Genomic DNA, 61262 nt, shown 5'->3' on the forward strand with positions numbered 1-61262 from the left:
GATAGAGCAAACACTAGCAGCACATCTGAAAGCTCTAGAACAAAAAGAAGCAAATGCACCCAAGAGGAGTAGATGGCAGGAAATAATCAAACTCAGGGCTGAAATCAACCAAGTAGAAACAAAAAGAATGATACAAAGAATCAACAAAACCAGGACGTGGTTCTCTGAGAAAAATCAACAAGATAGACAAACTCTTAGCCAGACTAACCAGAGGGCACAGAGACAGTATCCAAACTAAGAAAACCGTAAATGAAAAGGGAGACATAAGCAGTGTCTTTGTGCATATTAAGGCAATATTTAATACCTTCTCAGCTCTCTGCTGGGGTTGAAGAGAAGTTATAGTCTCACAGTTGAATTTAGGTCGTTTAGCATTAGAGATTTGAAAGGACTTGAAAGGATGTTCCAGATTGGAGAGGACGATTTTCAGATGGTAATGCAAGTTGATGTCAAACATGACTGAGGTACGGAATTGTAAAGTCATTAAGTTAGAATAGATGACGGAGTGCTTTATCTAAATTGCTTTATCTAAAGGGGGGATGTCCTTTCATCCTGGAACATAAATGGTTAAAGGCAGGAAGAAACCCACCATCAGATTTATTAAATATTTTATACAACATAGATCTAGTCTCACTGTACTTTTGTTCTGCTTGCTATCACTGATGCTGTTCTTAAAGGAGACATTGAAGTTAGGGCTCACCCTCCTCAAGGGATCTCTATGGTTTGCTCTAATCTATAACTCAATTGCTCATAGTCCCCCCGGCCAAGAAAAATAACCAAGTGATTAGTGGTCCCACAGGAGCAAAACGCTTTGGTTTCTCTGATCATGCCTTTTGTATATAACAGATAACTAAGAATCGATGAAGAAGTGCCCACTGTTGCTGATCAAATGTTCCAGCATGGATCTGACCCACAGTGGTGGGGAGTGAGGGGATAGGGTGGTGGGTGGAGTGGCAGGCGGAGATGGTCAAGTAATGATTTTTCCTATTATGCCTTCCTCTGATTCTTGAAGAAAAGGCTCAGGTTTTCTCACAGGGCACCGGTTTCTCCACCCCAGCATGGAGATCTTAGTATACAGCCTCACTGAACGGCCAGTCTGGGTGGGTCGGTGTCTGCTTACAGAAGGTGAAGCCCCAGCCACTACGTGTTTGGTTGTTACGGCTTTCCCTGCACATCAGGAGCCCAGCTCTCGTTTCTTGGAATACTCCTGTTTTGTCGGTAAGACAAGGTCTGGAAAATGAAGGTCACTGTAAGCTATCATGAGGTGATGCAGCCTACGGGGGCTTTGAAGCCTGGTCTCCCTTGCTGTGTCTTTTGCTCGGCACCCTATGACGTGAATGATCTGTTTCTTACTATTTTGCTTCGACCTCAGGATCTTCCTCATTGTGTTTTCAGCCCTCCTTCTAATTCTCAGAAAATCATGAAGAGATATAAATGGAAGACACAGCTTCGAGGTATGGCACAGCCCCACGTTATGTCAATAACTTATTGCTCAAAATTTCCTCCTGGTTAGAGAATTGTCCCCTCTCACAGTTGATCATGACCTGGGTGATTTAGCTTTACCTGTTGAGCATCTATTCATTGGGGGCAGGGGCTGCTGCTGCTGCTGTTGCTGCTGCTGCTGCTGCTGCTGCTGCTGCTGCTGCTTTGAGACAGGGTTATTCCACACAAACCTAGTTGTCCTGAAATTTAATATGTAGACCAGGCTAGCCTTGAACTCACGGAGATCCTCCCAAGGGCTGGGAATAAAGGCACACACCCCAGCACCTGGCCTTAACTCAGTTATCTCTCACTGTCCAGGTTTATTCATAACATGCACAGCTAGAAATTTTTCCAGAAAAAAAAATTACAGCTTAAAGCTCCCTTTTCTTATTTAGGTCCCATCGCAGTAGCACACACCATTTGCCTTCAAAAGGTCCAGATCCATATGGGTCAACTGCTAACAATGATTCTCAATTATGCCAGGAGACATTATTTGGTTTATATCGTCCCTGAAACTTACTACAAAAGATTGGAGTCCTATTTTCCATCTTAAAAGGCGATAATCTCCCTGAAAGGATGGCATAAACCCCATGAGTCTCCATTTTAAGGACCAGGCCAGATTTAAAAAAGACCCCAAGGCACCAACTCAAGGAATAGGCTATAAAACCCAGAAACAAGGTCATAAAACGCCCTCCCAAAGAACAGCATGGGGATAACCACAAGAATGGGGAACTATCTTACCTCAGGGTGGGCCATCTGTGGGGCAGCCCCATCTCATCTTGGGGTTAACCATTCACAACATAGGAATGCACATCACGGACCACCTGGCACAAGTCAATCAGAAGCTGATCTCTGTGACCCACCCCCCAGCACTCATCAATAAAATTTTAGATTCCCTAATTCTTCTAGAAAACTCTCCTAATTCCTTTTAAGAAGGCCTGTGCCCCTTTGCCTGGGCTCACCATTTTGAATATGGTTGACTCTCACATGTTTGTTGTTTCTGTAGAATATGCTTTCTGTCCCCTTTTTGTCCAGAGAATACTCATGTTCTGACAAGTTTTTTTTTTTCTTGTCTCAAGTTTTGTAAAAACAGCACAGGACACTGTCATCTGCAAATAGTATGTAGGTGGGTGTGCACAGCGGTCCGTCTGTCTTCACATTGGCAGGTGCCTTTTCTATGGAGCCTGCACAGGGGCCTGGGCACCTTGGGAGCCTGGGCTGGAGCTTTGGCCTCTGCCTTGATTTGAACCTTGGGCTTTGGTTGGCAGAGCCTACGATCCTTGGCCATGTAGCTTCGAATCTTCTTCCCAAGCTTGGAGTGAGCGGTGAAAGCCAGACGGCTGAGTTTGCGGCTGGAGCCCTTTGGTATCTTGGGCTTGACGCCCTGAGGCTTCACGAAGGCCTCGATGGCCTCTATCTTTGTGACCAGGGTTTCTTGATGCCATTTCTTTGTCATTTGTGGTACTAGTTTTGTGGTGTGGTTCTTGGACTTGGCTATATCTGCACGGTAAGCCGCGGCTCTTCTGACAAGCTTTTAAATTTCTTTCTTCAGTGTCTAAAAGTTTGTTTGTTTGTTTGTTTATTTATTTATTTATTTATTTATTTATTTATTTATTTATTAACATAAGCCTTTCACTTGCTTGGTTTCTTAGTCACTATTCTGTTGCTGCAAAGAGATACCATGACCAAAGCTCCACCCAGCCCCTGACTGAAACAGATACAAACATTGGATACAAGTCGGGGACTCTTATAGAAGAGTTGGGGGAAGGATTAAAAGCCCTGAAGGGAGATAGGAACTCCACAGGAAGGCGGAAGACGGACAGAGTAAACTAACCTGGAATCCTGGGAGCTCCCAGAGACTGAACCACCAACCAAAGAGCGTACACAGACTGGACCAAGGCCCCTGGCACATGGGTAGCAGACATGCAGCTCAGTCTCCGCTTGGGTCTCCCAACAACTGGAGTGGAAGCTATGCCTTAAACTGTAGCCTGACTCTGAACTCCATTCCCCAAGTGGGCTGCCTTGTCTGACTGCAATGATAGAGCATGTGCCTAATTGATGCACCGGGGTCGGGGATACCCAGGGAAGCCCACCCTCTCCGAGGAAAAGGTAAGGGGGGATCAGGGGAGGAACTAATTAATTAATTAATTTTTAATTGTTTTAAAAGACACAGAATTAAGAAGCCTTCCAATACACACATGACAAATGAACTGAGAAAGAAAGCAGAAGAAAATAACTTTTACAATAGCCTTAAAATTTACATAAAGTACCTTGGGATAACTAACCAAATAGTTTCAATAAGAATGGCCCCTCACGAGCTCATGCAATTGAATGATTGGTCGCCAGGAAGTGCAACTGTTTGAAAGGCTTAGAAGGGTTACAAGGTGTGGCCTTTTAGGAGGAATTGTGTCACTCGGGGGTGGGCTGACATTTTAAAGCCCATGCCAGGTCCAGTGTCACTCTGCCTACAGATCAGGATGTAAAGCTCTCACTGACTGCTCCAGTGCCATGCCTGCTCCTACGCCTTCCATCGCGGTGATGATGGACTCACCTCTGAAACAGTAAGTATGCACACAAATTAGCGTCATTCGTGGAAGATGCTTTCTTTTCCCCATTGTATAGTTTTGACATTTTTGTCAGATGCCAAGAGTCCATAGGCATGTGGGTTTATTTCTGGAACTTGGGTTCAATTCCATCGGTCAATCTGTCTGTTCCTATACCAATACCATGCATTTTTAAAAAATCTATTTTTCTGCAGTACAGCTTGAGATGAGGGATGGTGATTCCTCCAGAAGATGCTTTAGTGTTCAGGATTTTTTTGCTTTTCCATATGAGGTTGAGAAGTTCTCTTTCACGGTCTGTAAAAAATTGTGTTAGAATTTTAATGGGAATTGCATTAAATCTTTAGATTGCTTTTTTATAAGACAATCATTTTCACTATAATAATCCTACCTATTCATGAGCATGGGAGATCTTTCCGTCTTCTGATATTTTTTCAATTTCTTTCTTTAGAGACTTGAAGCTCTTGTCATACAGATCTTTCACTTGCTTGGTTAGATTTACATCAAGACATTTTATTGTTTGTGGCTATTGTGAAGGGTGTCATTTCCCTGGTTTCTTTCTCAGCCCCATTTATCATATGTATAAAGGAGGGCTACTAATTCCTTTGAGTTAATTTTATATCCAGCCTCTTTGCTGAATGACATTACAGTATACATAAGCAACCCCCAAAATTCTACCAGAGAACTCCTACACTCTCGTATCATCCATGAATAATGATATCTTGATGTCTTCCTTTCCAATTTGTAGTCTCTTGATCTCCTTTTGTTGTCTTATTGCTCTAGCTAGAACTTCAAGTACTATATTAAATAGACAGGGAGAGCGTGGGCAGCCTTGTCCTGTCCCTGATCTTATTGGGATTGCTTTAAGTTTCTCTCCACTTAATTTGATGCTGATTGATAGCTTGCTCTATATTGCTTTTATTATATTTAGGTATGTTCCTTGAATTCCTGATCTCTCCAAGACTTTTAACATGAAGGGGTGCTGGATTTTGTTGAAGGTTTTTTTTTCTTCAGTATCTAATGAGATGAACATGTGATTTTTTTCCTTTCAGTTTGTTTATATATTGATTACATGGATAAATTTTGTTACACTGAACCATCCCTGCATCCCTGGGATGAAGCTTACATGATCATGGTGAATGATGTTTTTGATTATTCTTGGATTCAGTTTGTGAGAATTTTATTGGATATTTTTTGAATTGCTGTTCATAAGTGAAACTGGTCTGAAATTCTCTTCCTGTGTTGAATCTGCATGGTTTAGGTTTCAGGGTGACTGTGCTCCTTCTGTTTCTATTTTGTGGAATAGTTTGAGGAGTATTGGTGTTAGCTCTTTGAAAGTCTGGTAGAATTCTTCACTAAGATCATCTGGCCCTCCACTGTTTTTGGTTGGGACTTAACAACTGCTTCTATTTTCTTAGGGGTTATAGGACTGCTTAAATGCTTTACCTGATCTTGATTTAACTTTGGTAAGTGGTATCTGTCTAGAAAATCATCCATTTCACTTAGACTTTCCAGTTTTGTGGAGTACAGGCTTTTGAAGAAATACCTAGTGGTTTTAAAAATTTCCTTAGTTTCTGTTGGTATGTCTCCATTTTTCATTTCTGATACGGTCTCTGTGCCTTTTAATTAGTTTGGTTAAGAGTTTATCTATCTTGTTGATTTTCTCAAAGAGCCAGCTATTGTTTTTTTTATTCTTCCTATTGTTCTTTTTGTTTCTAATCGATTGGTTTCAGCCCAAATTTTGACTATTTTCTGCTGTCCACTCCTGTTGGTTGTGTTTGCTTCATTTGTTCTAGAGCTTTCAGGTGTTACTAGTAACAGATCTCTCAGATTTCTTTTTGAAGACACTTAGAGCTAGGAATGTTTCTCCTAGTTCTGCTTTCACTGTGTTCTATAAGTTTGGGTATGCTGTATCTTCATTTTCATTGAATTCTAGAGTTTCTTTAATTTTTTTTATTTCTTCCTTGACCAAGTGACCATCAAGTAGAGAGTTGTTTAGTTTCCATGAGTATGTGGTCTTATTGTTGTCTCCATTGTTGTTGAAGTCCAGTTTTAATCCATGGTGATCTGATAAAATGCAAGGGATTGTTTCAGTCTTGTATCTGTTGAGGCTTGTTTTGTGCCTGATTATCTGGTTGATTTTGGAGAAAGTTCCGTGAAGTGCTGAGTGAAAGGTTCTGTAAATATCTGTTAGGTCCACTTGGTTCATCACATCTGTTAGTTTGATTGTTTCTTGGTTTAGTTTCTGTTTCAGTGACCTGTTGGTTGTTGAGAGTGAGGTGTTGAAGTCCCCCACTATTATTGTGTGACTTGAGCTTTAGTAAAGTTTCTTTTATGAATGTGGGTGCCTTTGCATTTGGGGCATAGATGTTCAGAATTGAGACATCGTCTTGGTGGACTTTTCATTTGATGAGTATAAAGTGTCTCTCCCCATCTATCTCTTTTGACTACTTTTGGTTGAAAGTTTATTTTATTAGAATAGCTAATCCTTTCTCCAGCTTATTTCTTGGGCCTGTTTGCTTGGAGAACTTTTTCCTAGCCCTTTACTTTGAGGTAGTATCTATCTGTATTGCTAAGGGCTGTTTATTATATGCAGCACAATTATGGATTCTGTTTTTGCATGGATTCTGTTAGTTGTGTCTTTTTATAGGTCAGTTGAATCCATTAATATTGAGAGGTATTAATGACAAATGATTATTAGTTCCTGTTATTTTGATGTTTGTGGTGGTTCTGTGTGTGTATGATTCACTTTTGGTTTTGTTGTGAGACGATTAATTTCTTGGGTTTAGTTACCTTCCTTGTGTTGGAGTTTTCCTTCTAGTATCCTCAGGGATGGATTAGTAGAAAGATATTGTATAAATTTGGTTTTGTCACGGAATATCTTGGTTTCTCCATCTATGGTAATTAAAATTTTGCTGGGTATAGTAGCCTGGGCTGGCATCTGTGGTCTCTTAGGGTCAGCAAGGCATCTGTCTAGGCTTTTAGAGTGTCTGTTATGGACTCAGGTGTAATTCTGAAAGGTCTGCCTTTGTATGTATTTACGGGCCTTAATTTTATATTGTACTACTTTGCTGAAAGTGTTTATCAGGAGTTTCCTGATAGAAACTTTGGGAGATTTCTGGTGGAGCTTTTAAGGTCATTTATGTATACAATTATATTATCTACAAATAAAGATACTTTGACTTCTTTCTTTCCTATATGTAATTCCCTTGATCTCCTTCTGTTGCCTTATTGCTCTAGCTAAGATTTCATGCCCCATATTGAATAGGTATAGAATGGGCATCTTTGTTTGATTTTAGTGGAAATATTTTTAATTTTTCTCTGTTTTGGTTGGGGTTGGCTGTGGGTTTTCTTTTTCTTTTTCTTTTAAAGATTTATTTATTATATATAAGTACATTGTTGCTATCTTCAAACACAGCAGAAGAGTGCATCGGATCTCATTACAGATGGCTGTGAGCCACCATGTGGTTGCTGGGATTTGAACTCAGGACCTTTGGAAGAGCAGTCAGTACTCTTAACCACTGAGCCATCTCTCAGTTTCTGGCTGGGCATCTTTGTCTTGATCCTGGTTTTAGTGGAAATACTTTTGAGTTTTTCTCTGTTTCTGTTAATGTTGGCTGTGGGTTTTCTTTGTATTGCCTTTATTATGTTGACATATGTCCATTGGATCCTTAGTCTCTCCAGTATTTTGATCATGAAGGGGTGTTGGATGGATTTCAAAGGCCAATTCTATGTCTAATGAGATGATTGTGTAGTTTGTCTTTCTGTGTGTTCATGTGGTGGGTTACGTTATTGACTTATCTCTGTTGACCCATCTGTGCATCACTGGGATGAAGCCTACTTGACCATGTTGGATTGTCTTTCTGATGTGTTCTTGGATTTGGTTTGCAAGTATTTTATGGAGTATTTCTGCATCTACGTTCATGGTCTGTAATTCTGTTTCTTTTTGTTGGTTTGCTTGTTTTGAGAAAGGTTCCAACTACATTGCTGTGGCTTGTTGATTCCTATTATTTTGTTTTATGGTATGGGGGTCTCCCCTTTTTATTTTCTAGTCTGGGATTATCTATTCCTTGCATTTTGGATTGTATGCTTAACCTCTTTAGGCTGAAATTTTCCTTCAAGAACCTTCTGTAACTCTGGATTTATACATAGATCCTGTTTAAATTTGTTTTTATAGTGGAATGTTCCTTCTCTGTTGATTGTGATTGATAGTTTTGTTGAGTAGAGTAGTCTGACTTGGCATTTGTGGCCTCTCAGTTTGTAGAACATTTCTCCAGGCCCTCGCAGCTTTCAAAATGTCCATTGAGAAGTCAGGTGTTATTCTAAAGAGCCTGCCTTTCCAACTTTCCCTTGCAGCTTTCAATATTCTTTCTTTGTTCTCTATGTTTAGTGTTTTGATTATTATGTCCTGAGGGTAATTTCTTTTCTGGTCTAGACTATTTGGTGTTCTGTATGTTTCTTGTACCTTGAAAGAATTCTTGTTCTTTAGGTGAGGGAAATTTTCTTCTTTCATTTTGTTGAAAATAATTTCAGTGACTTTAACCTGGATTTCTTCTCCTTCCTCTATCCTATTATTCATTAATTTCTTCTTTTCTTTGTGTTCCAGATTTTTTCTGGATTTTTTTTTGTCTGAAATTTTTAGGTTTAATGTTTTCTTTTACCAAAAATATTTCTTTCCTCTATTTTTTCTTCAATGCCTGAGTTTCTCTCTTCCACGTCTTGTATTCTCTTGGGGAGGCTTACCTCTGAAATTTTCATTTGATTTTTTCCTACATTTTTCATTTCCAGCTTAAGCTCAGTTTGGGTTTTCTTCATTCCACCGCTTGTATTTCCACAGACTTCATTAAGATTTGTTTATATTCTCTTTTAGGTCCTTGAGCATATTCATAATAGCTGTTCTGAAATCCTTGTCTTGTGCTTCAGCTACCCTGCGTTTCGCAGGGCCTACTCTAGTGGGGTTTCTGCAGGCATGTTGTCTTGGCTGTTATGACTGTATTTTTGTGCTGCTGTCTAGGCACAATGGTTGAAGGTGATTCTAGGTGTTCATAGATGGTCTTGTCTATGTTAGGTGGGTGTTCTTTTCCTCATTTTTGTCTTGGTCTTTCAGGATCTTAGAGAAGTATGGTGTCTGTGGGTTGCCTGGTAGAGAGTGCTTCTGAGTCTCTGAAAGATGTAGACACTGGCGTTCCTGGATAGAACTTGTTTCTAGGTTTTGAGGAATGGCCCAAAGAATTGGGATGAGCTTGAAGCAGGGGTAGGGCGGGGTGGGGGTAGAGCTGGGGGTGGCTGCAACAAGTCACAGGAAGGAGGAGAGGTGGCTTTTCCATGATGTTCTCGAGGAGACTGACTAGAGTCTAGAGTCAGAGACAGCACATGCCCAGGCAAATGGTCTGCTACAGGGATAGGGTGAAACTGGAGAATATAAAATGGAAGCCGGGAAGCAGAATGAAGATCATCTACCTAATTCCCATGCCACAGTAGACAGCATATTTCCTGGTAGAGCGTGCCTCCAGGTAGTGATGACTGACACAAAGGCAGGGGGTGAGGGAGGAAGGCTGGATGCCCTAAGCAGCCGTGGAGTTCCCAGGGAATGAAGGCAGAGTGGAACAGGGCCCTCAAGTGGTGTCCGACAGGGCTGGGGATAAGACTGTTTTTTCTTATGTGCATGTTCATGATGCATTCATAAGCAAGTGTGTATTCACTTGTGCATGTATGTTTTTATTCATATGTGTATGTGCATTTTTATGTTTAGCTTCCATGTGTATTTTCACATGTGCACATATGTTTATGTGAATGAATATATCTGTATTCATATGCTCATGTGTATGTTTATATGAGCATGTGTATGTTTGTGTTTATGTGCATGTGTGTTCATTCAGGCATATGTATTTTCATGTGTGCATATGTGCATTCATATGTGTATGTTTTGATTTAAAAGTGTAAGTGTGTGGGCTCATATGTGCAATTCAATATGTGTTTATATGTGTATGTATCATATGTGCTTGTATATGTTCATATATGAAGTGAATGTGTTTACATTTATGTGTACATGTTTGCATATCCATATATAAGTATATGTCTATATGTGCAGGTGTGTGTTTATATGTATCTGTGCATGTGCATTATTTGATTCATGCCTGCATATGTGTGTTAATATATTTATATGTACATAGGTGTAGAGGTTTAAATGAGAATGGCTCTTGTAGGCTCATATATTTAAATACTTGGTCACCAGGGAGTGGCACTATTTGAAAGGATTAAGTGTGGCCTTGTTAGAGGAAATGTATCACTGTGGGTGGGCTTTGAGGTTTCAAAAAGTCCATTCTAAGCCTAAAGTCTCTCTTCCTGCTGCCTGCAATTCTGGATATAGAACTCTCACCTACTTCTCTAGCCCATGTCTACCTGCAAGGCACCATGCAGGACACCAACCAGCCATGATTATAGTGGACTAATCCTCTGACACTGTAAGCCAGTCACACTTAAATGCCTTTTTTAACAAATAAGACTTGCTATGCTTATGGTGTCTCTTTACTGACTAAGACAATGGGGATATGGGTGTTCACATGTTCATGCACATATTTAGAGATGCATGCACCTGTGTTTGTTCATATGCTCATTTTTATGTGCTTTTGATATGTGAAATTTTTCTGTGTGTACATATGGGTATTTATGCTTTCATATGTATTGATTTATCCAAGGCTTTCTCAGCAGTCCTGATGAGAGGACAAAAGGACCTAGTTCTGTGTCTTTGCTCAGGAGCAGACATGGCAAGGCCAGTCTGGAGCTGAAGGTGAAGCCTCAAAGCAGTTAAGGTTTGTCCTGGGAACTTGGCTTTTCCTCCTGAGAGTCTGGAGTTGTCAGTCCCAAGGCTGCTGCCTGTTTAGTCTGTAATGCTCTGGATATACCCCATGTTCCCTTGTGCAAGATTGCTGGATTAGCCTCCTGCTGACTTTGTCTCATTGTATGAGAGATTTTACTACTTCTTCTTCTTCTTCTTCTTCTTCTTCTTCTTCTTCTTCTTCTTCTTCTTCTTCTCTCTCTCTCTCTCTCTCTCTCTCTCTCTCTCTCTCTCTCTATTTCTCAATATTTCATAATGTTGCATAGATGCTGGGAATTGAACCTAGGTCCTCTGGAAGAGAAACAAGTGCTCTTAACCACTGCACCATCTTTCCAGCCCAAGGTGATTTACTGCTTAATAAATATTTTTTCTTTTGCATAAGACATAGAGGTGCAAGATCTTCTAATTGTAACTTTAATTTTTTCAAAACCTATTTTTGATGACTTTTTTTTCTTTTTTTTTTTCGGAGCTGAGGACCGAACCCAGGACCTTGTGCTTTCTAGGCAAGCGCTCTACCACTGAGCTAAATCCCCAACCCCTCAAAACCTATTTTTAATGACGTTCTTAAATGCTTTAACCTCTCTTGTAGCTCACCACTCACGAGTGACAGTGGAAAAGAAAGAAAACAGGGAAAATGGACCTGTTTAGAAAGGTTCTGTGGTATCTAGCAGATATCTTGGGGCACCTTGGTACAGAGCTAGCGGGGTAAAAGACAATACTTCTTTTATTTTTATATTTTTACAACAACAGATGGCCCGCCAAAGTGATGGTCAAGAATCCACTAGTAATCCTGAGAGTTGAGAGAAAGTTTTTATTTTCTAAGTAAGAGGAGGCCGGCGCCATGTTAAGTCATGTGATATCTTAAGCTCGGGAATTCAAACAAAGAAAGGGGAAGCCACCTGGGCTGGCAGGCTGTAGGTCTCCTGCTGTGTGATAAGTAATGGCAGATCAGAGAGTCAGAGATTAAAAGCTGCTTTTTAAAGAAAGTTGTTTAGAAAGTCTTTCAGGATACTCATATTCTTTTTAATGTGGGCTCCACGGGAATTTTGGGTTGAAATCCTAGTTAGACAAGCTACTTCTTAATTACAGATATTATTAAAAGGTGATTGAGTTTGTTTTTAGAAAGAAGAGAGTAAAGAGATTACCTGAATCAGGTGGGGATTTTCATCCACGGTTCAGAACTTAGATAGGAAAAAATTAGTCACTAACTCCAAGTAGAGAGTTGTGATGAATGTCTGTATCACCAGGGAGAGTGAATACAGACATATATTTTAGAAGTTATTAAGGTTAAAGAAAAATCTGTGGCTCCGGGTAGAGAGCTTAACAGATTGAGATATTTTGGGCTAAAGTCCTGGTTTGATATGTTCCTTATTGATACTAGAATTGATAAAAGGTATTTGGTTTGTTTTATGAATTACCCCGCTAAAGGCCATATGTCTCATTGATGCCGGCTAGCGAGGGTTTGTGGGGTTACTTTTGATATTTACCACAACAAGAAGCTCAAATTCTCTTAACGTGGGCTCCATGGGAATTTTGGGTTAATTTCCTGATATCATAGAGTACAAAAGCCTATCAGGCTCATTGTTTAGCTTACTTCCTTTTTTTTTTTTTTTTTTTTTTAGTCAATGTTTTTAAATCACTTTTTTTTTTTTTTTTTTTTTTGGTTCTTTTTTTTCGGAGCTGGGGACTGAACCCAGGGCCTTGCGCTTCCTAGGCAAGCGCTCTACCACTGAGCTAAATCCCCAACCCAGCTTACTTCCTTTTTAAAAAAAATTGTTCAGTCTACATGATGGGTGTGACTTTGAGTTTTATGGTTATATTATTACTCTGGGAGAGAGTACAAGATACAAGCTTTTCTGGTTTCAGACTAAGGTACACAGTATTTTGGGAGAAAGATTTTGTCTTTGTGCTTTTAAAAAGTGTGATTAGGCTCTGGAAACCTCACAGAATCATACTGATCAGATTTGATAGAGGTAAACCGCCTGAAAAATTTATTTAGGAAAATCAAACAAAAAGATATCTTGATTCTAAACTTTTGTGTTGAGAGTTGTATTATACAGAGTGTGCCTACTTGGAATCCTGGTCTCAAGGACTTTCAGCTGGGTCCAGTCAGGATACATCCTGCTACAGCATTTGCTTCATTCTTCCTACCCCCTACCCCCAAGGATATCTCAACGCCCCTGTACAGCTTGAAGAAGTTATGGAAGAGTCATCACCCCAATTCCCTGGACTTTGGGGGGGCTGGAAGTGGTTATTCTAAAGTTGTTTTTATGAGAAATTTAGAAATGATTGTAATTTAACAGGGAGGAATTAGGTAGATTGAGTTATAGAGTTGTAATCTTATTTGTTAACTAAGCTAAAATCATATCTTTGTTTTGATATAGAATTTATTTGTTAAAAGAGATTAAAAGTACAAGGTTTAGAGCCAGTCCTTCTATTGATTTCATTACAAACTTATGAGTTGATTACACATGTGAGTTAAGGGCCAAATAGCAAACATATTACTGACTTTGTGAGAGAACGTTCAAGATATTATTAAGATATAAAGACAACAGTCCAGATTGTCTTATATAGATAGATGGTTTTCAAAAGCGTCAGATTTGAGATTTAAAGTTATTTATCTTTTGTTGAGACATATTTGCTCCTACAGTTCCCCTTTGGTGGATTTAATGAAGAATTTGAACATCTCGACCTCCAGGTGAGGCAATACTTTGTGGCAGCCACAAGACAAAACTGCCTGTTTCATCTACAGACTAATACTGTCCAGAAAAGGACAAATTATGCAGAATAGTTGACTGATAAACTCTGCCAAGACAGGGTGATCAGTCCTTCAAAATCTACATTTCAAGAGTCTGTCAGTTGATTTTGGGCCAGAGGGCTGAAGACTTGTGCTCACATGTTGCTAACAGGGGACTGTGCTAGTGGAGATTTGTCTCTATAACCTCTCAGTTCTGGAAGCCGTGTTAGGCTTCCTATGTGTATAGATATTTGGTCATTCCCAGATTTCTGACGGGGTTGAAGACATTATAGTCTCATAGCCTATCAGGCTGTTTAACTCTAAATATACATATTTTATAGGATAGTTATCAGGTAGTATACAAGCTAGCCAGGATATAATACAGATTTTAAGCCTTTCTTAAGCTGGAATGGAATGGAATGTTCTGTGTAACTGATATAGTGATGGACTGGGTGTTGAGTATATCATATGCTTTATAAATTGTAGAATGGTAATTGTACTCAATATATAAGTGAAAAGGCTTTTTAACTGGACAAAAAGGGTGAAATGTTGTGGTTTGCCCTGAAGTTACTGTATTTTGATGCTAATTCCACTGCCCCAAGGACAGCTGCCTAGTCAAGGACTCAGAACTCAGGTGACTTCACCAGAACCACCTCTCCATTGAATTTGTAAAGTACAGGTGAGGGGCAGGTACAGGATAGAAGGAGGCCTGTCATTGGAGGAGAAGGAAGGATGGGCTGGAGAGAAGTTTGAAGGAAGAGGAGGAGACTAGGGGAGAGAGAAGGGAGATGGGAGAGGGGAGAAGCATGGCAGGTGATGTTAAGATTCTGCTCTGTGTATTTACAGGTTGTTATTAATGTTCTCAAGGGATGGATGGTACTGGGCTTTGTATGTTTAAGTGTGCAATTATATCTTACCAATTGGATCTAAAAAAAAAAAAAAAAAAAAGAAAGGTTCTTTGGAGCAACTACAGTCTGTGTTATCTAGAAATTAGCAGTTCAGTTTACAGGTCATCAACAGCAGCTCAAGCCACTCACAAACATTTCATAGATAACCACTCCAGCAGTCCCCTTCAGTAGTGTCAGGATAGCCACCGTGGTAGCAGTCCAGTTCTGTAGAGTTGGGATAGCAAACAATAATCAGCAGTGGTGGCACTGCCTAGTAGAGACAGCCAGACCTCGGCCTCAGCACAAGTAAGCAGGAGGGACCAAGGCCAAAATAGAAACACCAAGAAAAGTTCTCAGTTGTGCCTTTCTCTGGGAAGCAAAGATCAGTGAAGACCCAAGACCCACAAGTGTTGCACAGCTAGCTCTACAAGTGAGCTGAGCTCAGCCTCCATCACTAACTGTCCAGTCCTTTTTATACTCTCTCCGAACATCATGTGTCCTACACAGGTCTAGCACAGCACCAAAAGGTTTTGGGTGCATTTCTCTCTATGGAGTCCCAACAAATGCAGCTCAACTATGCAATGTAAGACAGACTAATACATGCTTGTCATTAGCAAAGAATCCTTCATCAGGTGTCCTTTCACATACTTGCTTTAGCAGAACATGCTTTCTCGAATTTCTGCTTCAGTGCAACGTTCCTTCATGAGTCTGTCCTAGACCTACATCTATGTCCACTTCAGGAAAACACTCCTTCATGTGAGTCACTTTTTGGGATACTTAAGTACACTATCCTATCATCTGCAGATAGTGATATTTTGACTTCTTCCTTTCCAATTTGTATCCCTTTGTCTTCTTTTTGTTGTCTGATTGCTCTGTCTAGGACTTTAAGTACTATGTTGAACAGGTAGGGAAAAGTGGGTAGCCTTGTCTAGTCCCTGATTTTAGTGGGATTGCTTCAACTTTCTTTCCATTTAGTTTAATGTTGGCTACTGGTTTGCTGTTTATTACTTTTACCATGTTTAAGTATGGGCTTTGAATTCCTGATCTTTTCGAGACTTTTATCATGAAGGGGTGTTGAATTTTCTCAAATGCTTTCTTAGTATCTAATGAGAAGATCATGTGGGTTTTTTTTCCTTTGAGTTTGTTTAATATAGTGGATTACGTTGATGGATTTCTGAATATTGAACCATCCCTGCATCGCTGGGATGAAGCCTACTCGATCATGATGAATGATCGTTTTGATGTGTTCTTGGATTCAGTTAGTGAGAATTTATTGAGTATTTTTGCAACAATGTTCATGAGGGAAATTGGTCTGAAGTTCTCTTTCTTTGTAGACTCTTTGTGTGGATTAAGGATAAGCATAATTGTGGCTTCAAAGAACAAACTGGGTAGTGTTCCTCCTGTTTGTATGTTATGGAATAGTTTGAAGAGTATTGGTATTGGGTCTCCTTTGAAGGTCTGATAGAATTCTGCACTAAACCCATCTGATTCTGGGCTTTTTTTTTTTTTGGTTGGGAGACTTTTAATGACTGCTTCTATTTTTAAGGTGTTATGAGACTGTTTAGATGGTTTATCTGACCCTGATTTAACTTTGGTACTTGGTATCTGTCTAGAAAATTGTCCATTTCCTCCAGATTTTCCAATTTTGTTGATTATAGGCTTTCGTAGTAGGATCTGATGGTTTTTTGAATGTCCTCAGATTCTGTTGTTATGTTTTGTTAATTTGGATACTGTCTCTGTACCCTATGGTTAGTCTGCCTAAGGGTTTATCTATCTTGTGTTTTTTTTCCTCAAAGAACCAGCTCCTGGTTTTGTTGATTCTTTGTATAGTTCTTATTGATTCTACTTGGTTGATTTCAGCCCTGAGTTTGTTATTTCCTGCTGTCTACTTTTCTTGGGTGTATTTGCTTCTTTTTGTTCTAGAACTTTCAGGTGTGTTGTCAAGCAGTAAGTGTATGCTTTCTCCAATTTCTTTCTGGAGGCACCCAGAGCTATAAGTTTTCATCTTAGCACTGCTTTCATTGTGTCCCATAAGTTTTGGTATGTTGTGCCTTCATTTTCATTAAATTCTAAAAAGTCTTTAATTTCTTTATTTCTTCCTTGACCTAGTTATCACTGAGTAGAGCGTCAACTTCCATGTATATGTGAGTTTTCTGTCATTTTTGTTATTATTGAAGGCCAGCCTTAATCTGTGGTGAACTGAGGATGCATACGATTATTTCAATCTCCTTGTATCTGTTGAGGCCTGTTTTTTTTTACCAATTATATGGTCAATCTTGGAGAAGGTACCATGAAGTGCTGAGAAGGTATATTCTTTTGTTTTAGGATGAAATGTTCTATAGATATCTGTTAAATCCATTTGGTTCATAACTCCTGTCAGTTTCACTGTGTCTCTGTTTAGTTTCTGTTTCCACGATCTGTCCATTGGTTAGAGTGGGGTGTTTAAATCTCCAACTATTATTGGATGTGGTGCAATGCATGCTTTGAGCTTTAGTAAAGTTTCTTTTATGAATGTACCCTTGTATTTGGAGCACAGATGTTCAGAATTGAGAGTTCATCTTGGTAGATTTTTTTCCTTTAATGAGTATGAGGTGTCCTTATCTTTTTTTTGATAACTTTTAGTTGCAAGTTGATTTTATTTGATATTAGAATGGCTACTCTAGCTTGTTTCTTGGGACCATTTGCTTTGAAAAATTTTATCCAGCCTTTTACTCTGTGGTAGTGTCTGTCTTTGTTACTGAAGTATGTTTCTTCTATGGAGCAAAATGCTGGGCCCTGTTTATGTATCCAGTCTGTTAGTGTATGTCTTTTTATTGGGGGAATTGAATCCATTGATGTTAAGAGATTTTAAAGACTAGTGACTGTTGTTTCCTGTCATTTTTGTTGTTAGAGATGGAATTATGTTTGTGTGTCTTTCTCCTTTTGTGTTTGTTGTAAGAAGATTACTTTCTTGCTTTTTCTAGGGTATTGTTTCCCTCCTTGTGTTGGAGTTCTCCATCTATTATTCTTTGTAGGGTTGGATTTGTGGAAAGATATTGTATAAATTTGGTTTTGTCATGGAATATCTTGGTTTCTCCATCTATGGTAATTGAGAGTTTTGCTGGATATATTAGCCTGGGCTGGCATTTGTGTTCTCTCTGGGTCTGTATAACATCTGCCCAGGATCCTTTGGCATTTAAAGACACTGTTGAGAAGTTGATATAATTCTGATAGGTCTGCCTTTATATGTTTCTTGACCTTTTTTCATTACTGCTTTTAATATTCTTTCTTTGTTTTGTGCATTTGGTGTTTTGACTATTATGTGATGGGAGGAATTTCTTTTTTGGTCCAATCTATTTGGAGTTCTGTAGGCTTCTTGCATGTTCATGGGCATCTCTTTCTTTAGGTTAGGGAAGTTTTCTTCTATAATTTTGTTGACAATATTTACTGGCCCTTTAAGTTGGGAATGTTTCCTCTCTTATATACCCATTATTCCTAGGTTCGGTCTTTTCATTGTGTCCTGGATTTCCTGGATGTTTTGGGTTACAAGCTTTTGGTATTTTGTATTTTCTTTGATTGTTGTGTCAATGTTTTCTATGGTATCTACTGCTCCTGAAATTTTCTCTTCTCTCTCTTGTATTCCGTTGGTGATGCTTCTGTTTATGACTCCTGATCTCTTTCCTGGGTTTTCCATCTCCAGGGTTGTCTCCCTTTGTGATTTCTTTATTGTTTCTATTTCCATTTTTAGATTCTGGATGATTTTGTTCAATTCCTTCATTTGCTTGGTTTTGTTTTCTTATAACTCTTTTAGGGATTTATGTATTTCCTTTTTAAGGACTTCTACCTGTTTACCTGCGTTCTCTTGTATTTCTTTAAGGGAGTTATTTATGTCCTTCTTAAAGTCCTCTATCATCATCATAAGATGGGATTTTACATACAAATCTTGCTTTTTCAGTGTTTTGGGGTATCCAGGGTTTGCTGTGGTGGAAGAACTGGGTTCTGATGATTCAAAGTAATTTTGGTTTCTGTTGCTTATGTTCTTGAGCTCGCCTCTTGCTATCTGGTTATCTCTGATGTTAATTGGTCTTGCTGTCTCTTACTGGAGCTTGTCCCTCCTGTGGGCCTATGAGCCTGTGATCTTATAAGTGAGAGAACTCCTGGGAGATCAGCTTTCTCTGAGTACACTTTGGGTCCCAAGGGCTGTGGGACAGCCTTAACTCTGGGTACAGATGGAGACCTGAAGGATCCTGTCCCAGGTTGCTCTGTGGTTCCTGTGCCCTGTATACTCGTGGCATGTCCCTCTTTGGACAGACAGTGGAGTGAAAGTGGGGTCTTACCTGTGGGTTTAGGAGTGAGAGTGCTCCTGGGAGACCAGCTCTCTCTGGGCAGGTTTTGAGTCTGAAGGGCTATGGGACAGCCTTAGCTCTGGGCACAGATGAAGACCAGAAGGCTCAAATCCTATTTTTAATGATGGTTTGTAAATGGATTAACCTTCCTTGTAACCCATGATCCACCAGAGGTAGTTGGAAGGAAAGGATATGGGGGAAGTGGGCCTATTGAGAAAGGTTCTTTGGAGCAACTCCTGTTTGTGTTGTCTAGAAATTGGCACTTCAGTTCAGAGGTTAGCAGGCAGCAGCAGCTTGAATCACTCACAGATACCTCATAGATACACCAACAGTCCAGTTTGGTAGAGTTGGGTTAGCAACAGTAGTGACATCACCTAGCAGAGACAGCCAGGCCTCAGCCTCAGCTTGAGTCAGCAGGATGGACCAATAGGAACACCAGAAGTTGTCAGCTGTGCTTCTCTCAGGGAAGCGAAGATCACCCAAGCATTGCACAGCTAGCTGTACCAGCAAGCCAAGCTCTATGTCCATCACTTCGTGAAGTCCTATTTATACCCTCCAAACATCATGTGTCTTCCACATGCCTTGCCCCAGCACATGCATTTAATCAGCAAGAGTCCTTGGAAGTGGCAATAAACATTAGTATACCATGAGAAGTTTTTTGGTGTGTTTCTAAGGCATCCTGACAAATGCGGCTCAACTATACAATGTAAGATGGACCAATGCATTCATGTTATTAGCAAATAATCCTTCATCACATGTCCGTTCACACGCTTGTTTTAGCAGAACATCCTCTCTCCTATGTCTGCTTCAGTGAAACGTTCCTTCATAAGTCTGTCAGCCTTTCCCACCTGTGTCCACTTTAATGAAGCCTTCCTTCATGTGTATGCCCCACCATACCACCATCCAACTGACTTTCCAAAGAATCCTTAAGTTTCCACTTCAAACACCACTACACACACACACACACACACACACACACACACACACTATACACCCCTACATACACACCCATCATACACCTGTACACACATGCACACATATACACACAAACCACACACCTCTACACATATACACACATCATGTAGGAATTAGAGTAGAAGAGTAAACTCCATTTTGTTTTTAAGACTCCATTATAAGTTAACTTACTCTTGGAAAGGCATGGCTCCCACCCTTGAAGTTTTGAGAAAAATCATGAAATGTCCCTAGTAGTTGCAAAATAAACACAGCAGCTGCAACTAGCTGAGGACAAGTGTTCTAAGAAAACATAAGTCATTCCCAGGTCAAGATGCTCCTTTCTGATGTATGCTTCCTCCTTATGGTTTAACCAGGGCTTTAAACCAATTAGCTTAAAGGCCAACATTCCCTTATCCTCTCATGTATCCCCCTTAGAAGCCCCTGCTTTTGTTTTTGTCCTTTATAAACCCCTTCCCTTTGACCTTGGGATGACTCTCCTATCCTGTTGCATCAGGAAGGTTTGTGGCCCAAACTCAAACTTGAATAAAGACTCTCATGTGCTTGCATCAGAGTTGTGGTTCCCCGTGGTCTCTTTGGGGTTTTCACAATCTGGGCACAACAATCACACACCTTACAAGCATACACACATATATACACACACCACAAACCTCTACACACTCCTACATACACATGCATACACATCCCCCTACACACACACAACACACACACACACACACATACACACACACACACACACACACACACACACATACACACACACACACACACACACACACGGACCTACACATACACCCTAAACATATACACAGCCCTACACACACACCCCTACATACATCTATTCTCTGTCTCTGTCTCTGTCTATCTCTTTCAGGTGACCCTACCCATGTATCATAGAATCTGGGCATCTTGTGTCATTTACTTTGAATATGTAAAGCTTCCCAATGCTTCAAAATCCTAGAAGATTTTTGTTAAAGAAGAACCAAAATTAATGTTGACACTATTTATCCACTAGAGGGAGCCAGCAAAGCCAGAATAATAGGAACAAGCTGACCATTATCAACCCCAAGCCAAGATTTTCAGGCAAGACAACTATTCTTGGTTGTCAGCTTGACTACCTCTGGAACTAGAACCCAAAATGGAGGGCACAGCTGGAATTGTTTAATTGTTGATGTGGAAGAACCCAGATTGAGATTTCAGGAAAGAATATCTCCTGGTGAAGTCAGGAATGGGATTTCTTTCTTACCTGACTGCCAAAGCTAATTGTTTATGCGAAGATTCTGGCAGGAAGTAAGCTGTTAGTAGATCCAAGTATATTTACTGAACTTGAAGGCATGGTTTGAATGACTTGTGATTTAAGAACGTGTGAAAACCCAAATGTAAATTTACTTAAAACAAAGAGAGTATAATTAAGGAAAAGCTTTTTTTTTTTTAAGGACACATCGATGGCTTAAGTTTTATTCTCAGTTATGTACAGTTTTGTATGTGATCAGTTAACATGACATGTGCCTAGGTGTTCGAGGCTCTTCCCCACTTTCTCTTCTATTCGTTTCAGTTTATCTGGTTTTATGTGTGTAGGTTATAACTGGCACCAGTTGTAGGGTTATAGTGGGATCCCATGTCCCCTCTGCCATAGGGGTAGGGCAGCCATGAGACACTGCTCTGGGGGTGGGGAAGTGCAGTCTGAGGCAGGACATAGCCAGAGCTGGCTTAGATGTCTGCTGGCCTGCAGGGAGTCTGGGGAAGTCTGGTTCTCAGGCTCTTGGGCATCCAGGCACCGCTGGGATGCTGAGGAAGAATTGAGAACTGAGTGGAGGCCCTCGGGGCTGGATCTAGCCTGGGGACAAGGGGGAAAGAAGGGAAGCTCTGGCTTGTCCCACAGAGGAGAGGGGGATAGTCCTTGGCTGGACCTCAGCTGGCTTGGCCTTGGTGGTGGTCCCTGGTAGTGCTGGGAGGCTTTCTTTGGGAGATTAGAAAGCGGCTCTGTAGGCAAAGGCCTTCCCTGTGGCTTCCCATGGTGGATTCCGATGAACAGGAACAGTCCATGGTTTCAAGGTGTTTATTGTCATGGTGGAAAGGGGATAAAGAGTAAAACTACACCTCACTTCTCAGAGTGGGCCTGAGATTAAATACCTTTTGCAGGGAGGAGTGTCCAGAAAGGGAAATTCATTGGTTAAGCCCCCAGGCCTTTAGGTATCTCATTATAATGGAGATCTGTCTTGAGCCTGTGGTCGTGTCCCTGTGGAGGGGCGTGGGGCATTGCCCTTATGTGACTGATGGCCACAAATATATGGAGGGCTGTGGGGCAGTGACCAGCCTGGTTTCCTGGGAGTCAGGGGAAATGCCTACTGTTCCTTTCAGGGTCACTGGGGTCTCAAGCCTCTTCAACTAGGAACCAGGTTGTCTTTTCACTCTTCCACATATGTGGAGGTCTTTGATCCACTTGGACTTGAGCTTTGTACAAGGAGATAAGAATGGATCAATATGTATTCTTCTAGATGCTGACCTCCAGTTAAACCAGCACCATTTGTTGAAAATACTGTCTTTTTCCCTTTGGATAGTTTTAGCTCCTTTGTCAAAGATCAAGTGACTATATGTGTGTGGGTTCATTTCTGGGTCTTCAATTCTATTCCACTGATCTACCTGCCTGTCTCTGTATCAATACCATGAACTTTTTATCACTATTGCTCTCTAATACAGCTTGAGGTCAGGGATGGTGATTCCCCCAGAAGTTGTTTTACTGTTGAGAATAGTTTTCATTCTCCTGGATTTTTTGTTATTTCAAATGAATTCACAAATTGCTCTTTCTAACTCTATAAAGAATTGAGTTGAAATTTTGATGGGGATTGCATTGAATTTGTACATGCTTTTGGCAAGATGGCCATTTTTACTATATTAATCCTGCCAATCCATAAGCATGGGAGATCTTTCCATCTTCTGAGATCTTCTTCAATTTTTTTTTCTTCAGAGACTTGAAGTTCTTGTTATACAAACCTTTCACTTGCTTGGTTAAAGTCGCACCGAGGTATTTTATATTATTTGGGACTATTGTGAAGGGTGTCATTTCCCTAATTTCTTTCTCGACCTGTTTATCCTTTCAGTAGAGGAAGGCTACTGATTTGTTTGAGTTAATTTTATACCCATTCACTTTACTGAAGTTGTTTATCAGGCTTAATAGTTCTTTGGTGGAACTTTTGGGGTGACTTAAGTATACTATCATATCATCTGCAAATAGTGATATTTTGACCTCTTCCTTTCCAATTTGTATTCCTTTGATCTCCATTTGTTGTCTGATTTCTTTAGCTAGGACTTAGAGTGCTATATTGAATAGGTAGGGAGAGAGTGGGCAGCCTTGTCTAGTCTCTGACTATAGTGGGATTGCTTTAAGTTTTTCTCCATTTAGTTTAATGTTGGCTACTGGTTTGCTGTATATTGCATTTACTGTGTTTAGGTATGGGCCTTGAATTCCTCATCTTTCCAAGACTTTTACTATGAAGGGGTGTTGAATTTTGTCAAATGCTTTTTCAGCATCTAATGAGATGATCATGCGGGTTTTTTTCCTTTGAGTTTGTTTACACAATGGATTATGTTGATGGATTTCCATATATTGAACCATCCCTCCATCCCTGGGATGAAGCCTACTTTATCATGATGGATGATTGTTTTGATGGTTCTTGGATTTGGTTAGTGAGAATTTTATTGGGTATTTTTGCATTGATATTCATGAGGGAAATTGGTCTAAAGTTCTCTTTCTTTGTTGGGTCTTTGTGGTTAGGTATAAGTATAATTGTGGCTTCATAGAACGAATTGGGTAGTGTTCCCTCTGTTTCTATTTTGTGGAATGGTTTGGAGAGTATTGGTATTAGATCTTCTTTGAAGGTTTGAAGGTCTGATAGAATTCTGCACTAAACCCATCTGGTCCTGGGCTTCTTTTTTGGTTGGGAGACTTTTAATCACTGCTTCTATTTCTTTAGGAGTTATGAGGCTGTTTAGATGGTTTATCTGATCCTGATTTAACTTTGATACCTGGAATCTGTTTAGAAAATTGTCCATTCCTTCAGATTTTCCAGTTTTGTTGAGTATAAACTTTTGTAGTAGGATCTGATGGCTTTTTTAATTTCCTCAGATTTTGTTGTTATGTCTCCCTTTCATTTCTGATTTTGTTATTTGGATATTGTCTCTGTGCCCTCTGGTTAGTCTGCCTAAGGGATTATCTATCTTGTTGATTTTCTCAAAGAACCAGCTCCTGGTTTTGTTGATTCTTTGTATGGTTCTTCCTGTTTCTGCTTGGTTGATTTCAGCTTTGAGTTTGATTATTTCCTGCCATCTGTGGGACTTTGGTGCCCCAGGGTCTCCATGGTGATCTCTGGCCTGGCTAGGTACTTGGGTTCTGGTGAGAGAACTCAGGCATGGAGTGAGAATGGCTTTAGCTGTCCCTGCGGCTGGTGGTTCTCTTTCCCACCAGTTGCTCAGCCAGCAGGAGACTGACCAGCCAGTTGGGGGTGCAGAGTAGCTTCTTGTGGCAATTTCAGGAGAGCAGATCTCTTCCCCAAGAGGCTCTTATGACAGAAGCTGTCAGAGGATGAAATAATTCCTGCATACTTTTAATCCTGAACATGATCCTTAAATACAGTTTTTGGATGTGCCAGTGTCTGACAGCAGGTATTTCCTAATGGTTTGGCTTGAGAGCTTGGGAAGACTTCATCTACATATTTGGGGGTGTGATCCTGCTTCTTTGATCCGTCTTGAGCCTATGTGACCTGTGGTCATGTCCTCGCCTGTGGAAGAGGGTCGTGGGGTGTTGTCCTTTGTGACTGATCTGTCTCAAACCTTTCTTACAGGGGTCTGTGCGGACTGAGAAGGCCCTGATCTCCTGGGAGACTGGTAATGCACCTGCCATCTCTTTTAGGGTTCATCCCGGGGATTCGACCTATCTTGACCAGGAATCAGGGTTCCTTTCACACCATGCCACCCTAAGCCGTCTTGGGTGAATTTGCCTATTTTTGTTCTAGATCTTTCTTGTGTGCTGTCAAGCTGTTAGTGTATGCTCTCTCCAATTTGTTTTTGGAGGCACTTAGAGCTCTGAGTTTTCTTCTTAGCACAGCTTTCATTGTATCCCATAAGTTTGGGTATCTTGTGTCTTCATTTTCATTAAATTCTAAAAAGTCTCTAATTTCTTTCTTTATTTCTTCCTTGACCAAGTTGTCATTGAGTAGAGCCTTGTTCAGCTTCCATGTATATGTGGGCTTTCTGTTGTTTTTGTTGTTTTTGAAAACAAGACTTAGTTTATGGTGATATGATAGTATGCATGGGATTATTTTAATCTTCTTGTATCTGTTGAAGCCTGTTTTGTGGCCACTTATATGGTCAATCTTGGAGAAGGTACCATGAGGTGCTGAGAAGAAGGTATATTCTTTTGTTTTAGGATGGAAATGTTCTATAGATACCTGTTAAATCCATTTAGTTCATAACTTCTGTTAGTTCCACTGTGTCTCTGTTTAGTTTCTGTTTCCATGATCTGTCCATTGGTAACAGTGGGGTGTTTAAATATCCTACTATTATTGGGTGTGGTGCAATGTATGCTTTGAGCTTTAGTAAAGTCTCGTTTATGAATGTGGGTCCCCTTGTATTGTTCAGAATTGAGAGTTCATCTTGGTAGATTTTTTTTTCCTTTGATGAGTATGAAGTGTCTTTCCTTATCTTTTTCCATAACTTTTGGTTGAAAGTCGATTTTATTTGATATTAGAATAGCTACTCTAGCTTGTTTCTTGGAACCATTTGCTTGGGAATTTTTTCCAGCCTTTTACTCTGAAGTAGTGTCTGTCTTTGTCACTGAGGTACGTTTCCTGTATGCAGCAAAATGCTGGGTCCTGTTTACATATCCAGTCTGGTAGTCTATGTCTTTTTATTGGGGAGATGAGTCTATTGATGTTAAGAGACATTAAGGAATAGTGATTGTCCTTTCCTGTCATTTTTGTTGTTAGGGGTGGAGTTATGTTTGCGTGGCTCTCTTCTTTTGGGTTTGTTGCAAGATTACTTTCTTGCAGAAGAGGACTATCTTCCACACTTGAGTTTGAGTTTAGGAGATCTCAAACCCCACCCCCACAGTGACACACTTCCTTCAACAAGGCCACATCCACTCTAACAAGGCCTCCTAATAGCACCACTCCCCATGGGTCAAAGATTCAAACTAGGAGACTACGGGGGGGGGGGTGCGGGGGGGCATACATATTCAAAGCAGCACAGGAGGGTAGAAATGCTGGCAGACTTGTTGAACTTTTTCTTTTTAAATTTCCAGGGCACATATTTTCTAACTCCTTCATGGGCTTATTAATAGCAGCAAACAAATCTCTCTGTGAGTCCTCATGTTTTCAGCTCATATAGACTAGACAACTCAATAGTTGGAAAATGTAATTGAAAAATTCCAGGGAATTCTATTCCAGTGAATTTAATTTTTCACACTTACGATTTCCTACAGCTCACACCTCCATTTTACTAGATGGAGCAACAATGCACCAGAGTGAAAAAGATTCTATGCATCAAAACACTTGGTGCGGAAGACAGCATGTCGCAATTCTATCTGAATATCTGCTGAAAAATGCTTCACTAAATTTGTTTGATTCCCTGCCCCGGGGAAGAGTAATGGTTTGAATTCTAAAATAGTTTTGGGTTTGTTTACGTACACGGGCGTGGACTAGGAAAAACCATTGTAAAAAATATTGCCTCCAGGGTTGACAAATGCCTCAGTGGATAAAGTGCTTGCTTTCAAGCATAGGGACCTGAGTTAGGAATCCCAGCACCCTAAAATCTGGTTATGGTAGCATGCAACTGGGATAGGGTGAAGGTAAGCAGGTCCCAGGAGTACACTGGTCACCCCTCTAGTGAACAGGTAGGCTCTTGGTAAGAGACTGCCTCAAAAATGTAAGATGGAGACGGACTGAGAAAGACAGTCAATACTGGTCTTTGGCCAGCACAAGCAGGTTGACATCCCCCACACCCCAAGTCAGCCAAGTTCTTTTATCAGGTCCCTGAGAAGTTTCTTGTTAGAGAGGTGTCCAAAAAACATCAATCAAACTAACTCAATCTCTTTCCTTCAATTTCATTCCAAAGCTTTCTGGGTAATTTCTGTAACCAACCCACAATCCAGCCCACGGAAACTACACTGTGGGATTGAAGACAGGGTGCCACTGTCTGCTAGGCTATGTCAGCAGGGCCAATCAGCTTTGCCGGAAGAAGCGCTGTAACTCTTTAACTCGGGACTGGTTTCTGGTTGAGAATACAAAGCTCAAGTCGAAAGCGGAGAGAGGCTGAGAAGGGTGGAGGATCAGATAGCTCCTGCTAGGGTACTTATTAATGATTCAGCAAGGGCGAGCACACGGGGCAGCTGCCGCTCCTCAAGGGCGAGCACAAGGGACAGCCGCCAGTCCTGGCTGGCATTGCTCATGAACAAGATGGACGGGTTGAACACAGGGGAGGAGGAAGACAGCGCATTCACCAGCATTTCTCTCACGGATGACACAGGTAAGAAACACGTAGATAGATGCTCAGACAGAAAGTTCTGTGACTGCTAGGTGGTTAAAAATATAACCTTTAAAAAATATATATAACCTAATTACAGCAGCCAAACATACTCATTGGAAAATACTTGAAAAATATAGCTATAAAAGCCAACATTTAATTAAGAGCAGGTTTTCTTTTTCCTTTCAAATGAACGGATAGCCCTGTTTCCCGTGGTTACATTTATTAGATGGACTTTTGAAAAATAAATAAGAAAATCTCCAAACTATAAAGTGTTCATTTCCTGGTTCAGGAAACATGATCTCGAAGTTGCTGTTAAGTCTGTGATATTATTCTTCTTTTGATTATTTCTTCTCTACTTTTTCAAATAGTTTTTATTATTTCTGAAAAAATGTCTGAATATCCTACAAGTAGCTTTAAGACCTGTGTCAGAAATGTTTAGTGTTAAGCAAGGGCAAAGTTTGCCAAATTTAACATAGGGGAGGGGGAAACCCAGAACTGTTACTCACCCAACTTCTCAGAGAAAAAGAGACATTGCTGAACTGTATATTGCTGGAACTATCCAGAAATACAATCTGCTGAGTGCGCGTGCATGTGCGTGCGTGTGCGTGTGTGTGTGTGTGTGTGTGTGTGTGTGTGTGTGTGAGATGCAATGGCTTTCTAAGTTTCTCTAGCACAATCATGGTAAGAAAGCCAGCAGGACCTCAGCTAAGCCATGGTGGTTACTGTGTTTAGCTTGGATGAAAAGCTTGAATACTTAACATTAAGTATTCTTCACTTTCTCCCTGAATACTCAAATTCAGAAAGTGTCTTTCTGAAGTGCAGCCAGACAATGAACACAGGGCACCAGTCCAGCATGGGAAGCCTGCTATAAACATGCTGGGCTCTTGGGAATTCAGAGTACTTTGTACCTTCCTACTGAGAGAAAGAAACAAGGTGCAGGCCTGGGGACAGAGTGGGGCACTGCTCACCGCCTTTCGCAGTGGAAAGCAGCACATGAAGACAGAGAGGAAGCTCATTTCTTGGCTTCCAGAGGGTTGGGTGAACAGATGGTGCGTGCCAAGTCTCAGTACTCTGATCTGGGAGACTCCTTGGATGAAGCCAGGCCACATTCTCTGTGCATTGTGAAGGGGCTGAACCTGAGAGAAGGGAGACTTTCTGAAATATTCCCCCTCTTTCTTCACCCCACTCATTCACACTCTAGTTATTACAAATATACAAATAAACAAATAAACAAATAAACAAATATACAAATAAAGTATTATGTAAACATGTTAAAAAATTCAGCTACATATTCTGTTCTTAATGATGAGAACATTTCAAACCCACTCTAGCTCACCCATGTTAACACAGCTTCCTTTTAAGGCTGAACACTATTTCACTGTGATTGTACACTACCTGTGGTGCTTTGACTATATTTGTCCCACAGAGTAGCCCTATTAGGCCTAGTTAGAGTAGTGTGTCCTTGTTGGAGGAAGTGTGTCACTGTGGGAGTGGGCTTTGAGACCCTCCTTCTAGCTGCCTGGAAGACAGTTTGCTTCTGTTTTCCTTTGGATGAAGATGTTGAACTCTCAGGTGACAGGCCTGCCTGGGTGCTGCTGTGCATTATCCTGTCATGATAATAATGGATTGAAATTCTAAAAGTATAAGCCAACTCAGATTAAAGGTTGTCCTTTATAAGAGTTGCCTTGGTCATGGTGTTTCTTCACAGCAATGAAACCCTAGACAGAAGTTGGTACCAGGGACTGGGGTATTTCTGTGATAGGCCTGATCATTTTTTGTTAGGAGGAATGTAGATTTTGGGAGTTTGGATTTGGAAAACCATGGAATGCTTTAAGTGAGACAGTATGAAAGACATTGGTGCTGAGGATGATTTGAACTCTGGAAATTGTTCTAATGATGTTTTGGTGAAGAATATTGCTGCTTTTTGCCCTTGTCTGAATAGTCTGCCTGAGGCTAATGTAAAGAGATTCAGATTAACTGCATTGACAAAGAAAGTCTCAGAAACGCCCAGCATAGACTTTGTCTTCTGGTTTACTCTCATGAAGATCATTTTGATCAAGTGTAACAAGCTTATGAAAAAAAATGCCAAATGTATGGTTCATGTATGAAAGGGGCACCAGGAAGTGAAATGGAGCTGAGTCCTGTGTTCAAGGAAATGAACAGGTTAAGGGAGTGGTGATCTCAGGGCAGGATCCCACCCAGATAAGCTTACTGTTTGTGTTAGCAGTTGAACAAGGGATACTTATACCCTGTTAGGTATTATTACCTGGTTATTAAAATCCAGAAATGGAAGGCACACTTGTGATCCAGATCTTGAGGCTGGAAGATACAGGCTTTTGCTCTGGATCTTGAGGAATAGCGGCCATGAAAAGCTTTGGCCCAGGCATGGTGGTACACACCTTTAATTCCATGAGATAAAAGCAAGCAGATATTTAAGTTAAAGGCCAGCCGGGAACAGATCAGGTTCTAGGTGAAGAAAAGCTTAAGTCCAATGGTGGTGAGTGGTACATACCTTTAATTCGAGTATTCAGGAGACAGAGCCATCCAGATCTCTGAGTTCAAGGTCAGTCTACAGAGCAAGTTCCAGGACAGCCAAGCTTAGGCAGTGAATGAAGTCACTGAAGACAACAATGAAGCTGCCGAGGATGTAATAGAGCAAGGAGTACCATGTTCCAGCCTTAGCAAGCAGCAGAACTTGGCATCTTTGGCAATATGGCTCTAGCTTTTGAATCAAGAAATAGAAGGGGTTACAGGAACAATTTATGTTGCCTAGCTGGAACTAAGAAATTAGTGGTGATTAAGACAAGACCAGCATCACTGAGGTGAAACCTTCTAGGAAGTGTTTCCTGAGAACACAAAGAAGCAGTGTTCTAGAGATAGCCAAGGTTGTACCTTGTGCTACAGCTGGACTTGGTAATTGTAAAAATCAGTCAGGTAATACTGGTTTTGAAGGCATGAAGGGGTTATAGAGAGCTCCTTGAGGCTTGGCACTGAGAGAGGCCAGGGAAGGCCATTAGTGAAGGTCCAGCCTCATTTGTAGTTGATGGCTCTGGACTGAAGGGGTCCATGGGATATCTGCTGAGGAGAGATGCTATCAGGGAGTGGAACCAGCCAATGAGCAAGAACTGCTGTGTTGCAGTCAATAAAGCAGAAAGGAGTTGGAGATCTAAAGCTTGCTTTGACATCAGACATGGAGATGCAGAGTTTTGAGTTTGCCCAGCTGGTTTGGGACTTGCTTTGGTCCAATATTTTCTCACCATGACACTTTGGAATGGTAATGTATATCTTGAGATGTTTGGAGGTATGTGATCTACCTTTTTTTGATTTTGATTTTTATAAGGGATTACAGTTGCATGATTGGATGAATTTCAGAAGAGACTTTGAACTTTGGACTTTTAACATTGTTGAGACTGCTATAGTCTGTGGAGACTTTTGAAGTTGAAATAAATGTACTTTGCATTATGTTATGGCTAGGTATGACCCCTACAGACTCACGTGTTTGAACAAGCCTATGGGGACAATGAGTGGAATGTGGTGGTTTGAATATGCTTGGCCCAGGGAGTGGCACTACTAGGAGGTGTGGCCTTGTTGGAGTAGGTATGTCCTTGTTGAAGGAAGTGTGTCTCCATGAATGTGTGCTTTGAGACCCTCCTCCTAGCCATCTGGAAAGCAATTTGCTCTTGGCTTCCTTTGGATGAAGATGTAGAACTCTCAGCTCCTCCAATGCCATGACTACCTGGATGCTGCTGTGCTTTCTGCCATGATAATAATTGACTGAACCTCAGAACCTGTAAGCCAGCCTCAGCTGAATGTTGCCCTTTATAAGAGCTGCTTTGGTCGTGGTGTTTCTTTATAGCAATGGAAACCCTAACCAAGACCTTTGTTAATTTGGTTGTCAATAGACACAGGTGTTAACTTATCTTCCATCTCTCAAATCTATTCCCACATTTGTATACGAATTCTAGCAAAGGTCTCTGTGCCCACCCTGTTACCTACCCCACCCAACCTGTTAGCTATAACTAGATATGACCTTCTCCCACACTGCCCCCATTTCTGGGTAGCCACAGCACCAGCTTTTCAGCTCTTCTTAGTCCAAGTTTTATCTCTTCACTTACAGTGTCTGCTTCTCCATCTCTGTTGACTAATCTTCAAGACATTTAATTATTATTCAGAGTTTCTATTTCCTGGTTCCACCTGTCTCTTCAGTGTCATTTCCTGCCACATTATACGGGCTCAATGGGAACACTTAATATTCCCTGTACATGATGCCTATTTCATGTCTCTGGGCTTCAAGTGGTTCCTCTTATTGCTTGACCTGTCTTGAGCTGGCTAATTCCTACTTTCCCATAAGATTTCACTCAGGCAATATCTCCTCCAGAAAGCCCTCCTTGATTGTCTCAGACTGGGCGACTTTCTTCTTTCCGCCTTAAAGACCTTGAATGCTCCTTATCAGTATTGCTGGGTAACAGTGTGATAGCCCTGTCAAACTGCCAGGATCTAGACCCACCTGTGAGGCAAGCCTTTGCCTGTGAGGGGATCTGTAGAGTGGGTTAATGGATGTGGGTGGTATCCTTCCACAGTCTGGAGTCCCAGACTGAATAGAAGGGAGAAGGTGAGCTGAGCACAGGCCTCTGCTTCCTGACTGCAGGTGCCTCCGTTTCTGCTGCTATGACTTCTCTACCGTGTTGGACACTGTGCACCCAAACAAACACCCTTGTTTTACTTGCTTCTTCCCAGGGATTTGCTCATAACAAGGAAAGTACACAATGCCAGGGTGTTGTACACACACACACAATTTCAGCAATGCAAGCATGTTGTGCATACATATGACATGCATGTATCTCCCACTCAATAGATTATGAGCATTCATCTAGGAGACACAACACGGGCTTCACATGTCTGTCCCTCAGACGTGTAGCACAGAGTCAGGCACACAATGGGACCTTAATACATTTTTTTTTTTTTTTGCTGCAGAATTCTGACTGGATTTGTGTTTGCTCAACTGAGAACAAGTCAGGTAGCCATTCCTAAATTATTTCTGCATTTTTATTGGAGAGCCTTTTCCTATACTTGCTTTTGGATCAGTTTGTTTCGCTTTCAGGAAATATTGATTATCTGTTGTCATCTGCCAGGCAGTAGATGGGTCGTGCTTAGCTAAAGACCTGGCACAGGGTGGGGTGGCAGGAAGGGCCCGAGCTCTGGAGTAGGAGATTCCAAGATTTGAGTCAGTGAGGCTTTGAGTAGTTAGTGGGCACTGCAGAGCCTGGACTCACCAATGCAAAATGACTAAAAAATGCCCTAGAATCCCTCTGAAGATTGAGCTACCTAAGGAGGTGTCCTGAGGCAGCCTGCCATCCAGCGAGCACATTGTAGCTCCTCCACTCTCCCTTCAAGGTGCAACACCAACGTTTCCTAAAAGGCTGGAAGAGGGCACATCAGTTTTCATGGGAACTGCAGTGTGGGGTCTCATTGTGCTGCAAGCCTGGAGTTGCTGTTGATGTAGTCCTGCTGAAGAGGATTGGGAGAGGTGGATGTGTGTCAGCTCTTCATACAGGAGCATAGGTTGATTCTCACAATAAAGCTTCTCTCCTCTCTTCATCATTATGCTCAGTGCTCAGCCCCAATCCCCTCCCCTCCCCTCCCCTCCCCTCCCCTCCCCTCCCCTTCCCTCCCTTCCCTTCCCTTCCCTTCTGCTATGCTCCAACTTCCTTCCTGACTGTTTTCTGAAACCTCTCTTTAATTATATTCAAAGCTGTGGTTGGTATCAGCCAACTGGCCCCCACTGTCAGGTTGCAATGTGTTTCTCAGGCAAGTGGCATAATGGCTGTGTGCTTTTTATTTAGTACGGCTTTCTTCCACCATTCAGAAAGTGTAACTAGAGTCCCCCCACTATGGCTCAAAACGACCCTGGTTTGAAATTCAGAAAACCGTCTCCTGTTTCCTCTGCTAAGTTGAAGATCAGTTAGCATTCCAAGGACAAGGTAGAAAGGGCCTGGATTCCTTTGCATCTCATCAACATAACATGAGCTAAGAAATAGATTTGTGGCTGTCTGGCCTAAAGAGACCCTGAGCACTAACAGAAATCCTGCTCATGAAGAGGCCTTGGCGCTAAAGGGAGCCAGCATCTGTAGCCAACACCTCACTCCCACGTCTACTGTGTGGCTGTAAATGGCTTTGCTGGGTTACAATGGGCACCCTGGGAGTCAGCATGCTAAGGAGCATTCTAGAATGGACATATGATTGAACAAGAACTTAGGTATGCAGAGAATGTCATCCATATGTCTGCTGGGGTGGGATACTGCTCAGAATTAGTGGAATTCCCTTGTGTTGTGTCTGTTTACATCCCCTATAGAATTTGTCCGTGAACAGTAACTTAAAAGGTAGTTCAGGGAGCTGGGGAGATGACTTAGTCACTGCCACACATGGAGTGGTTAGTTTTTGTCAACCAGAGACACAAACTAGAGTCACCTGGGAAGAGAGAACCTCAATTGAGGAATCGCCCCCATCAGATTGGTCTGTAGACAAGTCTGTGGAGGCATTTTCTTGACTAATGACTGATGTGGGACCACTGTGGCTGGTGGCCCCCTTAGGCTGGCCTGTAAGCTGTGCAATCCATGGAGAGCAAGTCAGTCAGCAGCACTCCTCTGTGGTTTCTGCTTCAAGTTTCTTCCTTGAATTCCTGTCCTAACTTCCCTGAGTGATCCATTTCGGTGTAGGAATATAATGAAATAAAAACCCCTTTTCCCCAAGATGCTCTTGCTTTATCATAGAAAATAATACACCATGCAAGCATGAGGATCTGTACTCTGATCCCATGCACGTATGTAGAAACCCAGCCATGGATCTGGCATGGTAGCATAGCCTTTCATTCTAGCACTCAAGAGGCAGAGGCAGAGGCAGGCAGATCATGAGTTCAAAGCCAGCTGGTCTACAGAGCCAGTTCTGGGACTACATGATGATGTTTCTAAAAGAGAAGAAGGAAGTGGAGGAAGAAAAAGAAGAGGAAGCAGTAGTAGTAGAAGAAGGAAGCAGAAGAAGATGACTGTGAAAAAGAGGAAGTACTTGGAGGAGGAGGAGGAGGAAGAGAAGAAGAAGAAGAAGAAGAAGAAGAAGAAGAAGAAGAAGAAGAAGAAGAAGAAGAAGAAGAAGAAGAAGAAGAAGAAGGAGGAGGAGGAGGAGGAGAAGGAGGAGGAGAAGGAGAAGGAGAAGGAGAAGGAGAAGGAGAAGGAGAAGGGGAAGGGGAAGGGGAAGGGGAAGGAGAAGGAGAAGAGGGAGAAGAAGAAGGAGAAAGAGGAGAAGGAGGAGAAGGAGGAGAAGAAGAGGAAGAAGAAGAAGAAGAAGAAGAAGAAGAAGAAGAAGAAGAAGAAGAAGAAGCAGAAGCAGAAGCAGAAGCAGAAGCAGAAGCAGAAGCAGAAGCAGAAGCAGAAGCAGAGTTAGATTTCTTTTCGTGTTGACTGATTCATATTCTTTGATAATTTCGGTACAGTTTTTCTCTCAGGGGAGACCCGCAAAGATTGTAGTTTTATTTACTTCAATATACTGGCTAACCATGCACCAGGGTCCTGGGGGACGAGGGGGAGGAAAAGGAGAGTGTAAGGGAGAAGGGGAGAGGAGAGTGGAAGGGAGAGAAGTTTACTATTTAGCTTTCACCCCAGCACAACCACGGAAGAGATCATGTTCTACGCAGAAGGCTTCATTTACTACAAAAGAATTAGAAGGCGTTTTATCAACCATGTTTCTTAGCACTTTAAAAATCTTTTGAAGTTCTTACTGGTTTGAGCCTCTTGCTAGTATGAGCCTCCTCAGACAGCGCTTGCACAGTGGGTTTCTGTTCTTGCTTTGAGCCCTTTCACAGAATTGATTCCGGTGGGTAATCTGAGGGACTCTTTACTTGGTAGTGGTTGTTGATCTCAGAAAAGTAAATTTCTCAGCCAGTGTGTCTATAGAAAATTGTCCAGGGTGAACCTGTATTTCAAAGGGTTTCTCCAAGAACAATTTTGGTACCTCATGTTATTTTAAAGCTAACATAAATTCTAATCCTTTTATTTGTACACTTTGTGATTTGGGACGTTTTTTCTTAATGTATAATCATTTGTTGAAGAAAAATTAGGTGAAGTCATAGCTGGCAGATGTCATCATGTTCCTATGACTGTATGTTGGAGGCCATTTTTTTAAAATAAACTCCTATGAGGCAGAAAAATCCAGGCAGGCCTTGCAGAAAGATGAGCCATCTAGTGTCATTGTGGTTCCCCTGAAGGTCCTTGGTCCTCCTGACAATTAGGAAATCCCTTGACTTCTTTAGAAATGCATATAACTGTTCCTATATTGAAAAGAAACTATTATCACAAAATGAAGAAAGTCACTAAAGTAAATATTGGAAATAAGCCCATGTTTTATAGCGAGATATATGTCTGCAAGATAAATGCGGATAATGAGAAATGGCTGCTAGGAAGTGCGTGCATGGGGCTGGAGATGGCTCATGCACTCTTTCTATCTCGTCTTCCACAGAGCTCCCTGAGCCCAGAGGGAAGGGATTTGATGGAGACATCCTTTTTAGCCTAAAAGCCCTAAACGTTTTAGGGCTGAGTGTCCTAACGTCTCTACTGTCGGCATATTTTCTGGCTGTGGGTCTCCATGCTTGTTCCCATGCACTGCAGGAGGACGTTTCTCTGATAATGGCTGAGCAAGGCACCAATCCGTTGAGCAGAATGTCACTAGGACTCATTTTATTGTTATATTCCTTTAGCAGAACAGTAGTATTTGGTTTTACCTTAGGTTCCTGTCTTATCTAGTTTCAGGTTGTCGGTCACCCAAGCATTGTGGATGTGAGCTCCACCCCATGGGGTGGGCATTAACACAAATCATTTATTGGCTGGTTATTCCTGCAAGCTCGGTACCACTGGCGTACCTTGCGACTTCTCCATGTTGTGAAGGTGTTGTCTTGAGCAATAGGACCTTACTGTCAGCTTGAGGGAAACCTTAATCTGGGCCGCTTGGAGATTCTCACGGAACTCCTTTGGCTAACAACTCAGTCAGGTAGTGCTCAGTCTGGGTACTGGAAGCTTCCTGTGGTGAGAAGAGATCTCCAGATGAGGCCCTGTTTTCCCCAGGATTTGGTGATTTTATATAGACCACCTTCACATATGTGTATATTTTAGGAAACTTCTACTGTATTGACATACCTTATGACTCCTCAAGTAGCCTTTAATTTTAGCTGTCTCTTCCCACATTCCCTCCCTCAATCCCTCTTCTCTTCCCCTCAGTGTTTGGTCCTTCAGTTGCAGCCACCACCACTCCCAAATCCTTCCACACATAATTATTTAGCCTATTTCCCCTTCCTAGCAAGATCCATCCATCCATCCATCCTCCCAACCCCTTCCTATATGCATAACCTCTGTGGTTATACACACTGTAGCTTATCAATAACTTGATATCTAACACCTACATATAAGTAAATACATACCATATTTCTCTTTCTGGGTCTGGGTTACCTCATTCAGGATAGTGAGTTGTAACTTTAATTTTTTTTCTTTTCTTTTTTTTTTCAGAGCTGGGGACCGAACCCAGGGCCTTGCACTTGCTAGGCAAGTGCTCTACCACTGAGCTAAATCCCCAACCCCATAACTTTAATTTTTTAAATGTCTACTTTTAACAATGGTTCTTAAATGCTTTAACCTCCCTTCTTGTCTACCACCCAACAGAGAGAGGTATTGTTAAAGAAAGGTTACAGGGAAGTGGGCCTCTTTAGAAATGATTCTTTGGAGTAAATGTCATCCGTGTTGTCAGGAAATTGACAGTTCAGTTCACAGGACAACAGTGACAGCTCCATCCACTCACAGACACTTCATGGATATACCAACGGTCTAGTTCCATTTGGTAGAGTTAGGATAGCAAACATGAATCCACCGCAGTGACAGAACCTAGCAGAAATATCCAGGCCTCTGCCTCATCACAAGTTAGCAGGAGGGACCAAGGTCAACAGGAACTTCAAGAGAAGTTCTCAGCTGTGCCTCTCTCAGTGAAGTGAAGATCAGCGAAGACACGAGACCAACAAGCACTGCACAGCTAGCTCTATAAACAAGCCAAGCTCTGCCTTCTTTATTGTCTGTTGAGTCCTATTTATTCTCCCTCCAAACATCATGTGTTTGTTACAGGTCTTGTCTCAGTCTGTGAGCCTGTCTCAGCTGACATCACTCTGCCAATCAGCCTGAGTACAAAAATGACAAAAAGTGCTGACACACCACCAGAAGTTTTTTGGTGCATTTTTCTCTATGGAGTCCCAACAAATGCAGCTCAAATAGGCAATGTAAGGCAGACCAACACATACATGTCATTAGCAAAAAATACTTTTATCACATGTCCCTTTACATGCTTGCTTTAACAGAACATTCTTTCACGTGTGTCTGCTTCAGCGAAATGTTCCTTCACGTGTTTACCCCAACAAAATCCCACCTGACACAACTGACTTTCCAAAGAACCCTTCAGTTTCCATCTCAGTGAGTAGTGTTTTTCTGTTCTTTCTGTTCCATCCATTTACCTGTGAATTTCATGATTTCATTTTTTTAGTGGTTGAGTAATATTTCATTATATAAACATACCGTATTTTATTCATTCATCTGTTGATGTACGTCTAGATTGTTTATAGTTTCTGGCTATTATGAATAGAGCAGAAATGAACCTTGTGCAGATGTCTCTGCAGTAGGATGTAGGGTGTAGAGTCCTTTGGATATAACTGGATCTTGAGGTAGGTCTATTCCCAGGCGCCCGAAGAACAGCCACACAGGTTTCCACAGTGGCTGCACAAGTTTGCATTCCCCCCAGCAATGGACCAGCGTTTCTCTTACTCCACACCATCACCAGCATGAGCTGCCATTTGTCTTATTGATGTTGCTGAATCTGATTGGTGTGAGGCGAAATCTTCAAAGTATTTTTGACTTGCATTTCCTTATTGACGAAGAATGTTGAACATTTCTTTAAGTGTTTCTCAGTCACTTGAGTTTCCTCGACTGAGAATTCTCTGCTTAGTTCTGTACCCTGTTTTTAAATGGGTTATTGGATTGGAAAGATGGCTCAGCGGTTAAGAGCACTGACTGCTCTTCCAGAGGTCATGAGTTCAATTCCCAGCAACCACATGGTGGCTCACAACCATCTGTAGTGAGAACTGGTGCCCTCTTCTGGCCTGCAGTCACATATGCAGGCAGAATGCTATATATAAAATAAATAAATAAATCTTAAATGGGTTATTTGTGAGGGGTTTTTTTTTTTTTTTTTTTTGATGTCCACTTTTTTGAGTTCTTTATATATCTTAGATATCTTTATTGGATGTGTGGTGGGTTAAAAATTGCTTCCCATTCTGTAGCCTGCCATATTGTCTGAATGATGGTGCCCTTTGCTGTAGAGAAGTTTTTCCTTTTCACGACATCTCCTTCATTAGCTCTTGTTCTTAGTGCCTGATCTACATTGTGCTGTGGTCTGAGAGTCACTCCACAAACCATACAAACACCGATCTCAGTCAGACAGGGATGCCTTATTGAATGCACATCCTAAAACTGAGTGTCAGGGACATAGCTCAGAATTATCTGAGCTATGACAACAAGCATCTTTTTCAGTCAGCTTATAAAGGAAAAAGCCCACAAACACAATGAGGTCATACACAGGTACAAAACATTCTGCTTGGTGATTGACTCAAGCCATTTTAGACATATTCATAAACAGTTCATATTGACCTTGAATTGATGTGACCTATGTAAAGCTTTGCGGGATTTCATAAGATTACCATACAGAACTTAACAGAATACGTGATCAGCATGGCCTTGCTCTGAGTCAAGCTATTTCTCTGTGTCAACGACTGGCAGGCATATTACAGCAGCAATATGAAGTAGCTGGCAGGCATGGAACAAAAGATCTACAGCTACGATGGGGGTGGCGGTGGTGGTGGTGTCAGACCACAACACGTTCCTTAAAAAAAAAAAAAAATCAAGACTGATTTATGGGAGCAGGGAATCAATTCTAACATGTGATCAGATTTTGAGAAACAAAGCAATGGTGCTTATGTTATATTCATCTGGCATTTTACTAATGCATGTAACAGTTGTCTTAGGAAAAAATGCTAGGAAGCGGGGAACTCAGCATGAGGTATGAGGAGAAAGTAGGTGATACAGGGTAGGCTGAAAGTTCTCCTCTAAAAGCAATCATGTCTTGCCAGTTTTTTTTAAAATTATATTTGAAAAGATCAATTTATGGAAGATTTACAAGTATTTTAAAAGGAATTCTCTCTTTCCAAAAAAGATGTATTTCATGTGTATTTTTCCTAGTTAAATTTTTATATGTGGTTTTAATGTATAAACTAGTGCTTCATAAATTTTAGACAACATTTTGAAGAAGTGTGCAGAGATTCTAATCCCACTACCTTGAATTGTTCGAATCTTTCATCTGCATTCACGCCATTTCTGTAAACTATCTTCCAGATTTATCTCCAGTAAGAATAAGGCAGGGTGACTGTCTTTAGGGTTCCCATTGCTGTGAACAGACACCATGATCACCGCAACTCTTAGAAAGGACAACATTTGATTGGGGCTGTCTTACAGGTTCAGAGGTTCAGTCCATTATCGTCAGGGTGGGAAGCACGGCAGCGTCTAGACAGGCATGGCGCAGGCAGGGCTGAGAGTTCTACACCTTCATCTGAAGGCTGCTAGTGGAAGACTGACTTCCAGGCAGCTAGGATGAGGATGTTAAAGCCCATAACCACTGCGACACTGTCCCGAAAGGCCACGCCTACTCCAACAGAGCCACGCCTCGTAACAGCGCCACTCCTTGGTCTGATCATAACACTGCCTAGCCCTATGTCAACAGATTCTGCCGGTGCTTGAGAGGCACACAGTATTCTGCGTTTTTCATGTATGCTTATAGAATGAGATACATTTCTTTCATAAATAATCTTTTCCTTGTTGTTCTGATCACTACTTCCATGTGGCAACATATTCCGTAGCATTGTAAGCAACACCCTTGCGGGTGGCGTTCAGAGATCCGGTAGCTGTGTAGGTGGTTGATTCCCCTGTGGGACTTGTGGCTGCAGTCACCGGAAGCTGGATGAGTAGGCGTCCATGATGGTGTCTCCACACAGCTAGTACTGGATGCTGATGTAGCCTGATTGTTCAGCTGGAGCTGTCAATCAGAGCCCCAAACGTGGCCTTTTCAGGACAAGGGTCTCTGGGAAGTCCTGTTTATTCTTGGTGATGACTTTTCCTCAGAGCAAGTCACATTCCCCGGGAGGAAGCAATTCAACCCCGTTGAGATTCAAAGTGGGACGGAATATGGGTATTGATGCCTGGGAGGATTCCGAAGAATTCACCGTCCATTTATTTAGTCAGTTGGTCTTCTGGACCTGCTGAAAAGGCTGTTTACAGTCTCCCAAATTCAGAATACACTCGACTTCTTCAAAGATCTCCCCTTCGAAGTCTCAGTTAGTATGATGCCATGTGCAGGCTCCAGATGTGGGGTCTTGGTGCAGATCCACAGGCATAACAAAGCCCCTTCTGTTCAGTCCTGAAGAACACCCATCGATCCACCAGGGGATGTGTGATTTAGAGAAACATTTGGCTTCACTCACACTCACATACAATGGTGCCACAGGCGAGGATGGTGGCCATGTGCATGCTCGGACTAGAGCTGTAAATAAGGTTGTTTCTCCTCAGCAGGGGGCTTATGCCAGCTGGCAAGTGGCAGCCACAGCGGAAGAGTGATTAGACCCTTAAGAGTTTCAGTCTCAATCCTGCAGAGAGTCAGGGAGGACTTTATTCTCCTGAGCTCATTTTTATACAGGATGGAAAAAAAAAAACAAAAAAAAAAACAAAACTCCCAGACCCCACAGATCTTTTTTGACAACTCTTCAGTTAAAATGTTCTACAAGAAATGCCAAAATCAAGCCTTTTGATTACGAACAGACACAAATTGTCATGTATCGGTAAGGTCATTTAACAAGCAGAAAATGTCACATAAATCATGAGTAAATTAGGAAACATAAAGTTTCGAGTGTGGAGAAACTTACTTTAAATCAGTGTCACCATTAGAGGTCAGTAGTGTACCATCCCCAACATGGACGTCATGCTAAATATACTTGCTTCTCTCAACCCAGGAAAGTGAAGACCTCAGAGGGGAATACCGGTCCAGACGGAATTTACGGACCTGCATGTAGGTGCTGGGCAGTGGAGCTCCATTTCTGGACAGAACACAGTGGCTGTCCTCAAGGGATATAAGAAACCAGATGCAGGGATTTCTGTTCAGCTCCAGTTGGAACTCATGCAGGCTAAAACACTTCCCTCCTGTTTATCTCATCTTCCCTGCAGACATAAAAGGCGAAACCGGAATTCTGGTTTTGTAGTCTGAGGCGGCACAGCGAGCGAAGGTCCATGTGCTTTCTTTAAGACAGAGTCTTGCGATGCAGTCCAGGCTGGTCACGAATCTGAAACTCTCCTGCCTCTGCCTCCCAAGTGCTGGGATTATAATGTGTGTCTGCCTGTGTCTGGGGCTGTCATTTTTCTACAATACTAAGAGGACATGACAGGCCATTTACACCAAATCTAAAAGATCCACAAATACATAACATGAAATGTTAAAATGCCGATCGGACTGTGGTCTATGAGGGCTGTCAGCAAATATCTAGTGACATTTACTTTGGCACAAAGCTCTTTGGATGGAAGGGACATTGTACCAATGACCATCACCAAGACGTCCTCATCTGTGCATGGAAGAGACATGTTACGTTTCTTCCCACCGAGAGCTGCTTGCTTGTGATCTGTTCCCACTGTCACAAGGGAAACCTGGGTTCATGACTCTTGTCGGGAATGAACCTGAGAAATACTGGGTTCTGTGGTTAACTGCAGGAATTCCCCTGTAGCTTAAGGTCTCTTCAGGTCTCTGGTTGCCACTGGATTTAGGCCAGCCTTGGCCCCCTGGTGGCTTTTCAGGGTTTTCTGCCTTTGCCAGGACAAGCAGAGGGGGCCCTGCTTCCCTGTGATTAGAAATTGTTTAAAACAAATCACATGTAGGTTTTTATTTACACCCTCCTTGTGTGTATGTGTTTCTATGTTAGTGCACACACACCTGTGTAAATGTGTAGAGGTCACTGGTCAACCTTGGGAGACATTCCTTCGGATGCCTCCCTGGCCTGGGACTTCACCAGTTCAGCAAACTCTGGATGTCTGTAGTCCTCTCCTCCCCAGTAAGGCAGTTAAAAGTTCTCACCCCCACACATGGGTTTGTCTCCCACCGGTCATAGGATTTGAACTCAGGTCCTCATACTAGCATGGTAATGCACTTCCACTGCAGCCTGGACTCTTACTCGGAAGTGTGGAGAAGTTAGGTTAAATAGTGTAAGCGAAGGGTCAGGAATGAGCTACAAAATGCACCTGAGTCATGCCCCAGGCATTCCTAAGCTGCCATCACTCCTGCTGCTGTCTCACCAGCCTCTGGCCAGTGGACTCTTCCTCCCTTATAAACTTGAAGGAACCCTCGCAGGTTGAGACATCTGGAGAAATTTCCCTATCGATATGTAATGGAGGAGTGGGGACAGGAGTTTGCGACAGGACTGAAGACAGCTCAGGTAGAAGGTTCCTGAGAGAGGTTTTGCCATGGACCCTGGGGGGCCACTGTATTTTTGGTGGGCACACCAAGAGTGTGAACCCCTTTCTTGGACTTTGATGGATGGTGTTTCCAGAGCACTGTTCAGTGCCTGGGTAATTACCACTCTTGGTCCAAGAGAAGCTTGCTTCACTCTCTGTAGAAGCAATAGATTTCCAAGAGCAACATTCTGCCCCTGTATCTTAACATGCTGCAGCCTCCCTGCACCCAGAGACATGGAGGGGGAGCCCAAAATGTAGTTCATGCAGGGGGTGTGAGGAGTAGAAGCTGGAGTCTCTGACCCAGGCCTCTCAGCAACCATAAAACAAGAAGCTCACCAGCTTGCAAGTGTTTTGGGATCCCAGATCTTGACAGAAGCTGAGGGAACTCCAAGAACTGACCTCGTTTACGTTCAAGGGTTACGGGGAGTTTATCTCCTCTCTTAGATAACTATGAATTAGGACAATTTGAAGAAAACCTTTTTAGCAACCCAGCATTTTAAAGCTTTGCCGCCCAGTGGACCATTCTGTTATAAAATTGTAACCCTGGCTTCTTTGTGTTCTTCAAAGCATCGCTTCACAGGTATTAAAAACAGAATTTTCCTTTTCAAAAATGTTTTCAGACCCAGGGTCTCTCTACATAGCCCTGGCTGTGCTGGAACTCAGTATGTAGACCAGGCTGGCTTCTCCCCGGCTCTGCCTGCCCGGTGCTGGAATTAAAGGCGTGCACCAGCAGCAAAACAAAACAGAAGTCTATTGTTGTAAAAATATAAAAATAAAAAGGTATAGTTGTCTTTTACCCGCTCTGGATATCAAGATATCTAGATATCTTGGCGGAAACACATCCTACACTCAAACCCTCACATAAAGAACACACAACACAATAATCTTTGACCCAATTGGTAAGATATAATTGCCCACTTAAACATACAAAGCCCGGTACCATCCATCCCTAGGAACATTAATAACAACCTGTAAATATACAGAGCAGAATCTTATCACCTGCCATGGCTTGTCCCCTCTCTCTCTCCTCTGTCCTGTCTCTTCCTTTCTCTCCTAGTCTCCTCCTCTTCCTTCAAACTTCTCTCCTGCCCATCCTTCCTTCTCCTCCAATGACAGGCCTCCTTCTATCCTGTACCTGCCCCTCACCTGTACTTTACAAATTCAACGGGGAGGTGGTTCTGGTGAAGTCACCTGAGTTCTGAGTCCTTGACTAGGCAGCTGTCCTTGGGGCAGTGGAATTAGCATCAAAATACAGTAACTTCAGGGCAAACCACAACAGAAGTCTCTTAATGCTACAACGTTCAGATGATTGGTCTTGATTTTAAAGATTTTTTTTTCTATAAAACTCAATGAAGCATGTTTCCCTGCTGAAATTACTCACGATGTTTGTGTGCAGGGAATTATAGAATCGTGACATTGTTACAGGCAGAAGATAACCTGTAAGGAGAGGCTCTCAGGCTTCGGGGCTGACCTGGACCTCACAGCGTAGCCCACGCTGTGCGTGATCTTACCGACTTCCTGCCTGCGCCTCCCTTCATGGGATTACAGGTGCATACCACCCAGGCGGCTCTGTCGCACCTTGTCAGCGTTTCCAAATCATCCATTTGCATATCAAATTGACATTCTCGAAATAAATCAATCACTGAAATAATTTGCGAATATGGCTTTGTCCTCAGCAGCCACATCTGCAGCCGAAGGGCTAATTACATTATTCTTTAATTTTCTATTATAAAGAAACACATTGTGTGAGCTATAAACGAATTTGGGAGAAAATCTGGATAGAAGTCACTTGTGAGGAAAAAAATCTACATTACCTCGTATTCTTTTCTATTTTTTCCCAATTTAATTTTTATTCAAAATTTAATACCGGGTAGATCTTGAAGTCCTTAATTCTTTGAAAAACTATCTTTTTTTTTTTTTTTTTTTTTTTTAATGCAATGGCAGCTTCCATGCTTGCTCTGGCAACGGCAGAAATGGATGAAAATGTCTTATGAAATTAGCCGGATGGAGGAAGGTGCGCAGACGTGATTTAACCTACCACAGGCCAACAGGGCTCACTGTGGTAATCGTTCCAGAATATACTACTCAGTTTAGTTTTCAGTAAGTACAGTCTTCAGTCACTGAATTCAAGACAGCCCTCACTCTCCAGTGAATTAAAAATCCTTGCGAGGGAAAAAAGAATTAGCACGAAAAGAGAGCCTAACTTCTTACTGAGAACCAGGATGAAGCGCGTTTTGAGAACTGGCGAGTTTGAAGTATCGGGGGACACACTGGCCCCACCTGAAGGTACCCCAACACCTCCTCTTTGCATATTTCACCTTGAAATCTCCACTGTGGTTGGGATCCTTCTAAATACTTAAGGCACTGTGTGTGTGTGTGTGTGCCCATCACGAGAGTGTGTCAGGCCGAAAGGTCAGAGTGATCGTTTAAAGGAACCGTTTAGTTATTTTTGTATGTACACCTATTTTCCTTGCGTGTGCGTCTGCGTGCCGCTGGCATGAAATGCCCACGAAGGGCTGAGGTGGGAATCCCTGGATTCCCTGGAGCTGGAATCACAAGCAGTTGTGAATCTCCCTGCGGGTGCCGGGAGCTGAACCTGGGTCCTCTGCAAGAGCAGCTGGAACTTCTCACCTTTGAGCCAGCTCTCCAACCCCTGATGGCAGTGATCTCAGAACTTCTCTGTTTGATTCTGATTAATTTCTTCCTCATCTGGTGCATGGCTGTGCAACGGCTTCCACTTAGGCCTCCTCCATTGTGAACTCAAGCTTATGTTAAATGATAACGCTTCAAGTATCTTAAAAATCTGTGAGTTTTCATTTTCCTATTGGTGTTTTTCCAAAGGGCAAACATTTTAGTTTTTATCAAGTTATTTTTATTATTGTTTTTTATAATTCCTTATGACTAAAAAAATATTTGCTGGGCTGGAGAGATGGGTCAGTGGTTAAGAGCATTGGCTGCTCCTCCAGAGGTCCTGAGTTCCACATCCAGCCACCACGTGGTGGCTCACAACCATCTGTTATGGGACCTGATGCCCTCTTCTGGCATGCAGGTGTACATGCAGATAGAGCACTCATAAAATAAATAAAATCTTTTTAAAAAGTTAAAAAAAAAAGATTTGCCAGTATAAATCTGATAATGCTTTCTCTATTTTCTAAAAGATTGATAATCTAAGCTTTCATTTTAGACCATGTTCATTTGAATTAACATTTTTCGTGTATGCTGTGAGGTAAGGGTTCAGGCTTACATCCAGTGCTGATTAATATCTAGTTGTTGAAGCACTGTTGTTGAGGATAAGCCTCACTCCAAGGAACTGCTTTGATCCCACTGTGAAAATCAGTTAGCTATGTGAATCAGAGTGTGCACTTCTTCCTGGCCCTATTCTGTTTTGTTTCTGTGAGACCGTCTTTATACCAACACCAGTATTGATCTCATCAGTTTAGGTTAAAAATAAGTACTGAGATAATATAGGGTGTGCCCTCTATTCCCACGCAAAACTATTTTGTGTACACTGTGTCCTTCGTATCGTATGGAGTTGTCATGTTCTGAGAGATAGACCTTAAGTCCCCTTGAATGCCATGGGAGGAATCCCAGTGACTCAGACTGTCTATCTGTGGGATTTCCTGATCATCTTTTAAGGTCTTTTGTGTTCACTTTGCTTTGTGTCTTTCATGTTAACTCTTAACTCAGTGGTTCTCAACCTTCCTAAATCTGCAACCCTTTAATATACTTCCTAATGTTGCGGTGACCCCCAACCATAAAATTATTTTCGTTGCTACTTTGTAACTGCACTTTTTTTTTGAAAGATTTTATTTGTTCATCTTATATATGATGAGTACACTGTCACTGTCTTACACACCAGAAGAGGGCATTGGATCTCGTTACAGATGGTTGTGAGCCACCATGTGGTTGCTGGGATTTGAACTCATGACCTCTGGAAGAGCAGTCAGTGCTCTTAACCGCTGAGCCAACTCTCCAGCCCGTAACTGCACTTTTGCTATTGTTATGAATTGTAATGTAAATATCTATGTTTTTCAATGGTCTTAGGTAACCCCTGTGAAATGGGCTGTGACCCACAGGTTGAAGAATCACTGTCTTAGCATAAGGCTGGCTTTTTAAATTGAGTTGAAGAATGGTCTCTCCTCTTGTGTTTCCTGGAAAACTTTCTACAGAATTGAATTTTATTAAATCATTTGGATTTTCTTTCTTTCTTTCTTTCTTTCCTTCCTTCTTTCTTTTTTTCCACAGATCCTTCTGGATCTGGAATATTCTTTGTGGATACAGATCACCAACAGTTTAAAATAGAGATATAGGCTCTGGGTGTCATCTGTTCTTGTGAGCTTTGGTGTTGTTTTCTCTTTCAAAGAATCGTCAGTTTCCTTCAAGTTCTGCACCCTGCTCTGAGGCTGCTGTCTTTATAGCCTTTGACATCTTCATGTTGGTAATTTGTAAAGTCCTCTTCTCTCTTTCCAGATGAATCTTCCTTGATTGTAAATTTTTACCACTTCAAAAAAACAAAACCAAAACCAAAACCAAAGCCAAAAACCAAAAAAACCCACTGTTGTAACTCAGTGGTAAAGCATGTGCTTGGCTTGCATGGGACTTCAATTCAGCATCAGACCATATGCACATGCACACACACACACACACACACACACACACACACACACACACACGCACGCACACACTGTCTTTTGTGGTTTGAATGAGAATGCCTTCTATAGGCTCATATGTTAGAATTCTTGGTTCCTAGTTGGTGGAACTCTTCAGAAAGGATCAGGAGGTGTGGCCTCATTGGGTGGTGCAGCACTGGAGGTGGGCTTTGAGGTTTCAAAAGCCTCTTGCCATCCCCACTGCACCTGATGCTTCTGTTTGAGGAGGGGATATAGGTGTCCAGTGGCTGATCCTGGTGGTATGCTCGACTGCCTCCTGCCATGCTCCCCAGCATGATGGTGATGGACTCTCCTCCCTCTGGCACTGTAAGCTCCACAGAAGCCCTTCCTTCTAGCATTTGCCTTGGTCACGGTGTTTGGTCACAGCAGTAGAAAGGTAACTAAGATACTGTCTTTCTGTTTCATTTTTCCCATATTGATTTGATGGGTTTCTCATCTGATGGGGGCTGGTGGGGAATACTGAAACAGGCTCTGTGCAACCCAGACTGGTCTGGAGCTCATAACCCTTCTGCTTCATCTACTAGATGCTGGAAACTTAGGAACAAAAGGTTTTGACTTTAGATTATTTCCTTCTTTCTGCTTGTTTTTAAAATTGTTCTTCTTTTCCTAATTTCTTTTTTTAAAGATTTATTAATTTATTATATATAAGTACACTGTAGCTGTCTTCAGATACACCAGAAGAGGACATCGGATCTCTTTACAGATGGTGAGCCACCATGTGGTTGCTGGGAATTGAACTCAGGACCTCTGGAAGAGTAATCGGGTGCTCTTAACCGCTGAGCCATCTCTCCAGCCCCTTTTCCTAATTTCTTGAAGGGAATACTTAGATTTATAATTTGAAAGCTTCCTTGATTTCTCAAATAAGCCTGTAATAGTAAAAAAAAAGTTCCTAAACATCCCTTCAGTTGCATCCACAAATTTAGATGTTTACATTTAAACTTAATTAAATGTGTTAATATGCTTACATTAATTAAAATATCTTAATATGTTCATATTTAAACTTAATTAAAATATTTTTCCATGACTATCCTCTTGACTCAGTTTGTTTGAAGTATGTATTTTAATTCCAAATTATTCAGGAGTTTCAAAATATCTTTCTCTTACTAATTTCAAATTTAGTTTCTAAGTGGACAGAGAAAATAATTTGTATGATTCCAACTATGTAAGCTATTCTAAATGTAATGATGATTCTTTTCAGGCAAGCTGTCAGTTGGGGGGCTGGAAAGATGAACAAGAACTGTTTCCTCTGGTAGAGGGTCATAACACCAATGCTGGGTGGTTCACAAAAATCTGTAACTCCAGCTCCTGGCGATCAGATAACATCTTGTCTGGACTCAGAGGCCACAACACTCACTCATGTGTACACTGGCCCCCGTGCGCATGCGCGCATGCACACACACACACACACACACACACACACACACACACACACACAATTAAAAAATAAAATGAAGGGGTTGGAGAGATAGCTCAGCAGTTAAGAGCACTGGCTGCTTTTCCAGAAAACCCAGGTTCAATTTCCAGCCCCACATGGCATCTCACAACTTTCAGTGACTCCAGTTCCAGGAGATCCAATACTCTTGTCTGACTTCCTCAGGCAGGTACCCAAGTGTTTCAGAGAAATACATACAAGTAAAATACACATACAATAAAAAAAAATAAAACAAAACAAAACAAAAAAGCCCAGTTCTATGACCAGCGCATTCGCATTTGAAAAGAAAGTGTGTTCTTCACTACTTTGGAAAATGCCGTAGTTTTTTGACTATTGCCCCTATTCATTCTCTCTGTTACTTTGTTGGCACTCCTCTTAGAGTTACCTGGGATTTCCCTCTCTTCTTGTATTCATTGTATTCTTCCCTCAAACCCGAGTAGTAGTGTGAGCCAAATATATTCGTCTCAAACACCAAATGGAAGATACTTTATTTATAAAGGATTACGGTGACGGTTAGCAAGTCCTACTAAGTGGGGGAAGAGACACCTGGGAGCTGTAGAAATGGCTCAGCAGTTAACAGCACTTACTGCTCTTGCACGGGAAGCTATGTTGGGGGTCTTAGCATCCTTATCAGGTGGTTCACAACCCTCTGTAACCCCAATTCCAGAGATCTGATTCCCTCTTCTAGCATCTTCAGGCACCTTGCACACGCGTGCACACACGCCGCCACATATTCATGCAATTAAAAATAAAATCTTATATAAAAAAGAAAAGCCAAGAAGAAAGTATTTGTAAGCTCGCCTCTGCAGCTCAGAAAGTGGGAATATACTGTGCTTTGCAGGTGGGGATATACTGTGGTCACTGACCACTAACAGCAAGATACTTTTGTTTCAAAGGTTAGGTTATAATAAAGTGTCGCGAAAACTATCTGGCAACCCATTGTACATGTACACTTGAGTAAGAAACACAATTTTAATTAAGCCTTGGTTTTTCTGCGCCTGAGATCAGGCGACTGTTGCTCTAAGGGATCATGAAGTGGTCGGGTGAACGGTAAGTTAAAAAAATTGTCTAGAATATGGGGTACGGAGAGGAACATCCATTAGTGGTATACACTTTGTGCGTTTTCTAATCTTAGAAATAGGGATGGTGGGCTTTTAGTATTGAGGGACAGCCGATGACACTGCTCTGCTCACTCCGTTCTTAAAGGTGAAGTGACTTCCAACCTCACTTTCCAGGATCCCGGCGAGACAAAAGATCTGCAGCGAGAGCCTCTTTCTTTGGCGCGTCTTCTCTTCTGCGTCGTGATTGGTTGCTGCCTTTTTAGGACACGCCCAACACGCCTGATTGGGCGTCAATGCCCTTTTGTTAGGGCAAAGGTGGACCCCGGTGCTCTGCCAAGGGCTAGTCGCGGCGTCCAGCAGCAAGTGCGCAGGCGTGCAATCTCGAGTAAGGATTGGTGGGAGTCCGCCTCCTCGCTCGGCGCACGCTCCGTGGGCGGGAAGGGCGGGGCTGATGCTGTCAGTTGGTCGGAGAGCCGCGGCCTGAGGCGTCCTACCTATCCCGCCTTTTCCCGGCGCCTCAAACGCAAGGTGAGGCGACCCAGGCCGGCGAGGGCTCCGGCCGGGAGACCTCCGAGTCCCTGAGGGGCGGGGCGGGATGGAACGGGTCCCGGGCGGCTGACTGGATCGCGGGGCCGCGAGGCCCGACGCCCCGCCGAGCGCTGCGCAGCCGCCTTCCCGGCCACACGCCCTGGGCTCCGTGGGAAGAGCCTGACGTTGCCGAACAGGGACGGCGTCGGGGCGCGATGGGACCTGGTGGTGGGAGTCGACGCTCTGCAGTCTGAGCTACCTTCCAGCTCGCCGCAATCCTCCTGCTTCAGCCTCTGGAGTGCTAGGATTGGTTTACAGGCGTGGTGGCCTATGCCTGTCTGGGGTGGGACGTCTTTGCTAGAACCTGGGTTTGTTTCTTTGTCAGCTTTTCTCAAGCGTCCTGCGGAACAAATATTGAAGAGTAAGGTTTTGGAAGGAGGAATCATAGGTTCTGGAAAACCAAGATTTCTGTTACACCATCAGAGACTGGTGTCGTAATAGCCGTAAGGACAGAGATCCCCAAACCGTTATTCATTTTTGAGACTCAAAGCTGTGCGTAGGAATCCTAGTTTCTCTGTGCTCCAGTGATTAAACTTAAGTTTGAAATCTTTATTGACGATGTAGTTCGTCAATCGATTTCCATCGGTTTTGAAACCTCCAAAATGTCAAAGGAGAACATGAACGGATAGAAACAGATCACAATGGAGTGGATGCAGCTCGAAGCAGATAAAATTTTATATTTGTTTACTTTGTGGAAACGCCACGGGAGTCGAGTTTTTCCAACTCAGGTTAGGACCGTAATTATATTTTTGGTTGTGAGCCTAGCCTTTAACGGCTGAGCCATCTCTCCAGCCCAGGACCGTAATTATGTCTTGGGTATGAAACATGAGACAAGGCCTCTGTCTGGCCTTTATAAGGCCTAATTAGTACCACATCTGTGAATTGCATTTTCTTTCTGTTTCGGTAAAACTGTGTCTGTAAAGTGTTTAGTGCATGACTAGTGCATTGGACTTTCCATTTTTAAAAACTGTTTCTGATGAGTGGGTGACAGGTGGAAAACATCAGTTGCAGGTTCAGAGATGTCTGGTGGTTGAGTTTGGATGGATATTAGGGAAATGTCAAACTCATTTCTGAGAGTTTAAGGCAAGCCTAGGTGCCATGATGAGAAAGACAGACTAGATATTGACTGTACCCTTGACTCTGGATGCATACTGTGCTGTGAATTAAGCTGCTTTCAGATTAGGCCTGAGTTCTAATATGAGGCCTTCAGCCACATGGGTTTTTTAAAAGTTTCTTCTGTGGTCCAAACAAGTGAGTGGTGATGAAAAGGTCCATTAACATCTGTTGAATACTTACTAAGTACGCAAACACATAATTGAATGTATTAAATTCTCAGAACAAACCCGTGAAATGCAGTTAATAGTTCCATTTTGTGGATGAGGATACTGAGGCTGAGACTTTTAAACGTGACCAAATTTCAGAGCCTTAATGGAGAGTGAGGATTTTTAAATCACTGTGAGTCTTCTGAAGGAGTCTTAGAAGGTACAGTGTGAACATGTGAGGGTAATTTAGATTAAACCTGGACTAGCATTTGTCATATCCCTGAAGCCTTACTATCTCTTCTACCCTTTCTGCATTCTGGATTTAAGTTATAAAAGGTTCTCATTCACTAACAAGCTAGATACACACAGGCAGTGAGACTTCTTGTGATTTTCAAAGAAAAGTCTTTTAAAGCGCTGACATAGAGATCTCAGAGAATAATGCCTCTTTCAGAGCCAGGGTGGCTGGTAAGTTACAAAATAATTGTGTAAGGTTGTGTGAGCACACGTGTGCTGCATTTAGTGAACCCACAAATTACAGGCTTGGCAGTGCGCATGTGTTTGGGAGATGGAGGTAAGACCTCTGGAGCTTGCTCACAAACACTGATTGAACCGGTGAATTCCAGGTTCAAGGTCTTAAACATAAAACAAAACAGTGGAGAAGGATTGAGAGAGCCAAGGTTGACTTATGGCCTCTACATGTGCACAAAGACATGCACATAAATATAAATATAAATATGCACATAAAACAACTTTGTTAATTAAAAGTTGAACGTTGTTTAAATGGAGAGGAATACTACTTTCAAAAAATGACCCTGCATTGTTTCATTTGGTTGACTAGACGAATTCTTCAAGTGTGATTTTTAAATACTATAATAGTTTGAATAACCTTAAAAATAGAATTTTGAAAAAAACTTAGTAATTTACTTTATTTGAAGGGCAGAGACTCTGTAAACTGAGGTAGAAAGCGGGAGAAAGTAGGCTTCTGTGCACTCAGGAGCAGGCTTAGCCTTATAGTTGTTCAGTATGCTCAGTACCTTTCAGACTGAGCTGCCACTTTCATATTTGTACCCTGGCTGTTCTGCCTCTGAAAGGTTTCTCTGTGTACCTTTGCTCTTCTTTGTGACTGTCCTTAGTAAAAAGATTCACAATGTTTCTGAATCTTTAAAAGTAGTATCGTATTTTCCCAAGATTGCAGTTAAGGTGTTTCCTGTTTTGAGTATTTATATTTCCATCTCCCTTTGCTAGCACATGCCACATGATATAATCCCGTGTGCAGCATTTAGCTTCAGGTACTTGATTACTGAGCAGCTCAGCACCATCTTTCCTTATGTGGTTCTGTAAGCTATGCTGCTGTGTCCTTTGCTGAACTTCGTGTGCACACTTAGTACTTCAGAGCATAAAGCATGGAGAGCAGGCCTTCCTCTGGAGCACGCTGACTCCATTGTCTTCAAAAGCAAGCTTATATTTTACTGTTTTGTGTTCCTTTTTCTTTCTACAGACCATTCATTAAAGAGTTTGCATTCGGGAGCTGAACGTCTGTTCCCCAAGATGATGAATGCTGACATGGACGGTGAGGTCTTCATCCTCTGGGGCTGTGGGTGCTTCGTTAGCAATGGAAAGAGCAGAGAAACAGTCTGTAGAGCTTTAGGTCTTCACTAATTTCTTCCCTTTACTTTAGAAAGCATCCAAGGTGGCTTCCATTTTGTAACTGTGTGGCGAGTTCATGTGTTACTTTCTGCTTAGTGCCTTTATGTAGAGGCTCTGTCGTCAGTTGAGGACTGGGTTAAGACAGCTAAGATAATGTTTGAAAATGTTCTACAGAATTTAAGTGTTACATGCCACAGCTGGCACAGTGTTTGTTAATAGTAAATTTAACACTTTTTTATTACAGCAGTTGATGCTGAAAATCAAGTGGAACTGGAAGAAAAGACTCGACTCATTAATCAGGTGTTGGAGCTCCAGCACACACTTGAAGGTTAGATTGTATTTAGTAGTTTTCAAGAATGACATCTAGCTAACTTCAAAGTCCATGTTAATATTTTATTTACATGTGGGAATCATTCCTTCTATTATTTGGATCTTGGAATTTCGCTCAGGTCAGGAGGTTTGGGTCAAGGTATCCTATCCAGGGGGTCACGTTGCTGCCCCAGTCATTGATTGCCCTTCTTCCTGTTGTCTGCAGTTTGCCTGTGGTTGACAGGACACATGTACCTCACTCAGACCAGTCACTGGTCTCTTCTTTAAGGTCTTCAATGTGCTGACTTAGTGTGAGAGCTCTTTTTAAATCCTGGCAGTGTCTTACTAAGCTTGTTTCAAGAAAGCTCTATTAAAATGAAAAGAAACACTACTTCTAGAGATTAAAATTGATCTTAGGGTTTTTTCTTCATTTCTTAACTTCCTTCCATAAAATTAATACTACCACCAACCTGGTTTTTGATGTTTAATGTCATTAAGTATTGTTACTTTGTTTGGGGCACAAAGTGAGCAGTCGCTTCTCATTTGACTGTAGCAGTCATACATTCCACCTGAGATTATCTGGGAACACGGCTGCTGCTGTTCCCTTTCAGTCGCTGTAGTTTCTTCCTTTAGTCACATAACTGTGTGGCTTGTTTCCTGAGTCCCTTCAGACCTCTGGCCAGATTACCCTTAGCCAAAGAGAGAACTCTAAAACAGCACTTCTAGAAAAGTTGTGACATACTGTATGTTGACATGTTTAGTGTGTACTCTTGACCCCTGCACCCCATGTTACTGAATGCACAGGTGCTCACACACAACTAAGTTTGTTCTCTGTTGTTTCTAGAATGGTGCCTGCTTCTCCTGGTCAATATACATTTGTTAAATATGTGAATGGACGTAATTTTTTATTTGTTCATAAGGACCTGCGTCTTTTGAACTTTTTTCATCTTGTGAATTTTTAACTAATGTAAAAAGACCAGGTAGTTGGATTTTTTTATCCAGCTTAGGAATCCAGTTGTGTTAAGCTGTGCATCTTAAACATTTCCAGGAAAGACATTGTCATTTTGTGTGGGAGGACATGCACACTTTATAAACAGTTTTCTTAACCACTGTAAGAGCTAACTCGCATAAATGCTCTCCAGACGCCCCAGTCCATGGGAAACACCATTAACAATGACTGTCTTCTGATTTGTAGTCAGTAAAAGTTTTTTTTAACCTAAGCCTTTCCCCCAAGTAATCTGAATTAAAAAACAGAAAACTTACAAATTGTGATATTTTATTGTTAGTGCTAGGGATTGAATTCAGGGTCTCACACATACCAGGCAAGGGCTATAGCAGTGTGTCCCCCTTAATCTGCTCTTACATTTCTAACATGGAGTCATTACCATGATTTTATTGATAATTGTATTTTTATCTATTTATTTTTTAATATAGATCTTTCTGCAAGAGTAGATGCAGTTAAGGAAGAAAATCTGAAGCTAAAATCGGAAAATCAAGTTCTTGGACAATATATAGAAAACCTCATGTCTGCTTCTAGTGTTTTTCAAACAACTGATACAAAAAGCAAAAGGAAGTAAAGGGTTCCCCTCCCTCTCTTCTGTGGATTGCTGCTTTTTTCCTTCCCCTTAAGGCTTGGATATGACCCAAAAGTTAGAGTACCTTTGTTTGCTTCCCTGAGTATTTATAAAGAGAATGTCAGATCTCGGTAATACTGATGCCTAACAGAAGAGGTAGCGTCCTGTGTATACGGTAGTCTATGAGTGTGCACTTGTAGAGACTTTATATTACAATTACAGATATTTATGAAACTTGAAGATGAATGTTTTGCCAATTTGCTTATATATATAGGTTTAGCACTGTCTTATCATATGCTTAATTAGTAAAATATACAAGAAAATAACCATGTTGTGAAAAAGTGACCAAAACCATGTACTGAATGCACAGCTTCTGTACCTTGTGCACCATCTTGTGCCTCTCCTCCTCCGTCTGCCTCCTCCTTCCCATCTCCCTCCCTGACAGTAACTTCGTCTCCTACAAGAGTAACCTGAACTGTAATCATTGACACTTAACCAATGAGACACTTTCTTATCTATGGCTTGCCATTTGTGATATTTAGTAATAAGATAGGATTGCTGGTTTCTATTTAATCAATTGAAAATAGATTGAAGTTATAAAAAATTAAGGGTTTTCTTTGAAATGTAAACTGTTACATTGAGAAGGTAAAAACTCCCTACTGCAAAAAATAGTCCATTTGGTGTTGAAAAGATAGGAATGCTGGTGTGTGAGGAAAGATAGAAATAGGAAGGAAAACTGGATAAACAGAAATAACTAACTCCCAATGTTTTCCCTCCAGATGTGTGTTACCTCTGACCCACAGCTGCACTTTTGGGACATATATGAAAGTGGACTGAGTCTAATGTAAGTGGATTAAGAGAGACCAGTTAAGAGTTTGGTCTCAAGGTTTGTTTGTACCCAGGAGATGAACTTTTGCAAAATTAATTGAGAGTATATTAGTATAAGAATCATGAATATAAGAGAGTTTTGTATATGTGATAATTATTAACCTTAGTATTTTATCTCAGTTGTTTTCTCAGAATTTCTGTAAACTCAACTACTTAGTTTGCAGAATTTTAGTCATTCTTTTAACAAAGTTTAAAAATTGAGTTTGTAGCTTCCATTTGATAAGGAGCTGCTATCAGAAATCATAGTAAGGTCTATAACAGGAAAGACCCACTAATGCAGCTTGACTTGGATCATCTCCTGTATTAGTGTGAGCCTTGAGTGACTTAGCTATATGGACGTGTAATCCTTACATTGCAGACATTTTGCAACCCTTTTGTGACCTTGTTATAACTATTTAAAATTGTGTTCAAGTTCTGCTTTGCTGTTTAATAAAAAGCTGTTTCAGAGGTTTTGTGTGCGTGTGTGTGTGTGTGTGTGTGTGTGTGTGTGTGTGTGTGTGTGTTTGGATACACTTGCTAAGTACATGTGCATTGTGTATCCAGAATCCGGCCTTTGCAGTATCATATTGTAAGAGCGTATCTTATTTAAGCACCCGGACTGCTACAGGCGTAATCCAGTGTTGCAGAAGCTTACCCTTCTACTGAAGTTCTAGGGAAGGGGCTGTGTTTGGGTTGGGCTCCTTACCCTTCCTGTTCTCAGGATAGAGGGCTCTGCTGCATAGATTGCTCTGTCATTTTCAGCCATGGCTTCTGCACCACCAGTTACATTATTGCATTTGCAGGAAAAAGTGGTGAGGAATCTAGTGTGAGTGTTTACAGAATCTAGGGGTTAAGGGCTCTGTCTTGAAATGGTCCAAGCCTCTTTACATCCAAAGCCTTGGATTGGCTGAGCAGTGTGATTTCTTCCTTGTGGAAGAAGTGGAGGACTTATCATAGCAGCCCCTCTGCAGCGTGACCTCTCACCACGGTTTCTGGAACTACTTTCCCTCACAGAGAAAGCATTTCAGCACCCCCCATCCAGCCAAGGATTGAACTCAAAATCCAAGATCAACCTTGAGGTTCCTCATCTTACCTGTTCTCACCCTGTGCCTGGTCTAGAGTGTTATGGGACAGGATAGCCAAGTAAAAAGCTCTCAGTGTGGAAAGTGAAGAGGTACTCGGATCTGGGGTGATTGTGGGATGGTACTTGGAGACAGACAAGTCCCTTGATGTAGACCAATGCTGATCAAGGTTTTCCTTTCCCACTAGCTCCTGTAACTTCCTCCTTCAAAGTTATTCCATACCCACCTCACCTCCACCCCTCAGGTTGAGGAAATAGTCCCCTTGTTGGCAGAGCATGGTTCCCATTATTTTAAGTCAAGCTCAGGGTTTTTGTTGCTTTTGCTAGTATAACTTTCTCAAACAAGAAAACAGAAGTCTTTTACCTCATTTACATCCATTCCCTCTGCTTCCTTGTATGCACTGAGGTTAGAGGACAACCTACAGGAGTCTGCCCTCTCTTCCCCCATGTGACTTCTGGGGACCAAAATTCTTATAGTCAGGCTGTACCACAACCAAAGCCATATTGCTTTGAAGCCTTTTTGTTTTGGACTCTCTCAGGGATAGTCAAACTCTCTTCTAGCCCTGACTCATAAGCTTTTTTCCTCTAGGACTTGACTCTTAACAGAGGAGTCTACCTTAGGACCAACTGAAATGCAGGTGGGAGAGCCGGCCCTCGGGGCTGCAGAGGCGGCCGTGCCCCTCACCAGCTGCAACTGCAACTTTGGGAGAGTGGGCTCTGCACCTTGTCAGGGCAGCACAAGAAAGCTGTCCTGCTGGAGTGGTTGTGGGTGAGCTGACACCCAGGGGCATGAGAGTAGAAGAGCTGGCTCTGCCCCTTCTGACTGTGGCAGTGGGTAAGCCAGGGTTTGCCCTGCTGGGTTGGGTGCTGGAGAGCTGGTGGACTGACCAGCTCAGCTACAACCCAGGCCCAAATCCAGGGCTTTAAGTTGGCTCACCGCAACATCTCCATCATCTATGAACTTCTGGAGCTCGTTTGGGACAGGTCCTGCAGATTGGAAGCTGTAGGATCTCTGAGATGGGGTGAAAACAGGATATCCGAGAGGAGTCCTAGTAAGGATCCATTATTGAGAGTGTAGCAGGCCTCAAAACAGACCCAAGAACTCGTTGCAAAAGGGTGTGCTGTGGGACACAGTCTCAACACTAGAGCTTCCATAACAAGACTTTTCTTATGGGGGAGGCAGATTGCAAGGGTGAGGGCAGGTATGAAGGGATGGGGAGATGAGTGGGATTGGGGTGCAAAATATGAGATTCACGAACAATCAAAGGTCAAAAAGATGAACAAAAGGACACAGAACTCTCAGCTCCTCCAGCACCATGCCTGCCTGGTGCTGCCATGCTCCTGCCGTGATGATAATGGACTGAACCTCTGAACCTGTAAGCCAGCCCCGATTAAATGTTCTTTGTAAGACTTGCCTTGGTCATGGTGTCTCTTCATAGAACACCAAGACACTTAGTTCACCTTGGCCTCTAGAACTGTGGAAATAAATGTTTAGAAGTCACCTAGATTATAGTAGTTTGATAGCAGTCAGATAGTTGGTGGCTCCTCCCACTGGTTGGTGGCTCCTCCCCCTGGGTCCCAAAGAAGAGCTTTCGATGCTGACACTCTGTTCCCACTGCTGACTACAGTTTTGCTGCACACCACAATCTCTTGTTTGGAGCTTATAGGGCCAGATGCTCCAGAGCTTGGCATTTTCCAGATTTTATAAAATGTTATGATTTATTGGCAACTTGTTTTTGTGTGAGAATCCATCAAAATGAATGGTAAATGGGGTGAAAAGGGAGTCTGCCTGGGAGGTCAGGTTGGGCTGCTAGGTGAGGTTTGCTGTCAAGTTACTTGAACAGAGGTAGACTTTCCTTTCTCAAATTGTACAAAGCAGTAAACTCTCGTCAGAGTCACTTATGCATCTACTTCCAGCTAGGTCATAACACCTCACCCTTATTCCTGGTCAAGCCTCCCCTGCTGATATGTGGTTTTTTCCCCCCATAGGATAAAGTGAGAGTGGAATTTTAGAACCTAACATTAGTTTTATGATCAAAAGCAAAGAAAAATTGGGTCTTAATTCTTGAGCCTGTAAAGTGTTACTGTTTGATAATGTTTTCTTCAGCCTTGAGTTAGTCCTCATTCCTGACTGTTGCTAGGAACTTCTTCAACGCTGTCATAACCAAGATGACCACCAACAAGTATCAGAGGTTGCTTTCGTTCTTAGAATTGCGTGTTGAGTGGGACTGTTAGATGGCAGCTGTGAATGGTGGATGTTGAGTGGGACTGTTAGATGGACAGATGTGAATGGTAGATGTTGAGTGGGACTGTTAGATGGCAGCTGTGAATGGTAGATGTTGAGTGGGACTGTTAGATGGACAGATGTGAATGGTAGCCTCTTAGCTACTTCTTCCGGAAAACAACTGCAGTCCACTCCACTAAGGCCGGAAGTTAATGAAATCTACACGACAAATTCACTATAACAAAGGCTATGTCACTCTACCACAGGGTCTCTACGTAGCCCTGGAACTCACTGTGTAGACCAGGCTGGCTTTAAACACAGGGATATCCACCTGCCTCTACCTCCCAGGTGCTGGGATTAAATGTGTGCCACTGTACTCAGCCCAGGGTGTATCTGACTTAAGACAGTTTTGAGGAGTGATGACAGAGCTGAAGTCACACTGTAATCAGTCATACGGTGTATTTATCTTGTTACATGGCTTACAGAAGAATTACCAAGTGTTTGCTATAAAACTTGAAGATAACCCTAAGATAACAAAGAATGCAGTCTGTATTCATTTAACACCAAAATGTGTAAGATACTGTGGTAGGTATGAAAAGATGGTTTTCTAGTTGTCCTAGTGCCTACTTAAGACTGTCCTTACTGTCTGTGCACTAGAATCTTCAGAGACACTAAATGTTTCCAAAGACAACGCAGAGAAGGCTCAGTGGTTAAGTTCATGCCATTCTTGCAAAGTTCCCAGCACTTGAATGCACGGCTCACAACTTCCTATAACCACAGCTCCAGGGGGTGCCCAGGTACACACTACCCCGTGCAGACATACACACAACTACAAAACAACATAAAACCAATAAAACCTTTCAATGTTTCTAAGTTCACGTTCTCCTCCATCAGCCTGCCTCATCTAACCTGCCAAGAGGCATTTGTGGTGCTTTGAATGAAAATGGCCACCATGGGCTCATATATTTGAATACCTGGTCCCCGGATGGTGGAACTGTTTGGGAAGGATTAGGAGTTGTGACCTTGTTGGAGGAGGTGTGTCACTGGGCTAGGCCTTGAGGTTTCAAAACATTCGTGCCATTCCCAGTGTGTTCTCTGCCTCCTGCTGCAGACCAGGATGTGAGCGTGCAGCAGTGCCTGCTACTGTAAGGACAACATAAACCCCATTCGTCTCCATTTAAGGACCAGGTCTGATTTCACTAGAAAGGCCATAAGGCACTAGCTCCAGGAACAGCTCCTAAGTCCCAGAAACTAGGCCATCAGACACCAGCTCCAGGGACAGACCATAAAATCCAGAACAAGATCATAAAACGCCCTCACAAAGAACAGCTGGGATAACTACAAACACGGGGAACTATCTTACCTCAGAATGGGCTGTCTGTGCTGGGCAGCCCATCTCCTCCTGTGGTTAAGCCTTCATGACCACTGCCCATCTGTGACCCCCTAGCATCCACCAGTTAAATTTCAGATGACCTACCCTTCTAGAGAGTTCCCCTGGTTCCCTATGAGAAGGCCTGTGTGCCTTTGTCTGGGGTCTCCCTTCAGCGATTTTCCAACTCTTACATCGCCATGCCGTTGCTCTACCATTGTGGCATGTAATTGGCTGA

The 61262-nt window shown here is 42.1% G+C and overlaps 1 protein-coding gene across 4 annotated transcripts; it reads left to right on the top strand.

Annotated features, from left to right (window-relative positions):
- The first annotated feature begins 27221 nt into the window (after positions 1–27221).
- On the top strand, positions 27222–56820 carry Scoc (short coiled-coil protein). Of its 4 annotated transcripts, none has more exons than XM_087594969.1 (4): positions 27222–27320; positions 53452–53523; positions 53848–53928; positions 55344–56818. In XM_087594969.1, exons 1-4 carry the CDS (start codon positions 27242–27244, stop codon positions 55484–55486), a joined length of 375 nt encoding a protein of 124 aa, XP_087451095.1. In that variant the 5' UTR covers positions 27222–27241; the 3' UTR covers positions 55487–56818. The 4 variants fall into 4 exon arrangements, with proteins under 4 accessions (XP_087451095.1, NP_001013253.1, NP_001380790.1 ...); NM_001013235.1 differs by having other exon boundaries at positions 27241–27320; positions 53845–53928; NM_001393861.1 differs by lacking the exon at positions 27222–27320 and adding an exon at positions 50535–50631 and having other exon boundaries at positions 53845–53928; positions 55344–56820.
- Positions 56821–61262: the final 4442 nt, after the last annotated feature.

Source organism: Rattus norvegicus, chromosome 19 (genome assembly GCF_021556685.1).
Source record: "Rattus norvegicus strain SHRSP/BbbUtx chromosome 19, alternate assembly SHRSP_T2T, whole genome shotgun sequence".
NCBI classification, from domain to species: Eukaryota; Metazoa; Chordata; class Mammalia; order Rodentia; family Muridae; genus Rattus; species Rattus norvegicus.

Bases quoted from the DNA above. Each gene is read 5' to 3' on its own strand.
- Scoc (XM_087594969.1), top strand. From the start codon at position 27,242: ATGAACAAGATGGACGGGTTGAACACAGGGGAGGAGGAAGACAGCGCA. The intron at 27,321-53,451 runs GTAAGAAACACG...TTCTTTCTACAG, and splicing joins TTCTCTCACGGATGACACAG to ACCATTCATTAAAGAGTTTG. The intron at 53,929-55,343 runs GTTAGATTGTAT...TTTTTAATATAG, and splicing joins GCTCCAGCACACACTTGAAG to ATCTTTCTGCAAGAGTAGAT.